This window comes from Anser anser (genome assembly GCF_964211835.1).
Source record: "Anser anser genome assembly, chromosome: 2".
NCBI classification, from domain to species: domain Eukaryota; kingdom Metazoa; phylum Chordata; class Aves; order Anseriformes; family Anatidae; genus Anser; species Anser anser.
In genome coordinates, this window is record NC_139721.1 from 134,682,228 (window position 1) to 134,754,316 (window position 72,089).

A 72,089-nucleotide genomic window follows, 5' to 3' on the forward strand; every position below is an offset into this window, starting at 1 on the left:
GCTGAATCAAAGTCTTATGGAAGTCTTGTGGAGAACAATGAATATGAAGATATATCCAGAAATAAAAAATAACTTCCGTGCTATGTGTACATAAAGCGTTGTTCTCTGTATCTGTATCACTGATTTATCAGGGTTTCTTCTGCCTCTCTTCACTTAATGAATTGCTTTGATTAAATAGCTATTCTTCATGCATTTTGGCCTTTTCACATTTAATAACATCTCATTTTGACTCAAACTATACAAAAAGAAAAAATGCACACAATCTTAATGGAGAATGTGTGATTGTCAAAATGCAAATATTGCATTAGAAATCCTGCATATTTGCCATCATTTGGTTTCTTTCCAGCAGAATACTTTTCTGATTAGCTCCAGAAAATGAAATTGGAAACATTTCATTCATTTTATATAAAAAAAGGAAAGGTCTGAGTGGCATCATAGTTCTTTTGTATTTTCCCCCTGTTCATTTGTACAGCTATAATTACAGATTCTTTGTGAAATGTTCGTGTCAATCTTTATTAATCTCTAATTTCTAATCACAGGCATAAGTTAAACTTCATTGCAACCCTTTTGAGAAGTCTCTGTATTTTGAGTGAGAAAGGCATGTTGCTCATCTTAATAATGTTTTCTGGAGATTCTTGACAGTAATTTTTCCAAAGGGAGAAAAGTTAGTTGAAAGAGGAGAGGGAAGAGTAAAAAAGAAAAAGAAAGGACCAAGACTGTTTCTAAGCAAGAAATTGTTCTAGTCTTTTTTTTTTTTTTTTTTTTTTTTTTTAAACATAATTATGGCTAGATTTATTGGTGGGTGTGACAGTTCATGGTTACACTGCTTAAGTGAGAAGGAAGATAAATGAGGTTCAACACCTGGGAGACATGTAGGCAAGATTAGCTGAGAATTAAGAAACTCTTCTTAGATTCAGAAACCTATGGAAAGATCTGGCAGATCTGCAGTGTAGAAGTTGGAGCAGCAAAGAACAATTTGCTTAGAAAGAAAATGAAAGAATGGTATTTTTAGGTTGTTGCTTTATTTGAAATGAATCAGTGGAAGTGAAGCAAGCATAAAGGTACCAAACAGAATTTAACTTTAAAAAATGATTGCCAGTCATATATGTTCCGTAATACAGTAACTTTTTCAGTATTGGGTTACAGGCATTTCTCACAGTAGTTCAGTATGTAGTCCTTGTATATATAAAGATATATGATAGCCTTGGCTTAACTTTGCCAATACTGCAATATTTTTCTAGCACCTTTTTTATCTTCTAAGGCAGTCCTATTTAACAGCATGTAGACTTGTACCACAGACATTCTGACTTGCAGAACTGGAGTACTGCAGGAAGAGTTGTGTCAGCATCTCAACTTCCCAAAATATGGTAATGATCTAATATCTGATCTTTATATTAGAAAATAAGGGTCTGACTCCAAGTCATTTACAGTTCCAGTGATTTCAGTAGACCTTACGTGGGTTCTAATAACATATTTCACAGATAGACTTTGAAACAAAGATAACTAGCACAAAATAATATAAACCAGAGAGACTATTTTGAAACTGGATTTACAGGGATCTAAAATGAGATGGAACTCCTGGAACAACTGGAGTTCATCTTTTTACACATGGAGAGCACCATGTGACATGTTACTACATTTCTATGCACATTAAATTCATATCACTTTAAAAGGTTACTTTGTTGTTTGCCTTGATTTCTAAATGCATTATTTGTAAGTCATTTACATTTTTTGGTACCAAAATCTGTAATTTTTGTTAAAAGGGTTTTCTACATAAGTTCTTTGAAAATTCAAAATTATATATATATATATATATATATATATAGTTTGTTTGTTTTAAATAATCATAGAATCATAGAATATCCCAAGTTGGAAGGGACCCACAAGGATCATTGAGTCCAGCACCACACAGGTATACCCAAAAATTCAGACCATATGACTAAGAGCATAGCCCAAACACTTAAACTCTGACGGACATGGTGCCATGACTATGTCCCTGGGGAGCCTGTTCCAGTGCGCGACCACTCTCTTGGTGAAGAACATTTTCCTTATATCCAGCCTGAACCTCCCCTGTCGCAGCTTGACTCCACTCCCTCGGGTCCTATCGCTGGTCACTAAAGAGAATAGAGCAGCGCCTGTTCGTCTGCTCCCCCTCGTGAGGGAGCTGTAGACTGCAATGAGGTCTCCCCTCAGCCTCCTCTTTTCCAGGCTGAACAGGCCAAGTGTTCAAGACCTCAGCCGCTTGTCATCGGTCTTCCCCTCTAGGCCCTTCACCATCTTTGTTGCCCTCCTCTGGACACTCTCCAACAGTTTTGCATCCTTTTTGTACTGTGGTGCCCAGAACTGCACACAGTGCTCGAGGTGAGGCCACACCAGTGCAGAGTAGAGCAGGACAATCACTTCCCTTGACCAAGTAGCAATGCTGTGCTTGATGCACCCCAGAATATGGTTGGCCCTCCTGGCTGCCACTAATATTTCCACTACTTCTAGTTTCAGATAGGGTCAAACAGATATATAACTTCTGTGGTTTATTTCAAGACTTCAGCTATGTTTCTGAGCCAGAAACTAAGCACAAAATAGGGCTGACTTCCCATGAAGTCTGGAAAGTGAATGCCAGACTTGAGATGTTTAGGTCTGTGGTAAAACAGCACAAAAATTTCAGGAAAAAGAAAAAAAAAAGTGTGAAGTTATTAATTATGATGTTGTTGGCTTTTAGAGAAGAGACTACAGATTAGTTACATTATGGTTTGTGTTTTCACAGGTGTTGTGTTTCTGCTGCTGTCACTATAGACTATGGAACTGTGCAAGTATCTATCTTGAACAGATGTAAAAATCAAAAATGAGGCAGGAAATACTGGTGATGTGTCTCTCCCAGCCAAAGGGACTTTGGCTTTGAAGACTGAGCTGTTTGCTTGCAAACATCTATGAAATATTCATAAAGAAATATATGTATGATTTGATTTCATATATAAAATCTGATTTCATATATAAACTCAGCAGCATAGATTTAGGGTAACAAGTATATGATGACTTGCACTTTGCTCTTAAATTTGCTGTGATGCCAGAGAAACTTTGTCGTCTTTCAGCCTTTCCTGTTGTGTTCAAATTTCTGAGGAGTTTCCAGGATTAACAAAAATAGAAGCTCTTAGAAAGGGATAGAGACTAACCTGTTGACAAATTTCATGGTGTAAGTTTGATTCTTTGTTGATATATTTAGCATGGACATTATTTAAGATATTCAGATGAATGTACTGAAGACCTGGTCCAGATCTAAAGGGATCTTTAGCTTCATATTTTCTGTTGGTTTAGATATATTTAATGACTGCTACTTTAGATCTTGATTCAAGAATTATGCAAAGGTAATGAAGTTTCTGCCCTGCCTTTACTTCCAGTTGGCTTCTCAGTCACTTCAAATGTTAGCAGAAGCTTTAACTTCCTATAACTTCTACTGTGAAGAATAATAGCCAATAAAATTACACTTAAAATCAACGTAAATTTGTTCAAAACACTTCACAAGGAAAAAGAACAATTTCTGTCTACACAGTGTAGTATTCCCGGTTACTGATTTACACACCAAAAACAAATTTTGTATTCATTAGAAGCGATTTCATTAACACTTCATTTCAAAGTTAATCAATAGTTAAAAAAATAGAATACAGTAGGGATTAATAGGAAAACATTAGGGTGCAAAACTGAAAACATAACTATAACATAAAGCATTCAAGCACCTTCTATACACTGGAAATGTCGTTCCCCAATTCAAAAAGGGAGTAGAACTACAAAAGGTGAAAGACAACCAAGATAATGAAGTGATGGGATTGATTATGAGATTGATTTAATCTCTATCAGAGGAAAGGTTAAATTGACCTATCTTCTTCAGTATGAACAACAGACAGCTGAGGAGAATAAGAAACAGTTTATAATATAGGGACTAGCATGGAGAAGGCGAACAGGGGGAACAATTCAAGAAATAAAATAAAAACTTGTTAGTAGGCTTAAAGTAAACCTGGTAGTAAGACCAGAGAACTCACTGTTATGGAATAAAATCTGGATAGATAAAAATAAATGTATATATTTTTCATCTATTTAAATGTGTAATCGGTCATGGGCTATAAAGCAGATACACTTACCTCAGAAATTCTTTGAAACACTGATTTCCAGAAGCTGAGGAGATAAACTGTGAGAATTACTACTATTTGATCACCTTGTTCTCATAGTCTTTCTTTGCAATTGGTCACTGTCAGGGATAGGGTAGTATTTTAATCCTTGGTCTGAGTCAATATAGTTATTTTTATGTCCTTAGGAAAAGAGTTTTTTTTTTTTTTTACAAATGTAAAAAAAAAAAAAGGGTACACATGTTTCAGACAATAAACAAGAGACGGAACATTTCTCTTTTCTACTGAAAAAAAAAAAAAAAAAAGCGCAAAATCCAGAAAAGATACACCAGCCAATGAATGAGGGAAAAATTCAGGGAGAAGAACTCACCAGGCTGTCCAAAAAAATGTTGGAAACCAGCCACCTAAGTGGAAAGAAAAGGCAAGAAGGCAGGAAAATCAGTGAAACAGTCAGTGACTAAGACATGACTAAAAAGAGTTCCAAGCAATAGATAGAGGTTTCACAGATTTTGCCCCAAAACTTCAATTCCAATTAAGTTATAGTATCATCCAATATCTGATGCATTTGCTTCATACCCTAGAAGAAACACAGTCCAGGATTTTTTAGGTTATTTCTTAGTGCAGTGAAGAATGAGCAACAATATAATCCTTTCTTGAGAAAGAAACATGCAGTGATGTGTTGCAACTCGAAGTGTTTTAGCATCAAATGATGACAATTTGTACTGCAATTGAATGGGAAATGCCTCAGAAGTATGGCTCAGTACAAAGGTAACTTTATGCCCTTCTATGTCTTCATGTCATAGGAAGTTAGCCATGTGGGTTGTTTTGGTGAGAGTTATAAAAGGTCTTTAGGTAAATTAGGCTTGTTTATTTAGTAATATCTTTCTAAATCCTGTCTGGATAAAGTTTAAGCAGGGAGCAGTTTCTTTCTCACAGTTCAAAATCCCTTTTCATTTATCACTTGGCCCAAATGCTGACTTTCCATCAGGTTTAGGGTGACACCATCAATACTCTTCTGCCACTGTTCTTATCTTTTAGATTTTATTTTTCTTGTTTCTTGATGTTCCATTAAGTGTACAGAGTTGCACAACTCCAACAATTGAAGTCCTAGAGCTTGCTTTTGTTAGATCAGTTTCTATAGAATTTCATTCTGGTGTCTGATTTCAATTCTGACCTAACATTTGCCAGGTACTCAGTTTTAAGTACTGTCCTATTGTATCAGCTGTCATGTTATACATAGGACTTTAATAGCAGTGCAGATTTCAGGACAACTTCTGATCATTCTCCTTTTTGTCACTCCCCTCACTAATCAATCCCTGCCTCAGAGCAGGGATTCTGAGAACCAGATCAGTTCTGGGCTGTACATGTCCATGTCCCACTTGTTCTTTCCATGGATGAATGCTATCAGAAAGTGTGTGACCTAACCTTTCTAGCACTTTCTCCATTCACCTGCAGCAAAATATAAAAATCATACTACTGTTCTGAAACAACTGGATAAAAGATACAAATTGTTGGTTTACAACATATGTATACTTCCCAACCTGCTGTTTGTAGAACCAACACAATACACCATTTATTATTTTTATTTTATTTTATTTTTTGAAAACTGAATTTAACTTAGAAAATTGTAACCAGATAAATGCAATGTGAAATAGAGAAAAATCTCCAACATTACCCTGAAAGGTGACGAAGAACCTGAAAAACTACTCATGCAAAAATAAATAAATAAATACTCATAAATGTTGTTTAGAAGAATAGAGTGAAGTCTTGATATTTGCTTTATGAACTGACAAATGCAGTTATATGAAAAAAATACAATGAATTATGAGAATGTCTATGTAATTGATTATTACTCCTTTCTTAGTTACCTATGTCTATACACCATGCCCTTTGAGAAAAATATTACATTTTTGCATTTCATAGTGTATCTGTCATGAGAATGCTCTGTTCTTAATCTGGGCCACTGATCATGAAATTAATATTAAAATAAGAATCAATAAAGTAGTCTGTAGGAAACTCTAGGAAGAGTTTTCCAGTACAGCAAAAGAAAATAAAAAACAAAATAGTAAAACCAATAGTTATAATAATCTTCTGGTTAGTATATTAATATAAATGTTGCAATAAGATAGTTGTGCTTTCATTAGGACATTAATTAGAAGATTTTATCATGAAATAGGATTGAATTAATGAATCTTGGAATATGAATAAGTAAAAATATTTTTCCAAATACTAGAGATAGGGTATAAGTTGATGTTACATCTGTTGTCAGTGATCAAATTTAATACCAGACAGCAGCCTTGATCCTGGTCAATAGACACATGCTAAAGTGAAAACTCATTCCAAATTAACTGTTAGAGATTTTTGCTATTATTGTCTTAGTGATAAGTCACTCTTTGCATATCTTACATATATTGTTTTCCTCAATGTCCTTGTTTCTCATATAAGGATCAGATATATCCATTCACTGTAAGAGAGGATAAAAAGGCTGAAATGCAGAAGTGATTTGTAAAATAGTTTCAAAAGTACTGTCACAACTTGATGTACAGAGTTTTTAAACTGAAATCAGCAAGCAAATGAATTGCTAATCTCAAACGTTTTTTGTGTATAATCTGACAGTTTCTGTCTGCCCCTTGCCTTTGCTTCCAAAACATTTGCCTGATGTAGATGGCAGCAACCTCTCCAATCATGCTCTTTGGCTGTTCCTTCTGAAGCTGTCAAGCCCATCGCTTTTCAGTGCCTCTCCTCTGTTTTCCATATACGGAGTGTCAGCTTGCTACAGGGAATCAGAGCAGAGGCAGCTGTGCAGCAGAATATGCCATCTACATCAAGGATAAGAGAGAGAAGTGACACAGAAGGTCAGCAAAGAAACTCTGGAGGATCTTACAGTCCAGATTACATCATAGGGATCGAGGGATCAGACCAAATACTGTGAAGCCCAGCCAAGAGACACCCAGCTGGCTACATGGTAGCTCTGAGAATGTTCTTTTGGTCCACATTCAATTTGTGCAGGCAGAACTTACATGTTTTCTTTTATTCAAATAAATTTATTATGGAAAAGTATCCAAATCTGAACTGTCTCACATCTTCTATGGCAAACGAAACTGAAGGCTACATGAATTTTGCAGGGAGAAAAGCAAGAAGGGACTCCTCTTACTCTCACTGTGTTGAAGACCATAGCTTCTTTTGGTGTGTTCTCCTAGAAGGAAACAAGAGTTTTAGTTTAAAAGTATCCTTCCAACAGCTACTGAAAGGGGTACCACAGTGAACACAATTCATTTTAAAAAAGTAATCCTACCAATATGTAAGTTATTCTAAATAAATTTGTTAGCTTCCATATAGAGCTGCATCCCCTAAGGAGATGTTTGTCCAGTGGGACAAGTGAGGAAAAAACTATGCTGTGAAATAGATTATAATTCTAACTCCCTACACACCAAGCTGAAAAATCACCTTTTGAACCATTACTGCTACGAAAGCAGTAACATATATTCTGGAAATTATTTATTCTTTCATTTTGTGCTCCACAAATGTAAATCATAGAATCATAGAACAGCTTGGGTTGGAAGGGACCTTAAAGATCATCTAGTTACAACCCTCCCTGCCATGGGCAGGATTCTTTTTGTTCTTAAGAATTAGGCAACTGATCTCTGTGACAAATTTATTTATTTATTTTTACTCTGACTGTAGTTAACACAAACAAACAAAGAAAAATGTTAGTCCAGAAAATATTAACTTTCTCACACCAAATATTTAACATCTTTGTTGTAATTAACTTCATTTGTCTTATATGTTTCGCTTGTTTCTGCCAGCATTTCATATTTTAGGAAGCCTACATTTCCAGCACTGGAATGTTCCGCAGGTTAGTTTATAGGTATATGAAATAACATTTTCTCTTTTGTCTTGTTGTTGTGCAATTAGCTTTAAATTTCAGCAATGTTTACATTTAAAGCATTCTGAAAATATTTAATCCAATATTAATGTAAATTTGCTGTTCAGATCAGTACTTTGTAGAAAGATTGTTCTTATGCAAATCCACTACATATATTAAATACTGCACTTCTGCAGATTTTCTTAAATCATCCACAAGATGAGGCTTATAATGAATGTCCTGGAAATGCAGCAGAGATGTAGAGGTTCACATACGGAAGTGAATAATTCAGAAAATGCATTCTTGCTTAAACTGGCTTTTTAAATGTCATTTCAATCATCTTATATGTAATTTTAAAAGCCTACTCCTTCTTGAATTCTCTATTTACAAGGACCCTGTCAATCATGACCTGTACTACAGGGTGGGAGACTGCACCCGTGTCAGGCTGTTCTAATTTCCTCTAAGCCAAGTTCTTCATCCCCACAGAGAGCACATGTTTTCATAAATGCCAATGTGCATATGTATTCAGTACAGCAAGGACATTTCTCCCATTGATTTCCTTCTATGTCTGAGTGTGAGAGAGAGAGGCGGGGGTGGTGGGGCAGTTCTTCGGCTCTTCGTATGCTACCTAAGATTCCCAGTTCCAGAATTAAATTACAGAGAGAGATCCATAATATATGTTCAGTCACTACAATGGCTCCCTTAGGGCTCTTGTTACTAATGGCATAGGCTCATTTGTGGAGATTTTCATGCAGCTTGCTTGAAAGGGCCTCAGCAATCCACCACTTTTGAACAAATTACAGGCCAACAATATTCTCGCCAAAGGGATTTAGTTGGCATGGAACAGGTTATTTAGCCCTATTTGGCTGGGAGAGAATACATCATGTGAGGAGAAGAAAGTAGAAAGAGGGGAAAGGCAGTGATCTGTGAACAACCAGGAAAAAAGTAAGCAATAACATAAATGAGCTATTTCCACTTTTTAACTAACAAAATAAAGCTTTAGCAATTAACAGAAGGCTTTCTTCTGGAACAAACCTGTTCATGTTAAGTACATGTAGCTTTAAAACACTTCTGAAGTAAAGAAGCTTGTAAAATATTATTTTCTTTGTAACAACAAGGAAGATTCTCTTCAGTCAAGCTTTTCATTCTGTCCACGTGGTTTGTGAATTGTAAGTGGTGGTGTGTTCTTCCCACAGGCAACGGATGAGATGAGAGAGAGTACATTCGTAGTTCATGATTGCTTCACCAAAAGGCAATAAAGCTCCTACAGTATGTTGAATCATGAAAGAACATTTTAGCAACTACCTTAATTCCTCCTTCCTGGCAAGATTCATCCTCCCATGATCACTTCTTTATCTCAGGCTCTCTACAAGGACCCTCAGTGAGGGTCTAGTGACAGTTCTCCTTTTTTTGTACTTTATTTTAGGAACATTTGGGATCATGCAGTTTCCTGGTTTACATTCTGTGATGTAAAGAGTTTAGAGACTGGAAACATTTTCCTACACCTATTTACTGTAAGCTATGGTGGAATGTCTGTCAACTTCTTCAAAGTCCATGAAAGAAGGACAGAACCAGGCTTTGTTCATTTCACCAAAAAGGTGTCAGATAACAGAGAACCTTCATTTTAACACTTCTTCTTGGCTCCTAAACAAAAATTGTAGGTACATTTGAATATTAGATTTAATAACTTGCCTTCTATGCTGCTATGTCTGTTTACATATTTATTTATTTATTTATTTTTAAAGTAACAGACAGAAAGATTAAAAGCTTATTTATTCATCAGGTGCAACAGTCACAGACACTTAAAATCCATTATTTGTCTATCTATCAAGAGTTCAGCAAGCCACAGAGGGGATCAAAGTGTGTGGTAACAATTAATTCCTGTGTTACTGGCATATGAGAAGCTTGGTTCAGAGTTTATTTAAGTTTTTCCAGCTACAGGATTGCTGTATTAACAGATGATGGAGTGAGAAATTATGTAAGCGTTGAAATGTAGACTCCATCTATAAGCATATCATGGAATCATAGAAACATAGAACAGCTTGGGTTGGAAGGGACCTCAAAGATCATTTAAGTGATCCATAGGCAGGGATGCCACCCACTAGATCAGGTTTCTCAGGGCCTCATCTGTCCTGGTTTTGAACACCTCCAGGGCTGGGGCATCCACAACCTCTCTGGGCAACCTGTTCCAGTGCTTCACCACTATGTTTAGTCCATGAACACTGATGGGCATGACCTACACTTTTTGCCTCTGCTAGGTCCTGTTACTATCAGAAGACTGAGTGAGATTACCCTTTCCTGTGGAATTGCTGTAAACTCAAGAAAATACTAGTTACTCTATCTGAAGACCAAGTCTGGTGTCCTCAATCAGTTTCCAGCCATTGTGCCATTTCTGGGCGTGCAAATTAAGTAGGTAATTGTTAGTTCAATGTGATAGTAATTTTCTGAAAATGCAGGTAGTTATTCCTTCTTTTGCTCATATGTAGAATTTAAACATGTTCAAAGTCTTTTACTTGTATACCTAGATTTTGGACCTTGACCCAGTAAAGCCCTTAAGCATGTGCTTAACCAGGAGGGCAGTTCCATTAGCATACAGAGTGTCTGTACTGATATTTGTCTGCATGAGGCTGAACACAGACAAATGTAGGCCACCAAGCCCTTTATGTTAAAATACATTTTATTAAGGCAATTATCACTGAAATCTGACTTAGAGAACTACTCAAGGGAGCTACAAAAAATTGACTGCCAACATATGATCTCTGTTAATGAAGCTAAAGCAGTACTATACTCAGCAATTTGGAGATAGTTTTGGGCAGTGCATTAAAACAGTATTTTGCTTATAAAAGGTGTATTCTTTAAAAACTGATTAGAACAGTTTAAACTAAATGAATTTCATTAAATCTGTTATGCTTTTTACTGCTGTTTAAGGTTCCAAAAGCTTTTGGATTAAATTTTGGGGTATAGAGTAAGGAGAATGGCAAACCCCACTAACTACTCCCTGTTTAGCATATGGGGTTGAAGCGCAGAAGAGCAAAGTCCAAGTAACAGCTTTGCCTCATCAGCAAGGTTCCATAAATGAACCATACAGGAGAACAAGGACCTTTGACATCCATATTCTTTATTTAACTCACTCAGTCTGTCTTATTGAGGTATTTCATCTCCTCTTCTCAAACTCAAAGCAGATGTTTAAACAAATTTCATTGTAATGCAGAGCAGCAAATACATCTAAGCCTTCTACAGTTGCTGTAAAATTGAATCGTCATCCTCCAGGCAACACTAAACTCCTGCAAAATTTTCATTCAGTAATGCAATAAACATAATTGTACCATATGAAGGACAAATGCCTATGTAGGTTATGCATATATGGTACTTTGTAGGCAGAGGCAAGTGACCTCTGCTTGCACTTTTTGCTGGCCAGAAGCCAGGTAGACATGATTAGCATAGTGTTGAGCCAAAACCTGTGCTAATAAAGACTGCTGATTTTAAAGGCTGTTATTTGGGCTTAATTCCATATTAACAATGCTTGCATAGTTTCCAGTTACATCTGTGTTAGTGTTTTAGTTCAGAGCATGAATTTACATCTTAAATTAGTGTCCTGACCACCTCTTACTCATTGTGTTTTCTCTCACATCCATGATCAGTCACTGAGCACAAGAACTGTGTTTCTTTTTGGATTAAATGTAACAGAAAGGTCTGATATGACATTGCACTGAAAGCATTGCAGCTGCTAATGAAGATTTAGTTTACAGGGTCAGACTAGAAGCAGTCTGAAGAAGAATGCATATAGCATGAACATTGAGACATCAGTACCAACAGTTTTTCTCTACAAGTCAGCTTCTGTTTAGTCTCTCTGTTAATAAAGATGAGTGTCTCAGGACTCACAGTTGGGTATACTTAGTCTGTTATAATTCACAGAAAGGGAAGAAAATTAATGAAAATCATCATTGCATTATAATGGAGAAATATGCATTAATGCTACAAAGCAAAATATATTTAAAGCCACCCACCAGTGAGGGCTTAGCCAGAGGAAGAAATCTTTAAAAGCAATATACTGTTCAACTTCTCCTGTTTATTTGCTGGGTTTTCTGCTACCTGTGTTATCTCTCAAATCATCCCCAACCATTTCAATCACTGAGGGAGATGTATCCCGATCTATCCCAGTGGAATAGACACGGAAAGCTACTTCCACTGACACAGTACTTATCTTCTGGGCTCTCTTAGGTTCAAGTCAAAGAAAAAAGTGATGTTACTATTGTATTATACCAACCAGTTCTAGTAATGATACTCATAATTAGAACTAATTATGATGTAGAAACATGGCTTTATCTCTAAGACCTACAAAAACACCCATCAAAAAGACATTTTGGGCATCTATTAAAGATGTTAAAGGTTGGTCTTAACTACCTAAGTATATTTAGAAATAGTCACTACTACAACTTGCTTGCTAGGGAAAAAGGTATCTTGCAAATCATAGAATAATATAGTCAGTCTGGTTTGCTCTCTGGATTAAAGCAGAGCTAACATGGATCAGGTTGCTCAGCTTTGGTCAGTTGACTTTTGAATATATTCAAGATTGGAGCTCTCTATTAAAAATCCAATTATATTTTTAATTTTAACAGGTAATATCACCTTTTTATTGCAGATTTTAAACTCTCTCAGAAAATAAAGATTGCATTATAAAAGACCAAGCCTTATTCCTTCTTTACCATATATTAGTCTTGCTAATACATAGATAACATTATGTCAATGCAATAATTTCTAGAGATCCTAGAGCTACTAAGTATTATACAGAAAAAAAAAATTCAATCTGTCAAAAGAACATTTTCTTAAGAAGTGTGAAAATTCAAAAATCACAAACTCCAGAAATGCCAAAATTCAGGTTTCTGTACAACTTTAATTCAGACTCATTGTCTTTAATATTTACTTAAATCCTCATACATCATTGATAGTCACCTGTAAGCCTTGTTTAGTTGATGAACATTGTACCATCCCAGCACTGGACCTTTATAAGCTTAATTATTGTTATTACATTCACAACCCATAATTCACCCACTGCTTCACAAACAATATAGATTTTTACCTTTGGAAATCTTTTTTCTGTGTTGGATATGTACATGAGAAAGTTAAGAAGACTGTTTACAGCCGAGAAAAACGAGGCACGGAAGCATTTGGACTATGTTTTTGCATGTTTGTTTTACATTATTACTGTATTCCTCATTTTCTCTTCATTTACTAGATACAAACCTGTACTATACCTAGGCAACCTGGACTTGTACCTGTACCTGGTACCTCACAACCAGCAGTGAGCTTTCCCTTCCTCATGACTGCCTAGACTGTAGAATGAGAGTGCTTTGGGCAGACAGGAGAAAAACAAAGTTATGGAGGGAAAGAAAGCAGTGTATCTTGTGTCTCTGGTTTTGGTGCTCAATGCCATCATCAACTGATGCTGTAGTGGCTTCTCCTAGCAAGAGTGAACACTTACAGATGCAGCAGCTTGCATACCATAAAATAGAATGAATCCATTTAGCCTGTACAGGATTACTATTTTTTTTTTTTCTGATGCTGGTTTTGTTTGATTTTTTTTTTCTCTCACAATAGAGGTCTTGAGTACACTTAGGCACATTTAAATTAAGAAAAAATAAGCTGGGAGATTTTTTTTTTCTTCCTAAAAAGCAAAACTTCAAACAACAAACATTTAAAAAAAAAATAAGTTATCAGTCTGACAGCTGTACAGCTACAAGAACTCATGAGAAATGAAAATTAAAAATAGCTAGTTTTTAAAAGACCATTTTGTTGCATTGGAAAACCATAAACATGATAAAATTTCCATCTTATCAAGTACAAATTGCATGATCTTTTTTCCCCCTCAAGAGAGTTGATGCAATCATTTGTTAACAATTGTTTTAAAATGGTTTAAAGCACATCAAAATATGAAAGCTTTCATAGAAAGAAAACGAATTACTATTGCAAAAGTGGAACAGGTAGACAGACTTTTTTTTTTTTTTTAAATCCTTATTAAACAGGTATAACCTTTTTTTACAAGCCATTTTAACAAACTCACTAAATTGGTTTCAGGCAAACATAAAGCATGATTCGAGTGAGAACAGACAAATCTATACTCAGCTTTCTACTCTTTTTTAAGTATCCTTATGACTTACCAGATGTTCTTAAATCTCATTACTAATAGACAACTCATAAATTGCAATCTCTGTTTTATATAAAAGAGCTATTTGTTCTTTTCATTTAAATCAAGAAGTAGTTGCCCATTAGCTGTGGGTAGGAAATGTATTACTTATTCCACCATTGATTAACAAATCTCATTACATATTTTGTGTAGTCCAAGAGATATTAAGAAATACCAGCAAGCCTAAAGTAGATCTCTTGATCTCATGTTTGAGTCAATTCCATTGAAACAATTTAAGCAACTGCTTTAAGAACATACACAAATCCCAACTTTCCTTAAAAATTTGAGTGTATACTTATGTTATGCTGTATATTTTTAAAGAATGAAACTGAAATGTTCACATTCTTTTTACCAACAGCACCATGGATTCAACAAGTTGTCACCCTCTGCTCAGAATTTGAGATTTTGGGAGTAAGTAAGCTAAGATCGAGGATTCTGCCAATGGATTGATAAATTAAAAATATAACTGTTTTATTAAATGTAATACATAACAATTCAAAACCACAGAACTTTCATGGCAGAAGTGTTGGAACTAGATGATCTTTAAGATCCCTTCCAACCCAAACCATTTTATGATTCTATGAGTAACATGTATGTGCTCCCCACATTAACAACCAAATAATGAGGCAGAACCTTGTCTTTTCCTTCCTTTCCAATTAGTGGATTATGGAGATCTAAATATCCTATAAAAGCTGTGATTCGTTTACCTTTTTCAGCTTTAGCTATTCATAAAACAGAGTCTCTGTCCTACACATGGCTTAATGTTTTGACTTCTCACTACACTATGAACAGCATTGTTTCTAGAAAGTCAGCAAGGTTTTTCATCCAGGGCATCTTCTTATGGTGATCTTCCTACATGAAGATCATACTTATGACATGGAAACATTTCATCAGAAACCCAGAAGAAGCTTGGGACACTCAGAATTTTCTGACTCTTAGGAATACTTTATGCTGAAGAGAATTATGCCACAGCCCAAGAGCAATTGATAGAGCAACAGAAGGTGAAGCAGATGCAATGGAAGAGAAATGAACAGGTGTCTGGCACTAAGAGGAGCAGGAGCTGGTCTTTCCTCTGTCTGGTGTCTAGAAGAGATAATGGCAATACACAGCCCTGCCAAGAATGGGTTGTTTACACAGCGTATGTACACCCACCTGCTCCACTTGGAAATGAGCTTGTGAACTCACCTGACTGAAAAGAACAGAAAAAGATTGATGAGTTTTTGTATTGTGCCTGTTGAACTGACAAAAAGCTTTATAGGAAATTAATAAAATCCACATGAGGGAATATCAATGGCCTTACAGTTTTAATGGGGTTTTTGAATTGCTGACTCTCTTTCTTGCATTCCTTAATTTGAATGAAAATATACATATCTGATATAACTGTTACACAGATTGCCTTTATTTTTGTGCTTTCCCTTTTCTATGAATAAAGTGTTTAAAAAAGCAATGCCAGAAACATACGTTTGATGTATTTGGTGTCATAAGACAAGAAGTACAGGGATACATTACCACTACTCTGAGATATGTCTACACAAATGCATAAGCATCTAATTAAAATAAACTGCCTAGGGTAGAGAAGTTATAGTAAAAATTAAGTAGAAGGACAGTCAACACTTTGGCTATCAGGTAGCTGAGTGAGAAGTGGTGGTGTTATTTCAGGAAAATTCAGATGGCTCAAAAATTGTACCTGCCCAGAAATGCGAGATAAAATTGATCTCTTTCTCATTGCTAATACTAATTGCTTTATTTTCTTAAACAACAACAACAAAAATACATTTTTAAACAAGAAGCTGTTTTGAAAGGAAAAATAAAGCTTTTAAAAACTCTTAAAAAGTCAATTCTTAAAAACTTATAAATACTTAAAATCTGAAAAAAACAGCAATTTTCTGATGAGTTTTGGTTAAAAAAATCAAAATGTTAAAAAATATTTGCAAAATTTTCTGACTTGATCATCTGTTAAAATAAGTTGTTACATCTTTGATAAGTTTCTTTCTTAATTTAAATGTACAGTAGATACTTCTAGCTTCATCCCAAAATTGTTTTTTCTATTGAAATTACTGGCTGATTTATTTGTCAAATTTTGTGATGCTACTAAATAGCATCATTATTTACTAGCTATTGTGTTTAAAATTGATTGTAAAGTATTTATAGTCAATGACTCAACAACTCTGCGGTGAGAAAAGTATTTTTTCATAATTCATACTATATTTTGCCTCAGTTTCAATACTGGTGCATTTGAATGCTTATATCTTCTTCAAATAGAATTGTTTGAAGATAAAAACATTTTTTAATTTTGCCCATCTTTCACAGAGAAAACTCTTTCACTGAAGATTCATCCTGAAATTTGAAAAGGTAGTAAAGGCAACTTATTTAGAAACAAAGCTTAATTGCATTGCTTAATATCAACACTATGCAATTGAAATGTATGATTTTGCTTATTATTCATATTCAAGTAATTTAGCAGGCTTATTCCTCTAGGTAAAATTCAGCAATATATAGTTTATAGTATTATCAGTTACTATATTAGGCTTCAGAATACATTAATTTATGATGAAAATTCTTCCTTGAATGGATGGAGTCAAGTGGAGTGTCAGTTTCTATTATCACCTGGCAGGGGGCATATATTGTTAATTAATTGCATCATATATATAAATCCATACACTAAATATCTGGCAGAGCAATCAAAATATCAGGATAAGGTAAATGTTCTAAAACTGGACTGACCTCCAGAGCTGTGGCTACTGACCTCATTATTTCACTGTGACAGTATCCACCTTTTAGCTCTACCCTGGCCTCCCTCAAAGAACTCAGTAACAGTTCATCCTCCACCATTAAGATGGTAGAAGGTATATAAATAAAGCTAGTGGAAAGGGGTAGAGATCTCAACTTAAAATATTATATACTGGCACAGCAATTTCCAACTTCTGACTAATAGATAATATTGACGTAGGTGTTATAATATAGGAATTGTGTATGAAGGAAATAAGAGGAGACTTCTACAGCTCACACCCAGAGAAGATGAACAGCACCTCTGGGAAGTGTCAATCTGCCAGAGGATAGGAAGGCCCTGCAGAAGGACCCGGACAGGTTGGATCAATGGGCAGAGGTCAATGGGATGAGGTTCAACATGGCTAAGTGCTGGGTCCTGCACTTTGACCACAACAACCCCAAGGCTGGGGACAGAGTGGCTGGAAAGCTGTGCAAAGGAAAAGGATCTGGGGATGCAGGTTGATGCTCACCTGAACATGAGCTGGCAGTGTTCCCGGGTGGCCAAGAAGGCCAACAGCATCCTGGTTTGTACCAGGAATAGTGTAGCCAGCAGGACCAGGGAGGTGATCGTCCCCCCATACTCTGCTCTGGTGAGGCTGCACCTCAAGTACTATGTTCAGTTTTGGGCCCCTCACTACAAGTTGGACACTGGGGCCCTGGAGCACGTCCAGAGAAGGGCCAAGAAGCTGGTGAAGGGCCTGGAGCACAAGTCCTATGAGGAGTGGCTGAGGGAACCGGAGAAGAGGAGGCTCAGGGGAGACCTTATTGCTCTCTACAAGTACCTGAAAGGAAGGTGTGGGGAGCTGGGGGTCGGCCTCTTCACACAGGTAACTAGTGATAGAACTAGAGGGAATGGCTTCAAGTTTCACCAGGGGAGGTTCAGGTTGGAAATTAGGAGACATTTCTTCTCAGAAAGAGTTGTCAGGCATTGGAACAGGTTGCCCAGGGGAGTGGTGGAGTCAGCTTCTCTGGGGGTCTTTAAGGAAAGGTTGGACGTGGTTCTTAGGGATACGGTTTAGTGGGTGATAGTGGTGATAGGGGGATGGTTGGACCAGATGATGGTCTTTTTTCTTCTTCACGCTGAGGGTGACGGAGCACTGGAACAGGCTGCCCAGGGAGGTTACAGAGTCTCCTTCTCTGGAGATATTCGAGGCCCGCCTGGATGCCTACCTGGGCAACCTGCTCTAGGGAACCTGCTTTTGCAGAGGGGTTGGACCCAATGATCTCTTGGTCCCTTCCAACCCCTACAATTCTGTGATTCTGTGATTCTGTGATTTTACAACCTTAATGATTCTGTGGTTCTATAATTCTATGATTCTATGATTCACACTTCTTAAGGTTGAGGTGAGCTTTCAATAGTTGAAGGTGTTCATGTACTTTGGATCTTGTGTTCATGGCCTGTCCTGCCACACGTCTAGTCTTTTATATATATTATCTTCTTCATGTACACAGCAGTCATCAGAATCTCCCTGCTCTGTTGATTAGCATGTGAACTGCATCTCCCCTTGCTGTATTACTCAAATTTTCCTGTCATTAAGCTTAGTCTAAATTTAAATTCACTATCAGTGGCTATGGATTTATAATAGCTTAAATGAGGCTATAATTTGGTCTATTAACTTTGTACAGCTGACTACCAAGATATTTTTCTTTTCTGAGTCAAAAAATCATGTGACTCTTCTGAATGAAATTTCAACATCCGCCAACTTTTTAAAATACATACTGAAATACATTTAACGCATTGAATTCTAGTGAATATTTTCCTGAAGTGTTTTTTTCTTTTTCAGAATAACAAGTCAGACTTGTTCCTCAAGAAAGAAAGTAGTAACAAATGATAATAGCTTTCCTCCTTTAACAGTTCTCCTTGCTGTGAAAAGATACAAACCAATACAACATACCTTATTGCTGGCACTGTGGCACTGTTTTTGACATAGAACTGTTTAATAAACTACTTTTAACAGATATCATACATGGTGGCAAAACCTGATTATTAAAAAAAAATAAATCCTTACAGAAAGGCAATACACAAGTTTGCCAAGGGCAATATTTTACTTTGAAATACATATGGTAGTAGTAGTGAATTTTCCTTCATCATCTTACTAGCCTAGTGCGCACACATTGCACCAGTGCATGATATTAGCAGATTGAACACATTAACTTTATTATGGCTTAAGCTATAGTTAGGGTAATTTTTCTAGTTGTTTTGTTTTCTTTTCTTTTAGAGGAAGGGAATGGAAAAAAAAGCAAATCCAGTTGTTGAAGCTTAGCAGATCATTTTGTTCCTTTCCTTCCTGTCCCCCACCAACCTCCAAAAAGTCTGGAGATTCAATCTGTTTTTATCCTTTAAAAAACAAAAACCAGCCACAGCAGAAGATACATTTTCACATTTCACATCGTCACCAACACAGAGACCTGACAAACAAGATAAATGAACAACAAACCAAAAAGCAGTGAAGGGTCAAATCCATTTGACTTATGGGCCATTGTGGACAACAGGGGGTCACACATTCTTTTCTTTTGTTTCTGAAGCTACCAAGTGGAAACTACACAGGATAAATGTTTCCCTGATTGCAAAATAAGGAACAAAGCAGATGTTCCTCAGAACACTGAGAAACTAAGGGCTAGCTATACCATAGACTGGCATCTATTACTGAAACCTGTTACCTACCCAACAAGCTTGATTCATTTGCTTAAACTCATAGGTTCAGCAAGAGTGGCAGTTAGCACTTCTTTTATATTTGTTTGTTTTGTTTGTTCTGATTTGGTTTTGTTTGTTTGTTTGTTTCAAGTGGTTTCTTCATTTACGCTCAGATCCTTATTCCCTTAGCTAGGGAGGTGACCCAACAAATTTTATTTTTTCATAGTGAATCTACACATCCCTTGTCAGAAGTGACTGGATAGGGTCCTAGGATTTTTTCTTCTATGTTCTTAGAAGTTGTGAGAATATTCATGTCCAAGACCGTTGCACTTTTCATCTCCTATCTCATTTATCTATCCTCTCTTTCTCATGCTTCATGGAATATAAGAACAGCACAACTTCATTTTGATATTGTTGCAACATTTAGGAAAAATGCTCTCCCCCTCCTTCCCCTTCCTAAATGAGGATGTATATTTTCCTGATTATGCAAAAAGTTAACAGTTGCTACATAATGAGTAACAGGAAGCTGTAGTCTAAATGATAATACCAATTTGCTGCATCAGCTAGTCAGGAATATGATCATGAAGTCTTGGTCTCAGAATAGGAAAGATCAGAGAAGGAAAGTGCTGCTGTTAGACAAGTGGGATAAATTAGTATGGAAGATTAGGCAGTGATTAATATGTTTCAAGAGTTGTTTTTATACTGTTACAATTATAGATATATACTTATCTCCCCTTCCTGGCTTGTCTCTATTTATGGACAGTAATAAGATGAAAAGGAATGGAGAGGAAAACTGGGATTTGTCAGAATGCTGATTGTGCAATCAAGCTTAGTACATGGAGAAATTTCAAACATCAGGAAAAAAAGGAGGAAAGGAGTCAGTGAGCAACAGAAAAGAAATTAACTTCTTTGTCAGAAGTTAATTCCTCCACCATGTTTGTTGAGGGCTAGTATAATTCCATCTATTCTTCCATATGAAACAAGAAATACAATTACAATAGTAACAGAGTTTTCTCCTGACTAGCCATCATGTAAGTCTCTGGTATTAGCAATATATGTTATCTTCATTGTTTGCATTTTCAGTGTTAATGTATTAGAAGGACAACTTCCATTTAGGTTGGTGGAACTAAATTTTCATCATGCAGTCCCTTTAATATGACTTGCAAGGTCTCATGTTTTCTCCCCAAATCTTCATGTTGCCATGCAGTGATCCAATTCATGGAAATCATCTGGCTGTGAACTGATGGTTAGTTTTCATTTTGATTTGGTTTCAACTTCCTTGATATGGCTCATTAGACACTTACACAACTTACACTTATGACACAGGTGAGTAGGTGAGACTGAGATATTGAGGGAAGGTGGGAACCAGCTCAATACATAACTGTGCAAGTTTACATTAGACTCAAGCGACAGCATGCTTAAGCATGAGTGAGCACACCCTTGCAACAAATCAATACCAGTCCAAAACTCTCTAGTGATCTAGGAAAATATACTGGCAAAATGTTAATGGGTTAAACTGAGGACAGATAACTGCCATATAATATATATTAGTAAATTGGAAGCTAGACTTGTAAATACTTTTTTTTTTTTCTTCTGTGGATGTGTTGAAGTGCATACTGCCCCCTGTACAGTTTATTTAAGATTAGGAAGATCATAACAGAAATAATTTTCACATATCGAACAATACCTGTAATCAACTAATTAGATGTAAGCTACCTCTTTCTATACCTCTCCCTGTGCTTTCTCTTTAGCAGAGATAATGAACTGATAATTTGATCTTGGACATTGTTAAAAAGGTGATCCTATCCATTTCATTGAAATTCATACTTTGGACAAATGAATACATGAAGTTGTGAATATTCTTCCAGAACTACAGAATGGCTTAACACAGTATTACTCTTACCTGAATCATAGATTCATAATATAATTCAGGTGGAAGGGCTGACAGACACTTAGTGCAATCCCCTGCTCAGAGCTAGGCCAATCAGATGAATTTTCCCAGGGCTGTGTCCAGTCATGTTTTGAATATATCATCAGCGATGGAGATTTCACAACTTCTTTGTGCAACCTTTTCCAAAGTTTTTCCTAACAGTTGCCTGGAATTTCCTCTGTTAGAGCTTGTGTCTGTTGTCTCTTTTCATATCACCATGAACTTTCAAGAAGAAATCTTGAAAGTCTCCAGCTTCTCAATATTCTCATACCAGATACATGTAGAAATTAATCAGATCTCCTTTCATTTTCTCTTCTTAAGGATTAATAAAACCAGTTAACTGCCTCAACCCCATGATCTCACTATGATCACTTGGTGGCCCATTTCACTTCAATATGCAAGTATCTTCTATTGGGGAGACCCAAACTAAATAGGCCAGATGAAGAGTAATTATTTTCAGATTATTATGTATATTTGTTGTTGTGCTCCAAATGTTATTTCCATACAAGTAATGCTGGTATCATTATGGGAATTGTTTGAAATACATTCAAACAGTATATATATATATATATTTATTTTTTTATTTTTTTTTGGGCGGGGGAGGGGAATGAAGGAAGGCAGAGAAGAAAAAAAGCAGGAAATATTATGCCACTGCATTACTAATTATAATGCCCAAATTATAGCACACACATGTACTTAGTGTTCCACTCAGGTCTCATAATTCCTATTTCAAGAGGGTTATGATTAAACTTAAAAAAACATAGATGAGGACAACAGCAATCACCAGTTGTACAGAAAAAAAATGTGCTCTAGTTCTAGAAATCCATGACATCTAGGAATTTTATAAATAGATTTTTTTTTGAATTATTTTTGTTATCGTATAAATTCTACATGTTTTGTGTAGAAGTATGTACATTTGCATCCAGCTCATTTCCTGGGCATGCAAGTTCTCCTACTCCTGCTGATTTGTGGCATCTCATTAGGAACCTGCAATCTAACACTGGGTTTCCTAATGTTTCCTCTTCAGAGACTGCTAGGCTACTTTGACCCGGTTGCACAGCAATTACATCAACTCATTGATGTGGTGAGTCTTTTGAGAATTGCTTCCATCTCTGTATTTTTTGTTTTCCTGTTGCATGATAATAAGTGGCTGTACAAAGGAGTGAAACACAACTTAGTTATCCACGCTTGCTGTCACCAGATGCTGTAACTCACACTTAAATTATTGCTTTGAGTTCTGTAGGCTTGCACCTTCTTTCTGGCAGTTTAGTTTAATTTTCCTTCTATATTTTATAAATAGTCTGTGAATGGAGCCTAATATCTGTCATAGATGCTTGAGTCAAATTTATATAGATAGAGAAGTACTAAAATGAGTATCTCCTCTTCCACCCATTTTGACTTTTCTACAGCTGGTGAAAAGCTGGTTGGGTCTGGAATAAATCATTTTCATGTGCTTCAGAGCTTCACAAAATTTTGACATCTGTGGTGAAAGAAGCATCAAAATTAAGCAAACCAAAACAAACTTAAACCCCAGCTGCAAATTTTTCAGATAGTTCTTTTTTCTGTAGAGTGTCAAATTTGCTACCTCAAAGTCCAATTAGAATTCATTTTCTATCCAGTCCTGCAGCTGGGAGAAGTTGAGTGAATTTGCCAAACAGCTAATGAAGATTTTCACTGAAATAAATGTTGTTTAAACACACATTTCAATGACTTTATGTTCTATTGCAAAGATAGGTTTGGATCCCGGCTTTTTAGAGGTTTGTGTTCACTAATTCCAGCAGCCTCTTCTAGGTGCCTGAAAAGGTTTGTTGGATCAGAAATGAGTGACATTTTTGAGTGGCTGCACTGTTTTTCTGATGGTATTTAAATGACAGAAAGTAGTTATGAGACCAGAAGAAAGACAGAAATTCTGGGACTAGTGGTATGTAAAATGTGTTCTGGAAAAAGGACAAGAGCACAGAAGGAACAATATCACCTGAAGAGGTTCCTTCAATTTTAGACGAACTGAATGGTACCAACCACTGAGGTACCGTAATTTTTCATTGAGTAACTCTAAGATAAATTACATAAAACACACATAAGTGCATACAGTAAGGAGAGAATTGGGAGTAGCTGTGAAGCTCAGAGGGCCTATCCCATCTGAGATTCATGTATTTCTTGCATAAGAGGAGAGGAAGATTTTCATTTGCCTTTACGTTTGATAAAATGTTCTGTTTGATTCATAGGTATAAATATGGAAACAAGTAAGTGTGTAGCAAATAATTGTAGATCTTTTCCTGATATATTTGCATTTGTATGGATATAGAAACTACTAAATCCTCATATAAAATACAAAATATGTTTAGTAAGCAGATGTTTTAATATATAATATAGAATATAACAGATTTTTATTTTTTTTAATGACATACAGCTGAAATAAGTGATGGATAGACCAGACTCCAATTAAAATTGGTCATTTCTGAGGTGACATGAAACCTAAAACATGCCAGGAGATTTTAAGCGTAGAAAGTCTAATCAGGAAAGAGTTTGCAATGACAGATTTGAGGAAACAGAGAAATGCTCCTTCAGAAGAACATTTCTGTGTTAATACTCTTGAGAAAATAATAGGATATGTACTCTAATACAGTTCCTACCTACATTTGGTTTGGAACATTTAGATATTTGGCATTATTTATATTTTCTTTCTACATTTCTTTTGTTTATATTTGTGCTCAATTTTATTTCAGAAGGTAATACCTTGTATTCTGTGTATTGTAATATACCATGAGGCCAGGAATAAAGAAAGGAAACGGAGAAGCATTATCTAAGCTTATTGATGGTAATATCTATCTTCTGTTGATATTTTTGAACTTTTTCTGTTCCCTGTTCAAAGACTTGTATTTGTCTGATCTTGGATTCCAAACTGCTCTAAGCTCACATTAGATGGGAAAGCCACCCAGAAATCCCATTTTCTGTAATCATAAGCAAAGTAGCTGAATGTCTGATGAATTTTAATCACAGAAATATGAGCTGAGAGACTCTGTACAACTTCTGAACTGATGAATAAGAAAAAAAAGTGCTTAGTAGATGTGTGGTTTTTTTTTCAAGTTTTCTTCCACAAAATTCACCTTTTGTTTTACAAAGTAAAAACATAATGCATTATTATTATTATTATTATTATTATTATTATTATTTATTAAAATAACTGACTTTTTATAGAAGCACATTTTGAAATCTCAGGTCCTCCCTGAGTCATTCTGTGGCATCCTCCCATGTTAATATTATTGCAGTAGTTTTGTTCCCATTGCACACTTTTGTATGAGCCTCACTACCTTAATTAATTGGTCATGGTTGTAGCACAATCTTCCCTATTATTATTAAAAGTCACCAATAAATAAATAAATAAATAATTCCTCTCAAAGGAAAAAAGAATATCATAGCAATGAGTAACATACATGAATTACTATGTTCATTAAAAAAATAAAATAAAATCTAAATGTTCATAAACTCAGGCAAAAGCTCTTGGAAGAAAAAAAATAAAGATAAAAAATATATATAAAACTGGAAGTTTTGACCCAGAAATGCATTAATCTCACCTTGTTACTCTAGAATCAGTCCCTGTCTGCTGCAGGCAATGGTACAAAGTGGCTGATAGCTACAGCTTGAGATATAGACTGACACTTTCTTCTGCAGCAGTCATGACTGAGTTATTCCAATCTGTGCTAGCACAGCTGGAAAATTTACCTTCACACGGCTGGAATTCCATTTCAGTCTGTCATGACACACAACACTGCGTCTGTTTCTTCATGAGCTACAGCACTGGTGCAGTTATGTTCTCTGAGATTTCTACCATCACAAATACAGTCACTAAAACCATCTATTAAAAGTAAGTTGAGATTGGAATGCTTTGATATATATTAAAAAAAAAATAAAAATTATAATCCAGTTCTTTCTGGGATAGAAGAGCTTACATAATAACTATGATTTTATCTCATTTTTCTTTTGAGTTTTTACAATTTCCCTTTTGCACATAATTTATATTGTTCCCAGGTTAGATGTATTTTAAGATTCCTTCTTAGTACTTGGGTGGGCTGTCCTAACTTTTATTTACTTAGTTCAAGGGAGATAAAAATGACTAGAACATATTCATAACTGCTTTTCTAAACATCATTTACACTAATACTTTGTTTGTTGACTTGAAGGATATAAGCAGGAATTAGTTAATGTGCATTATTCCTACAAAAAGCCAGCAATGAAGAAACAGTGAGGCCTGGAGACTGGGCCAAGCTCAAGGTCAGTACGCAAGTTAAGCTTCCATTCCTTACCTAAGCTTCTGAATATCAAACATAATTTCTTTTAGACACTGCCATTTCTGAAATCCATGGAGAATTGTTATAAAAATCTGAATTTAAGTTGTAGTTTTCTTCTATTTCATTAATGTAAAAGTTTAAAATGGTAATTATAACTAAATCTGTCCTCAGTACTGGCATTGGCACTCAAGCATCACAAAATAAATCTTTTTTTATCCCTCCATATTTGAAATGATAAGCAGCAGAGGTGGTTGCTTAGACCCATCCTCTAACATACATCTCGCTTACTCTCTTTTCTAGATTTACCTGTGACTGGTGCTATGCAACATATGTTGTATAATAAATTATATGTGTTCACAGCAGAGTTAAGTGAAAGCCACGGCTTACTTTTTGTGTGCCTTGAGGTCAGCTCTTCTATGGTCAATATCAGTGTGTTGCTTACAGTGCCGTCTTTGTAGTACTGGTGGAGGCAGGAAGCATAGAAATGAATAGAAGTAAGAACGAGGCAAATTGTTTATAGTTAGTAAAACTAGCATGACACAAGCAATAATATGACTAAAGTACGACCTGTAATACCAACTCTTTTACCTCACTTCTTCTCTAATAATGGCTCCTGTTGCCATAAATGGCAGATTGTATATTTGTCAGAGCTATTTCAGACATGACTTACATTTCTTATATATTGATTGGCACTATTTTTTTTTCTTTTAAAGGGCTAGCCATATGTTATGTTTGTTCAGTATGAACTGGGCTGTGGTTGTTAAAATGTTATTTACAATCTCCTTCCATGTGCATCAAGGCATAAGCTACACCATGGAGAGCACAAAGAAATAAGCTTTCACTTGTGTAGGCAGGTTATGGTAGCTATTGTAGAACTGCTTGAGTTTATAAATAGGAAAATGTATTTTCCTGCTGTGGAAAACGCAAACACATTAAATAGCAGAACTATCCTTTACATTTTGCAGAGGTTAGAAAGCTGAGGATGGTGACCAGCTCTACAGTAGGAAATCTATTTTCACAGTTTCCTTCAAAGATATTTAAAAAGATTATTTTAAAAGTATTAAGTACACACAATGTTTAGAGAATTCAAAACAATTTAATATTGACTCACTGGGTTTTGCCATAATAAAAACAATGTCCTTTCAAAAAAAAAACAAACCAGTTTTACAATTAAAGTGGAATGTATTCATGTCCAGTGCTGTGAAATACTGACTTCTAAGGCTTCAGTATGAAGCAACAGAGTGATGTTTTTAGTGGACATTTTTGGTCAATGTTAAAGGAAACATTTCAAAATCATGAGGAGATACTAAAAATGGGACTTTGCCCAAGTAAAACATTTCAGGTGTTACATAACACATGAAAGATAGAATTGCAGTCTGTTCAATCATCCCCATTTCCTCTATGGGGAGAGAAAACACCTCTAAAAAATAAACTACCAACTGCTCTTCTGGTGCCTTCTTTTTTTGATGATTTAATTTTCCCATTCTAAATCTATGAAGGTAGCTTTGCTTCTTCATTGTTTCTATATTGTCTATACAGACATCATAGGCCTCAAGCTTAGTCTAAGTTATTAAACTGTAGATAACTACAGCTTGAAGATCAGTTTCAAGTCCTAATTTCTTTGAAAGTCAATAGAGTATATGTGGTCTGCTAATCTAAGAGTCTGTCCACTAAGACCCTCTTTTATTGGAGATAAAGTTCATCTGAGAACACATATCACTTTGCCTTCCTAGCCAACAAGGCCAGGTTAGAAGACTCTATCTTGTAAATGCTTGTTTGGTTAGCCTCATACCTTTTCTTTCTTTTTTTTTTTTTTTTTTGTCCAGAGATAATACTGGTGAAAAAATTTCTATATCTCCTTTACATTAAAGTGTGAAGTGTGACTGTCAATTCATAAGTCTGTACAGTGTATAAAGAGTACAGCGATTTAAAACCATCCTGCTGTTTGGCAAGGGATATTTCAAACAAAGTGGCAAATCGCTTTGTCTACATTTAAATACCATGGTCAACTGCCAGAGATCATATAGTCAGGAAAGGACTGAAGTTCACTTCAGGTATAACTGCCCACCCAAGAGACAATAGTATTTATAATGTCAGGTGGGGCCATTTAATACTTTTTGGAAGAAGTATTATTTTTTTTTTCCATTAATTAATTATTAAATTTGTGAAGTACAGGAAAGCCTTACACACAGTTTTGATTAGGAATATAATCCTTGGGAAAAAAGGAGAGGGAACAGGGAAGGGAAGGGAAGGGAAGGGAAGGGAAGGGAAGGGAAGGGAAGGGAAGGGAAGGGAAGGGAAGGGAAGGGAAGGGAAGGGAAGGGAAGGGAAGGGAAGGGAAGGGAAGGGAAGGGAAGGGAAGGGAAGGGAAGGGAAGGGAAGGGAAGGGAAGGGAAGGGAAGGGAAGGGAAGGGAAGGGAAGGGAAGGGAAGGGAAGGGAAGGGAAGGGAAGGGAAGGGAAGGGAAGGGAAGGGAAGGGAAGGGAAGGGAAGGGAAGGGAAGGGAAGGGAAGGGAAGGGAAGGGAAGGGAAGGGAAGGGAAGGGAAGGGAAGGGAAGGGAAGGGAAGGGAAGGGAAGGGAAGGGAAGGGAAGGGTAGGGAAGGGTAGGGAAGGGAAGGGAAGGGAATAGTGTGAAAAAGAAATGCACCAAGACTGACTTCATTCTTCAGTCTGTGAGTGATGTTTACGTAACAGGGGCTCTTTTTCTACATAGAGCTTTAAAATGCGCTGATGAAAACATTCTGGAAGAGAGAGGTACTATATTATTATTATTGTAACAAATTGTTCAGTCTGGGTTTGGTATGTGAAAAGAAATTCAATATAAAGAACGGAAACTGATAATATGGATCTAGTTCTTTTCATATGTACATGTACAGGTGGCTGTCTGTTTTCAAAGTCATGCACACATACATTTGGGCAAAATTTTGCCCAAAATTAGTAATTTCTATAAAAGTTCTTGCTGTACTGTGAACTAAAAACAGGATATCTACTACTGCAAGTGCCATCTAGTACTGTCATTTTCATACCCTTCTTGTAACTATAAAAACTATGTGTCACTGACAACAGGGCTATGTCATCCAAACACTTGAGAGAAGACTCACAAAATAGACAAAGATACACACTCTCTGAAGACAATCTTCAGCACCAAAAATTTTGTAAGCTACTTACAGGAGTTTATCATGCTCTGTTGAATGTACAGGCAACTTATTTCTTCTAACAGAAATCCCCGTTATACCTGATAAACTTTCAGAGGAAGATTTCAAAGTGTATGAACACCTGAACACCACTTACAATTCATCCCTGCATATATTCAATTGGTCACTGAACTCAGGCCTCTGGATCACTAAGCAACAGAGGTGGGCATGATGAAATTTCTTCTGGATGGATTCTCTAAGTCTTCTCCTTGACCTATTTTCATTGTTGCTGAATGAGGAATGCCTGGCCTGAGTCACTGTTCAGTATATGTCTGTACAACAGTCAGTTCAGGAATAAAGAGGTTGCTTCCATCATGGAAAAATCAGAGTAGGATGTGCAAATGTTTCCATGTTCTTCTTCACTTCCATTTAATCTCCATATTTCTGTGCCATGGTGAGGACAAGGTTTCAACGTTGTCTAGATATGTGTCATCTGTATTATGGGGTCCAGGTAGTATATGAAGTATGCTCTGAATCTCAGCAATCTTTTCCTAAGGATTTAAGTTTTGAGAAGTGGAGAGAGTGAGACAGACAGTATACATTTCATGTATGCATGCAATGGAAAAGGTTAAAATTATCTGTTCTTTTGAAGATCCAGACACCAGAAAATCAGAAAAAAATACGGCTATAAAACACACTTTTACAAAGTGATGTACTAAGACATATATTTTTTCTCCTAAGCTTGAAATAGAAAAATAAGGATGGTTTGATCTTTACTCTTTAATTTTATTTTATTTTATTTTATTTTATTTTATTTTATTTTATTTTATTTTATTTTATTTTATTTTATTTTATTATTTCTTCTTTTAGATATTAAAATGAAGAGATAATTCTGTGGCTTTTTTACTCTCTCCACCATGTCTGCTTCTAAAACAACAGCAAGAGAAATAGAAACATAAACAACAGTTTGCTTGAACAGTACTCTTTAATCAATAGCTCTTGAAACAACTTGCCAACTTTCTTCTTTCAGAAATGCCAGTATTTCTCAGAAATGCATATTTAAGGCTTTAAATAAAAATTTCATAATTGTATTTCTTACAAGGTTACACTAAAAATATTGCTTCTTGTCCTCTTAACATGTTGAAGCTTGGCTGGACATGCTACTGTTCAGAAGATGTAAAAAGAGTAGGTATTGTTGAGCTAGGGAAATTAAGGGTATCTTAGCCCTTTCTCTAAGGGCAGGATGTTACCATTAAAAAAAAAATCTCAACTCACACATCTGTAGCCTTTTTACATTACCTTGTTTCTTTGGATAGATTTTCTCTCACTTATCTTATGTTGTTAATGATGTGAGCTGTAGAAAGCAGAGGTACAAAGGAGTAGTGAAATCACTTCTAAATGGTCCTTTCTGCCATGATAGAAGAAATCTGAAGCCTGCTTGTTGGTAAAATGTTTTGCAGATCTCCATCAAAAAGTAACAATTGAATTTGAATGTATTATTTTCTAAACATATTTGTGTGCTATCTTAGTTTGGGAACACATACACCTTTCAAAATGCCATCCTTTCACCTTTAGATTGACCCCTATCAATCAGCTGAGTTGAAACTGTAGGTATTGTTCTGCAAGTTGAAAAATACAGCTCATCAGATCACTTCTTTCAGAGTTTAAAAAAAAAAAAAAAAAACTTCAGAAAAGTTTTGTTTTTAACAGATTTTTATACAAACATTTTGTTCATTAAAGAACAGGGAATAATATTTATCATCTTCAGTTATAAATATCAAGAGCTCTATGAGAATTCAGAGTAATTTATTGAGGTTACAACATCTCCAGGTAAAATTATTTTTCCGTACCACATGTTTGATACTAATGATGAATGATGCAGTGATTTATTTCCAAAGACTCTGAATATGAAAACTTAACAGTTCATAGTAATTATAAATCAAAGTGATTTGCAATAATGGTTTGGCATTAGGATCTTGGCCTCACACATAGTATCACACAGCTGCAACATATACTTATTATTCAATTTAGTGTCTTTGTCGTTTTGTGTTTTATACCCTAGAGAGACTTCAGAATGAAATAAAAGATGATGTTAAACAAGAGGTGCTCCAGAGTACAATGTCATTTTGAAAACACCTAAACAGATGAACCAAAACTAGGAAGAATTTTCTTTACAGCACAAAGTCATTATCATTTCCTTTTCTGAGTCCTACAATGAAAAGTCATGTAAGTAGCAGTAAATCCTACATGTTTGACTACACTAGCTAATTAGTGAATAATTATACCATGGCATTTTGTCAAACTTGCTAGTGCTCCTATAATGTGCATTTCAGATTTTGTACATAGATCATTAAATTATTTCTTATCATTTGTTGCTTTTTGACATGTGATTTGGATATTTGCTATAATAAATAAATAAATATAATCTAGCTGATTTTATGAGATAGAAAGTTTCTCTATTTAATTAGTTTTGAAAAGGGTAGGCAAATGAATTACCATGAAACTCTTTGCAATGCTTATATTCTTTTGGTTTCTCAGATAACTGGTGAGTAGTTCAATCTGAGAGAATTTCCTGGTATTTGCCAGCCACCCACAGTTTCTACAGACCATATGAGAAACTGCAAACTACTTCCAAATGTTAAAGAAGTAAGAGAATCCTTCTTGCTGACTGGCTACTGATCCACATTAAGCTTACTCCAGCATTTATACTCTTCCCTGTAGGGTTGTTATTACAGTAATGTATTTAATCTGTAATTATTGGAAATTATTTTCTAGTGCTCTTTTACACAAACACAAGTTCAGAGACAAATGGACAACAGAAATGAATAAAAGAACTGTGGTTGTGTGCACCAGAATAATATCTCCATCTATGGCCTTTGACATTCTCTTAGCAGAGCTTTTCTGTCTCTCACCCTTCACATACTCCAGCTCTATGTTATCAATTACTCAGGGAAGATTGTAAAGTTAAAACTTATAAAACTTATCTTTGCTGATAAGTGTTATATTAGGCAAATTATAAATTCAGAATGAAAACAAGGAAAACCTAGAGTAATTTTACTAAAACTGAGCTGTAAATGTGATTACCCTCACATTGTCTCTGTGTACTCTGAACATGGACAATGGTTTAGGAAATATGTTGATATTTATATCAGCAAACTTCTTCTAATTCTGACTTCCAAGTCAGAATACACTTTTGTGAACTGAAAGCGATGTTATTTATCGCCACTGTCATTGAAAACTATGCATACCATAGTCTGTTTTATGTACATCCTTAACTCCTTGCTCTCTTTCAGAGGAGAGTCTCTTAGTGAGAAGGCGCTGCTTTCATTTGCAGCAGGACCACTGTCTGCTCTTTGAAAACTGAATCAGGAAAGTTCAGTAGCTTTGTCAAGATTACAAGAAGAAGTCAGGACTGTATACCATGCCTATCATTTACCATGTGTACAGTTAATGGTGTATATATTTTCAGGGCTATTATTCTATATTTATTTTTTAGAGAGAGCATATTTATTTTATAATGTTATTTTACTCTGTGTGTGTGTTTTAAACAATTATTCTACGTAGTATTACATTAATGGAAGTGTAAGACAAGTAACATTATTGAAAAAGAACAAATCTGGTGAGTGGAACTAGCAATATCCAAACACCTTCATTTCAATTTGTAGATTGACAATGCTGTTCTGTAAAACACTCACTAGAAATTTAGAGGCAAGACACTTTTTGACTTTTTTCTTAGCTAACTTTGAATAGCTGTACTCCATTAGTTTTCTCTTTTCAATATTCTGCCAAAATAGTCACGTTTAATCAGAAAAACAATTTATTTTTAAATTGTAAAGCACTGAAAAAATGTTTTAATAACTTTTCCTCTTTATTTAAATACTGCTACCACATATCATTGGAAGTTTTAAATGAAATATTATTACATATTAAGCAGCAGTTACATTTTACAAGGTAATTTCTAATTTAACATTTAAAAAAAAATCACTATAGGCTGTTTCTTGAAATTACATTCCAAGATATGGAAGTTTTATGTGCAGTTTTCCAATGAAATTTTATCAAAGGTGTAGCTATAGCATTTGAATAAATTCTTATTATGTGTAGTTTGTATGGTGTTTGCAGTATAGCATTTTCTAATTATATAATGCTTAATTTAAACTAAGTAGAGAGTGCTATATATATATAAGTATACATACTTCAAATGTCTTAATATCTACCTTGTAGTACAAATGTAGTACAAAATATCTACCTTGAGTACAAATGCATTCGTTTCTAGCCTGATTTTCTAATATTTTTTCTGCTACATAATTATTAAAATTACAGTAAAACATTACAATTAATCATGTGATATAGGAGTGTTAGAATCCAGGAAAAATATTGTTTAATCCACAGTTATTTCCACACTATCCACAGTATAATGCATTTATGCTGTACTGTGGATTTGCAGGAAGTTAATTCATTTATCTAAAACAACAATGTAAGCAAGCATTGCAGAGCATTTTTGCCTTCAAATCATGCTTCGGGCATTTTTAATTTGCAAATGTTGATTTGAGCCGACTGTAAGACTGCACATGCAAAGGAATTAAAAACTACAGCCTTGTTTCTACAGGTAGTTTCAAGCATCTCACATAAATCTGAAAAAGTAGGAGTTATTCCGCTCTGCCTGCAGAATTTCAGAGAACAGGTAAATATATGCATTTGTCACTCAGCAGTCCTAGGAACCATTTTGCCTCACTTAAAAAAAAAAAAAAAAAAAAAAAAAAAAGGTTAATCTTATATAACTTTACAGCTAGTTGGATTAACTCTACAGGCAGCTGGAGAATTAAGAATCCATCATAAAACAAGAGCATGTGTGGCGGGGGAGTAAGAGATGGGAATACTTTCCCTTTTTCTGTTGAAAGTGAACGTCTGTGGTGAAGCCTGACAAATTAGTTGCAAGAAACTGTGAAAATTCAAGAGAAACAGTTTATAGTCAAGACAGTCAGCCGGAGGATAATCAGATGAAAACCTGGCCTGAATGTGGCAATTACTCTTTTGTGTTTTTTAGCTAGAAGAGTTAAACTAGCAAATATATATATATATATATAATGTATATATTATATAGGCACAGTTATTAACAAATAAACAAATAACAAAATAAAAAAATAAATAAACAAATAACAAAAACCACTAACAACAAAACACCTTTTAACATATGTTTTAAAATCAGAGGAATCTGGGGGTGTTATGCCATTTGACATCTCTTTGCTGATTCTGTACTTCTAGCAGGATTGATTGTTGGTTTCTCTAGAGTAGACCAAGGCTACTCTTTCGAGGGTAAACCAAGGCAGTAGTTATTGGTGAAGTATTAAGAAAGTGAGTAGACAAATTTCTAGCAGAAAAAATCTATTGATGCCTATTAATCAGTGGATGATGGGGGAGTATTCTTAGGAAGTATCAGTGTATTTACTTTCTGTTTCTATACTTTTCCCAAAGTATTCATTACAGGTATAAGGTGAAATACTGGAAAAAATTCTTACAGCTATAGACCCCTAACTTTATATATATATCCAAATAAGTTGACTGCACTCCAGATATGCATTTAAGTTCCCATTTTAGTCATTGGAGATCTAGTCAAGCAGTCTAGTAATATCATTTTGCTGAGGTCTATCCAGTTTTCAGTTGTAACAGCATTTTTTCTTTTTTGCCAATACTTACTGACAGACCATTTCCTGACCTCCCTGAAGCTATTATCTGTTTCTCTGTTTTCTCAGTTTTTATTTGAAAGAAAGTAAATCTCTAAATGTTGTGTTTGTGAAATTTAGACGTGTATTGAATACAAACAACACAAATATATGTGAAGGGAGAATGAAACAACTGTGAGTGACATGATACCTCCTCCCCTCCCTACATAACCAGTACACAGCAACAGTTTCTTCCAGAAGAAAATTTGGAGAACAGTTAGCAGAAGTTATCACTCTCATATCTCCAGGGATCTCAAATTCCAGAAAGACCACTTTCTTAACTTCTGCACCTTAATTAGGTGTTTTATGTAGATGATTTAAAAACCTCTCCTTTACAGTTCAGGTCTTCAGCATCGCAACCACTTTATTTATTTTCTGCAAAGAAACAGTATTATTATTATTATTATTATTATTTTATTTAATATTTAATGGTAGCCAGTTAATTTCTGTCTAAATCTGTAAAAGACAAAGGTAGGAATCTTTGCAGGGCTCTAGGTATAATTATGGAGAATCAAGCTTGGAGAGCCAACTAACGCCAAAAAGGCAATGCAATAATATTTGAATGGACTTAAAGATGGTGGTAGAGCCTGATACTCCATTTAATTTCTCGTCTTGCTTTCTTCTTTTAAATGAAGTGCACTTACATTTTTTCCCCTGAGATATTTGCTGTTCAATCACTAATGAAAAGGTTGGTGTGATTACAGTGTATTTATAGCATATATGATATAAGCAATGATAACATTAATAATAACCAAGAGAAAGGTAAAGTATATATGCAAGTAACAACCAAAACTGTGAAGCTCATTCACTATACCTGTAGTACCAAGGAAATGGCTAGATACATGTGTCAGCAAACATATTCATCTCTACAGAGAAAGTTACTAGTTTCACAGTGACACAGCTTTTCAGTTAGAGCAAAATAAAAGTTTATCTTCTGTAGAAGTGCCTTTTGTTTTTCAGAGACAGAATTTCCTAGAATAAATGCTGCTGCCCTTCTGTAAAGTCCATAACCGCTAAATCTGTGTAACTGAGGATTCTGTGTCCCATCTCATCTCTTATCATTGGCCAGTTTTAATATCCTTTATCTTCCCAGAATATTTGTCAAGAGCTTAGAAATCATCTCTAAGGTGCAAAGCAGTACATTGCTGAGAATTTAAAATGGGTGAATTTCTACCTGCATAAATAACATTGGAAGAATTTTTTTTTCTTGTTTTCTTTAAGTAACATTCGATTAACAAGTACACTAAATAAATGAGTAACAACACTAATCTACAAATCTACAATGACTAGGAGATTCTTTGTATTGCTTTAGTGGATCACAGATTTTGGTGGCCTTGATCCAATAAAAAGTCAGAGCTCATTAAGAATGTACATATTGAGATTATTTCACTAGAATAACAGACATCATTGTTTTCCTGTGGCCATTTAACGAATACTTATCAACTCCTAATGTCCCTCTGATTTTAAGATGACAATAAGTATGTCCTCTAACATACAATATCTCTTACAACCAATATATCTTTGGTTGAACCCTTCGGGTTTGGAGAAAGAATGATATATAGTCATTGAGGATAACCAGATACAGAAAAAGGTCTCAAAGTGTATTCAGATTTTGCTACTCTTATTTATTATTTCAGATACCACCAAATGCATTTAAAGTGTTGTTCAAAATGCTACTATGGGTTTGTAATATTTATCATATAAGGAATAGGAGGGAAAGGCATTTTGTTTACTGTAGGGGAAAAAAAAACAACAGGTTTTTCCTGGTTTGTGCTTCAGTGTGAATAGGTGAAGTATCTCATTGTGTTAGCTCTTTTGTTGAGAGGTTTGTCACTTTTAGATGACAAAAACCATTGAGTGCATTAAAGCATTTCAACTTTCAAAGTAGGTTAGATGGGAAGGTTATCTGGTATCTCAAATGAAATGAAATCATTCATGAGGCCTGACTGGTGTCTGGATTCATCTGATAAAGTGTAGACAACTAAATCCTAGTTTGTAGATCATCTAGATGTGTTTTATCATGAATGGGGAGAAAGATATGGATCTCTTCATCTCATCCTAAGGAAGACTTCTAAAATATATAATATCATTACAGACAGAATAGGTCAGATTTAAGCTTTGTGCCTAATTTTATCCTTTGACTATACAGAAGCATAGTGACCCATACAAATGTAGAAGTTAAAACTATAAAAAGCTAAAGTAGGTAAGAACAGCTCCATCCTGTGATTCTGTTAAATGATCAACAAAGAACTTTCCTGTGTTTCAGTCTTTTTATATGACAATACAGTTGATAATATAAAACCATAGACAGTTCCTGTCTGTTAACATAGGTTATTGTGCTACCCGAGGACTAGTGCCAATTTGATAACTGGGTCTGGCACTGTATTTGAAAGATCTCACAAGTATAGGCTACAGGGATATAATTAGAATAGGTATCTCTTTTCAGGGGTATTTCATACCCCCATTCAGACCTTCTGAGTGAAATTTACAGATGCAGGATATGGAGAAACACATCAGAAGGATCCTGGTACAGCACTAAAGTTTTTAGTAAGCACTGATGCATTTATTAGAATCAAATGCAGTAATAATAAGCTCTTAAAATACAGAAAGAGAAACTGGGAAAAGCTAGCAGTTTTAGACATAACCAAGTTATGTCAAAAATTTAGTTTTATTGTCTTAAGAGGGAAAGAATACACACAGCTAAAAAGAGTGCAATCCATGTGACTTTCAAAATTTGTTAATAAGCTATCACAATTCTTACTATTTCATTTTGAATTTATGTCTATGATTTGTCTTTTTTTTTTCTCATCTCCAGTCTAATCTGTAAGTGTACAAGTCTCATGTGTAAGTGTAAAACACAACTGTGGGACATCTAGTCTCAACAAAATGAATATTCCACCTCCCACATAAAATATCTATCGAGAAAATATGCATACCAAACAAAATAAAGTTAAGCAATAACTCAATCCTCATTCATTTCTCACAGAAAAGCTCGGGACAATATCTTAATCTTAGTATATATTCTAGGAAAGATAACAAAGATAGGCAAAGACGGAAAGCTCACTGCAGCAATTCTTACAGACAAAAATGATACGGAAATCTGTGCTGAGCTGAGGACTTAAACATTGGGTGTGACTATCTCCTCTATAGTCTACTGGACCTTCTTGCCTGAAATTGGTTCAGTACCAGTAAACAGCTTTCCTGCTGTGGTGGTTTTACTCATCTGGGCAGCTGAGCTCTACTGCTACCGCTCTCTCACTTCCCCTTTTCAAAGGGAAAGTGGGAGCAAACACAATGGAAAGGGCTCAAGGTTAAGGTCAGGGAGAACACTCATCAATTTTCGTCACAAGCAAAAAGAAGAAAAAAAAAACCAAACTCAACATAGGGAAATTAATATAATTTATTGCCTATTACTAACAAGCTAGAGCAGAGAGAAACAAACAAACAAACAAACAAACAAAAAGCTAAAACCATCTTCCCCCCTATCCTTGTGGGATCCTCCTGGGTCCCTTCCAACTCAATCCGATTCTATGGTTATCCATCTCAGATGTTCTATGATCCACCCTCTTTGACCTCCTTCCCCAGAGTGGCGGAGGGGAATGGGATATGTGGGCTGTGGTCAGTTGCTAACGCTTCATCCCTGCCGCTCCTTCACGGTCACTCTCTGCCCCTGCTCCACGTGGGGTCCCTCATGGGATGACATCCTTCCCACCGAACTGATCATGTGGGGGCTGCCCACAGGCAGCAGCTCTTCGAGAACTGCTCCCACGTGGCTCCGTACCACGGGGTCCATCCCCCAGGAGCAAACTGCTCCAGCACAGGTCCCCCACAGGCGGCAGCTCCCCCCAGACCCCCTGCTCCTGAGTGGGCTCTTCTCCAGGGACTGCAGCTCCAGCCTGGGGCCTGCTCCTGTGGGGGCTCTCCATGGGCCGCAGCCTCCTCCAGGCCACATCCACCTGCTCCATCGGGGGCTCCTCCAAGGGCTGCAGTTTGGAGATCTGCTCCATGTGGGACCCATGGGCTGCAGGGGGACAGCCTGCTCCACCAGGGGTCTCTCCACAGGCTGCAGGGGAACTTCTGCTGCATGCCTGGAGCCCTCCTGCTGCACCGACCTTGGGGGCTGCACGGCTGGTTCTCACTACACTCGCTCAGCTGCTGTTGTGCAGCAGTTCTTTTCCTTTCTTAAATCTTCTCTCAGAGACACAACCAACAATGCTTATTGGCTCAGCTCTTGCCAGTGGCAGGTCCCTTTGAAGCCAGTTGAAACTGGCCCTTATCTAACACAGGGCAGCTTCTGGACTCTTCTCATGGAGACCACTGCTGTGGCTTCCCCTACCAAAACCTTGCCTTGTAAACCCAATACACTTACTAAGAGTGACTGCAGTGGCCATACCCCATACAGAATAGTTTGGAATGGCAGGGTATCCAGAGTTACAACTTTATTGCTAATTGTCTTAACATTGGTCTAGAAAATGAACAACTTTTTTTATTTTCTTTTATTTATTTTTTCTGAGTCTGTGCAAAGGATTTGTATTGCTAGAGGGGATTTTTTGTGCTTCTTAATGGATTAAGAATATAATTGAACCTGGGAATAAACCATTCGGTAAAACAATTACCTTCATTTCCACATTGAAGTCAAGTAAGGTCATCATAGTCTACTAGAATGATGATGTTGGGATGAATTTATTTAAACAATTATTTTATTGACAACCACACTCTAAAACAGGTCGCAGGGTAACCTTATTGTTTAGCACAAAATATAGAGGTGTTATCAAGGCTACAGGGACAATGGAACTGAAGTCTTCACCTGGTAGAAGACCTGCAAGAAGCATATGGTCCAAACTTTATTACTTCAATTAATGTGTATAATACATACATTTTTGTATCAATGAAACCACAAAACCTGGTAAGTCAATAGTCTGACCTTGCTACTCCAAAAAGATTTCAAAATTTTTAATAATAAAAGGACATCAACATTTTTGCTACATGAATAAGGGTTAGATACTATTGGGATACCTTTGTTAAAAAAAAATACAATTACATTAAGCTCATGGTTTAGTTAATATAATTTAAAAATGTAGACTACAACTTGTCAAGAGTATAAAATAGTACAAGAAATCATACTGAAGAGATTATGCAAAGTAAGTAATATTTGCAAGGTCAAACGTATTTAATTGCAAACTACTTTGTTTTCTAATTTCATCCTGAGAGGATATGGGTGGGAGGAAGGGCCATAATAAGCCCGATATTTATGTGTCTGTGCACACACACACGCAGACATGAGCACACACTCTTATCTGCTGCCTGGTTGATAGAGCCTTCACCTCCAAGATAAGAAATATGGGCTTGAATTCTCTTCCTCTGAGGAGAGAATTTTTCACTATAGTTGGCTGCTATGGATAACCAGGTAGTGGTGGCTCTGATTAAAATGACAGTAAATCTGAATTTTAGATGTTCATGCCACTTAAAAGAGTCAGTGCCTTTAAGTAGCATAGGTATCTCTCTGTCTTATTTTTAAATCTCAAAAAGAGGTATACTATGGTTAGGACTCTGGCCGCTTACATCCGAGCATGAACACAATGTAAAACAGTAATGCCTAGGAAACCTAGGCAGCCACTGTACTGGGGGTTTTAGATTCCATTTTCTGATTTAGGCAGTTCAATCTTCCTCAGTTTTGCCTTTGACACCTGATTTTTTCTTTTAATCTCACCCATTTTTTTTTATTTTTTTTTTTAACTGGTCTCTGTTTCTTCTCGGAGTGGAGAGACATAAAATTCTGAGTAAAAACTGATTGCATGATACTGTCTTTGACTGGGTGTGAAGACAATCAACTTGCAGAGCACAGACAAGATCATTTATAGTTTTTTTTTTTTTTTTAACAAGGTACATTTCCCGCTGCTGTTCCTCTTTTTTCACAATATCGCTTTCATAGAGGCATAATATGGTACTTAATACACCATGGGCAAATTGTTCCCAAAATGAAACAACATGATCTCCACTCAACCAAGAAAAGAAAATATGATTGATGTACTTTAACTGAATTACATGAATGAAGGTCAGAGTGTAGCTTTCATGCTTTCATGCCATATTGGTATGAAAGGTAAATCTTAATGTAGATGCTGGGAAATCTGACAATTTTTCATTAAGCGTTCCAGCTCTTGGAATCTCAGCTCCTAAAGAGAAATGCATACATAGAGTCTTCCCAAACTGTGAGTTATTACTAATCATTCCTGGATATTTTTAAATGCCTACATATTGCAGAAGAAACAATAGCATAAAGGTATGCGTTCAGATCAGACAACTCTAGGAACCTATACTGCTTTTCCTGATTGTTTTTAGACATTCTCTAATACTATCCAAATTTTTATGTCTTATCAAGTTGTTTCTATCTACTATTTGAATTAAGAGCTCAATAATAATAATAATAATAATAATAATAATATATAATGAAATAGGTTACAGGGAGGCTGTGAGGAAAACAGGACAGACAGTACATTCAGGAATAACTGACATCATGGAGACTTCAGTAATGGTTAGTTATGCCACAAACAGTGCAAGTAACATCCATGTTCTCAAATTTATTATATTTTTGCACTGTTCTGACGGTGCTGCCATTGTAAGTAAGTTGAACCTTTCAGTGCTGCATCAGAATGACCCCAAAGCACCTCAAATTTACATCAACTGATAAAATGTCTAAGGAAATGCAATGGCAGATAAAGAATTCTAACCATGCCCTGTTTCCTCTACTGTGGTGGCAGCAGGGAGAAAAAGTACTGGAATATATGAGCCCTGTTATAGGTGTTTCAAGTCACAAACACATATCCATCTGCTCTAATAAGCACACTTCTTTGCTATCAAGCAGTTTTACTCAGATGAATCCAAGTGGTTCATTTCGAAATACGTGATGCAGTGATACTTTGGAGTCTCCTTTGGAGTAAAGTTGACTTCGTCAGATTTTATTTGTATTTTATTTTATTTTATTTTATTTTATTTTATTTTATTTGTATTTTATTTTATTTTATTTTATTTTATTTTATTTTATTTTATTTTATTTATTTTATTTTATTTTATTTTATTTTATTATTTTATTTTAGTAGAAGGAATTCTAGTAAGGTAAAAATCTCTATTTGAGTTAGTAGGTATATATATAGATATATATATTTCATATCCTACAAAAGAAATCATGCATGTATGTTGGTTATACTGAAAGTACAAGTTTCCTTCAGTCCAAAATTAGTACTTATTGATTATTATTATTTTTTTTTTTAGTTTATATTCTTAGACAGAATTAAATCAAATTTCAGACTCTTGAAATCCTTCATGAAATGATACTTCCATCACCTGCTCAGCTCAGATGATGACACTGATTTTAGACACTGGCTTATCATGCCTTAGGAGTTCTGCTTACAGTGGTAGAAAAGTGCAGGTGGTTGTGGACAAGATGATAATTTCGCATAGAAAAATAATGTGGAGTAAGAAGCAATTCTGAATAGGAAGGCCAAAACTTTTCTTCTTTCTCTCTCCCAAGATATTTTTGTTGTTCAGATCCTCATAAAGTGCAGCTCCTAAGGAAGAAAATGTACTGGTGCTGATGCAGCTCCTTTGTCCTTTCATTGTGTCTTTGACCATTGTGTGTCAACTTTTGCATACCTTCACATATACAATGAGAAGGAACATTGAATTTGAGATCTATGATACCTTGTCAAGTGAATCATTTGATTTTACCTTCCTATTTAATACTTTAGGTAAGATTAACCTATCACTATATGACAAATGACAGAATTAATCTTTTTGTTTCTATCATAAGGTGCTTTTGCCTTACTACATTACTTCATAAAGTATATATTCTTATGTAGTTATGTAGTTATAAAATCCCATGTGAATAATTCCTTGAAGTTTCCTTGAAATCTAGATGGAAAATACCCAAGAGTTATACACATTTTTTTAAAAATGAATAATGGCATTAGTGAAATGAAACAACCCTAAACTTTTGCTTCCTGAGCTATGAGCTGATTTTGATTTTCCTATCATCTTAAGGTAAACTATTTTTAAAAATAAGAATGTACTCACATAATTTAATTATAACATAAAATTCACAAACTCTAATGTCATATATTACTTTATAGCTGTTTTACACGTACCTATTTTCTCTATATGTATTTGAAATAACATCCGTATGCATGTTACATTAGTATATTGTGATTTTTTTCCCCAGTTGATATTTATATTCCAGATCTGAGAGGATTGATTCCTTTTTTCATTCACCAATATTTGAATACGAAATGAAGTTGAACCTATAATGTGTGATGATAAAAAGCCTAAAGATAAGTATTGAAAATATTTTCAGTTTCTGTATGTGTTGCTTTGAAAGCACCAGAAGACATTATTTTAGGTATTAGAAGATATTTCATACCGCTTTACAGTGTTTACCTGTATTTTGACATTCAAAAAGATTCTTTAAGCACTAGACTTTTCTGAATAACTGATGGTTTTTCCTCTTCACTGTTTGCATTTAAAAATGATACACACAATAGTATTTATCAGGTTTGTTGTAAATTAAGATGTTTTGCAACCCTTCAGTAATTACTAAACCTGTAGCTCCACATAAAATGGAATGGTAGAGATTGGATTGCAGCTGCATCTTCCATCGGTGGCTTTTACACTTTAATATGACACTTCATTATAGTTAGCTCCTCATGTTGAAGTCATTAGATATTTATGTGAAGTAGTGTATCATTATCCTGTTGCTGAACAGAGATTATTCTGAACAGTTTCGGTTGCTGTTAAGTGAAGACAATTTTTTCACTGTTTTAATTTTGTATGCACTGAAGTCTATGCGTCTGTACAGCTTCTTTCTGTCTTCCTACTTTTTGATCTTTTATTTTTCCTCACACTTCATTTTGATAAACTGGCTGATAAGAAGTGGAGTGGGCTTTTCAACACAAGTGCTCATGAACACAGTTAATTAAAAAAAAATATTGTCTTGGGAGGCAGGCAAAGGTTGCCATTCCCAAGTTCCTTTTAAGTAAACTGTCTGTAATTCCAGCCACGTGTCCTCTCACTCTCTCACCTTATGCTACGTTGAATTTGTTGGTAGAAATCTGATTTGTAGAAACCAGAGTTTGGACAGTACAGGACTAGTGGGACCTGGAATATATAGTGGTCTGCAAATAATGTGTCAAGTCTATAAGCTTAAGCTCAATTTAAGAGTTTATTAAGGGTTGCCATACTTGCAGCAACCAAGCATTGCTTAGCTATGTTGAATTGCAAGTTTTATGCCTGCAAACTGCCAGTTCCACTAAAACAAACTCCAAATTCATGGAGCATTAAATGTTTTTAGTTAGTTAGTTAGCTTGTTTTCCTTACCACTGATTTAATACATAATAATATTTCATCTGAAGAAGCCTTGCTTGTTTTCTTGATGTGAGGCTGCTCTACAAAGACTGAAATGGCAGGCTCTGATGAGTCATTTCTGTACCAAGTTTTCACACATCCTATATGGCACAAATATAGCTTCTCCTCTGTAAATAAAACTGCTCCCCTAACCTGAATTTTAATCTTGTTGCAAATTGAGCAGTGGATTTAAGTGCCATGAAAAAGGGAGTGTTAGGGAACAGCATTGTGATGTTTAGCATCAAGCTGTCCTGAGCAGAACAACATGACTGCTATGCTTAGTAGTAAACAACTGACACAGCCATCAGCTTCACAACAGGCTTAACTACTAACTTTGTCATTTTGTCTGCTAGTGGCCACAACTTCTCTGAAATATACTAGAGAACATAAATATTTCTTTCAGCTAAGTAATATGTATAACTGAGTCACTAGAGTAACACCTCTGTTACTCATATAGATGGGAATTTAGTGCTTGTTAATTAGATGTGAACTTTTAAGAAACTGAATTTCAGTTTCAGAAACTGTTTTTCCAGTCCTGCACACTTTTAAAAAGAAAATTGAAGAGACTATTTTTATGGCAAAATAGATTCACTATTGATAGCAGCATATGAAAATAAACGTATGTCTCCTGGTTAAAACAAACAAATAAAAACAAAAACCTGCAATTTTAATTTGGAAGAGTGATCAAAGTAAAAATTTTTACTTAATTGCATTGCAATCCTTTAGAATCATAGCATCATTGAACAGTTTGAGTTGGGCAGGACCTTAAAGATCATCTAGCTGCAACCCTTTCCAACACTCTCCACTAGATTAAAGATTTTACACAGTAATCCTCTGGGAATATATACACACTTGCTTTTTTTTTCTGAAAACTGAAACCCTTGTTTTTTCAGTGCTGTTATAGGAGATTGAAATATGCTAGCTTTCTTAGTACAATCATTGTTTGATTTTTCTTAATTTTTGTCTCCAAAATCTGTAGTTTGAAGCAAATTTTATTATGTAAAGTATAAATAATTTATAAACCCTGAATATTCTTATTTCTCTTATTTCTTATTTTCGTGAGAAAGCCCTAACCTTTCTAATGTTTCATATTACTTTTGCCGCTTCAACCCCTTTCCTTCAATTCCCTAACTAAAAGGAACTTTTCTCCCAGCACCGTGTTGCGTATGTGAGGACAAAATGAGGTTGGTATTTTCTCTCCTGAAATGCAACGTTAGCTGGCAGAAAATCTCCTTCAATCTCCACTTCTTCTTTGTTTCGCCACTTATGTTGATAGTATACACACTTTTGCCATCTCTGCCTGTTTTCCTTCTCTTCTCCCCATCTGTTTGCACAGCTCAGAGTCTTCAGTGGGCTTAATGGCCTTTTAATCATTGTGTAATCAGGTTGGTTAGGCATAACATTTCTGAGAGCAAATGGGTAGCCATGAGTGGAGAACAACTGTTTGCTAAGTTCGTAGTGTGCCAAGCATGACTGAATCAACAGCATCTGATTCACTGTGACCCAGATACTAACACCTTACAAACTGTAATTCCCTTAATTCTTTGCTGCTTTGTTCCTGCTTAAGTGATCAGTGGCCTCTCCAGTTATCTTTACATTTGTGACAGTGTTGCAACAGTGCTGCCTTCTGGAAGTACAATACTCTCTTAGAGACCCTTGAAACATCTTTGACTGGGTTGAGGTCCTCCAAACTAACTTTTCAGGAGTAATTGACTCACAGCATGTAGCTTATTTTACATCTTCCTCCAAACTGTGATTCTTGCAGTCTGTTCAACTGAGGTCTTCATGAATTATCATGAATAAACAGAATTGTTACTTTAACATTATTTAACATTTACTTTTGTCTATCTTAGCTACTTATCCAGTCAGTCACTGTGATACGTGTGGCATACTGACCATCAGATTCCTAATGGTTCTGGAGACAGTAATGAGATGCATGATGAATGTATTGTATGTCCTACAGTCAGTTTTCATCTCTCTGACTCAATTTTCTAGTTTTTGAGACCACTGATGTTGAAAGAATATTGACACCTGAGAGTAACAACAAACTCTCTTAAGTATCAGCTTCTACAAAGCCTAGGTCAGAGTTGTTTGTACTAAAAATAATGGATGAACTGCCATGAGCTGTAGTAGGAGAAACCCAAAGGAGTTAAATATCCTCATTAATGCCACTGAGCAAACAGATCTAAAACTGGGAAACAACAAATTATTTTGGAATATTTAATGCTTACTGGCAGCATTTTCTTGTATAAGATGTAGGATTCAAGGATTCCATGGCACATAAAGTAATGATCTTCCTTTCATGGCTTTGTTCATCGAATTCTTATAATATAAAATATATTGTTCCCCACATATACCTTCTACTTCAAGAAACACAACTAGCAAAGATAAAAGATGTTAACAAAAGCTTTGTCAAAAACTTTGGCTGCTGTAAGCTGTGTACAATGTTACATCAACAGTCTTCAGGCCCCTTACTGGAGTTTTGTGTCCGTTCCCATTCCTCAAGCTACAGAGAAAAAAACATCAGCAGAATTGTAAGCATTACAACACACACACATACATTTTTCTAAATGTTATTTCTCTAGGAAAAGGGAAAAATTCAGAGGCCCAGTATATTTTTGTGTGACAAATGATGATATAAATAGTGTTCCCATAGTATCACTAGGTCATAAATTGAGAGTCACAGATATCTTATTTGTATTTTATCAATATTGGGGCACTTAAGTGCTGTCATTTTTTTCACTATTTTATTTTAATGCAGCAGTGTTGAGTTTTGTTTAGATTTACTTAAGCTACAAATGAGAATCATGGGCTATCTCATTTTCAGGACTCAGAAAAATTAAAAAAAAAAGTAAAAGATGCAGAAAAAGATAAAAGGATTGTGTTTCAAATTATGTTCCTGATTATTATGAATATCCATAATGCTAATTAAAATGATTAAAAGATTTTATTAAAGATATCTATATGAATAATATTGCATTAAATAGTAGATTTTTTTTTTTTTTGTAAAGACATAAATAAGACTGTATTTGTTTTTTTTTAAATTTTTTATATTTTGTTTTGAAAAGACAGCTCAAAGCTTAAGGAGTTTCATCCAGAAAACATTGTAAAAATATAATTATTTGTCTGAAAATATTCTTTAGTTAAAGCAAAAAATATCTTCTAGTTTCAAATTCATATTAATTGAACTTTGAGTAAAATATAACTTTATACTAATGGTGAAAAAATTAAACACTAGATAATAATAGGAGAAGCAAGATTTATATATTGTATTATGGAGTTTGACCTTTCTAATTTTGGGTAAACGTTCTGGAATACTGCTTATATACTGTCTTTTAAAGAATTTAAGCAAATTGTGTGGAAGACATATGATGTTTTCTCCCTCCTACCACATGCATAAATTTGATCTCCTGAAGCATGTTCTGTTACTCACCTTCTGAATCAGGTATTCATCACACTGAAAATTTCTGTATTATTGAAAAGAACAATTTAGGTCATTACAATTTGGTCTCAGTTTAAGTACATCTTTGGTCTGAAAAAGATGAATTAGTGTCTTCAAATATCATTTAAAGCAAACTGGACATTCAGTGTCAAACATCCACTGGATTTTCAAAGTATTGGTTGTGACAGACGATTTGTGGGACAGATTCTTAGCTCATGTAGATTGATGAGACCACATTAACATCAACAGAATGACATTGATTTATGTTACCTTTAAAATACAAACCGTAGAGCTTTGGGATCTTTTGTATTGTCTAACTGTATTGCAAATGTATTGAGATGTCTGTCTGTCACACAGTAAATTAAGTAAAAACAAACATGTTTGCATGTATCTTTTCTGTGACAATTACAATGCTTTCACTTCCCAGAATTGCACAGTAAATTACAAGAATGTTTCTCCAGAGCATAGTAAACAATATATTTTACTAAGGGAGACCTTATGTTCTAGCTACACACTTGGTATCATTTAAAACTCAAATGCCAATCTGTAAGTAGCTGCTGAAATGAAGAATTAAGCATATGAACAAGATGAGCAGAAGAGTCCCTTTGACTCATATTGGCATGATTTATACACTACCAGAAGTCCACTGGCTTCTCTAACACAGCTCATGGTATTACCATCAGTTTAAAGAATGATCAGCACTTTCCCACAGTGCAACAAAACCTTTTGCTCTGCTTTCTGCCCCCTGAACAATGCAGCTTTTGTTTGCCAAAGTAGCAGATCCCAATACTTCTGAGCTTTTTAACCTTTCTTCATGCTGGTGATTACATTTGCAATTCATGCCATGTGAATTGTGGATCCTATTTATAAATCCCTGTGGGGAGAACAAAAAAAATGGGGAGGAAATGTTAAAAAAAAAAAATCACTTTAATTCCTCCTGAAAAAAAAAAAAAAAGCCAAACTGTCCAGTTTGTTACACACATGAAATCTTTCAAAACATGCTGAGCAGACAGAGCAACATGTCTAATGTGCCTGCTCCTGCATATACCTCCTGTGAGCATGAGAGAGCAGAGCTGTTATGTAGTGCAGACACAGTTCCTGGAGACCATTCTACATCTGCATCTGGAACAGGACACCCAGAGTTAGGATTTGCATATGAGGGGTGACATTTTTTTCAAATGCTTAATGAATAAGAAATATGAAAAGGAACCATCTGATCTTCATTGGCCAAGATTCATTCTTTTGTGACATCAAAATATATTGTCCCCATTCTTTGCAAAAGACAGTGTTGAAGACAAAACAGAAAGGAAAGAAAAAAATATCTTTTTTTTTTTTTAGAAAAAAAAAATAGTTGAATGGTTTGAACAGTTCTCCCCCTTCTCCTTGACTTCTTTAGTCATAGAATCATAGAATCATTAAGGTTGGAAGAGACTTTCAAGATCATCCAATCCAACCATCACCCAACTACTAATGTCACCCACTAAACCATAGTCCTTATAAACTTACAAGGATGAGGACAAACAAGTTGTTTGTATCACATAAGCATTGCATGCAGGTGTTTTGGCGAGACGTAACAGCTTGTTGGCAAAAGAAAATCTTGCAGAAGTACTGGGAATACAGGCCATATGCCTGTAGCCATGTTCTATTCCACAGTCATCAGTTACTTTTTTTTTTTTCCTGTGAGACATGCAAATCTCTGTCAAGTAGTGAAACCAATCATACCCATGAGAAAGAACAGAAAAACAAGATGGGCAGACCAAGCAGGATGACAGTGATTTTCAAACTATTAGCTGAGTTTGTCCATTTTCAAAACCAGAATATCAGAATCTATGCAAAAATACAGTATGCTAGATATGATAATGAAGACTGCAAAACCGATACGTTTATTGACTTCTTTCTGTACATGACTTCAAGTAATCTGTGAGACAAATAAGGAGATCTGTGTTTCCTGAATTGTAACTAAGGCTTCTGAAGAAATTCTAGAGGTAATTCAAGCTGAGAGACTCCTGGTAGGCACATATAGCTGTTGAGCTGGATCAGTCCCAAAGTCCTGTCCCCAAGGAACAGTGTAATGCCATTGTGTAATGTATACAAAACCTACGCATGCTTGTATCTGAGCCAGGAACATTAAATATGATGCAAGACTTGCAGCAGTAGGTCTATCCTTCTACAGGAGCAAAATAGGCATATATGTTAATCTAATTTTATCTTTCTTCATCTGACAAAGATTGAAACAGAAACACAAAATATCCTCTCCTCTTGGAAGTACTCCCAGCTGACAATAGCTGTAAAGGAGGGAGGCTGGCTTAAACCAAATCCACTGAGAGAGACTCAAGGATTTCTTACATTTCTCTTGCATCGCACAGATCACAGAATGCAATATTAAAGGTTACGTTTCATTCTGCTATGGTGGCATTTCTTAACTTAGGAGAACACGAGTAAAGGTGGCCTGTTGAGATTTGATGTGACAACCATTGTCATCTTGTTGAGGTACAACTTATAGAACAGATGTCCATTTATAGCACAGTACAAAATGCTTTTGAAAAGCAGAGCTTTTTAAAAAGTGCATTTCTCAAGGGAGTCTATCTTTTTTTTTTTTTTTTCCAGAGACAAAAAGCTTTCCTGTTCTATGTCTGCAGCTACTGCTGCACAATGGTCCCATTCCCACTCCGGTGTGATTATTCTTTAGGAAGTCAAACACGAATAATTTTATGATTCCTTTCAAGTTAACGAACAGCAAACAAATATCAAACCATTTGCTTTTTAATAATGACTGTGGATTTGAAAAAAAGGTAACGATTGGCTTCAGGATGGACAGAAAGATTCTTGCAAGATCACTAAGGCACTTACAGTCTCAATGCTTTCCTGATTTTTAAAGCAGCAATATATTTTCATTAAATAAATGTTAAAATAAGTACAGATACTTAACTTACACTGAGGACCAGAATAGTCTTAAATGTTCCTTACAGGTACTTCCAAAGTTCTGACTTGTTCTATTGAGCCTGTTATATAATATGGTTTGATTTCAATGTTACTCATTGTGAATTATTCTCTCTCTCTTTTTTTTTTTTTTTTCCCCTAGGTTTATCTGTGATGAGTGTTTCAAAACTTCTAGGCACTCTAAAATTCTGAAGTCTTGTAAATTTCCTTCTTTCTTCTGTTTTTGAAGGAGTAAATCAAATATTAATATCTGTAGTGGGTTTATATGGAAAGGTCTTGGTAGCGGGAGGCCCAAGGGGTGGCATCTCTGAGAAGAATCAAGCAGCTGCCCCATGTTAGATAAAGGCCAGTTTCAGCCATCTCCAAAAGGGATACTCCGCTGGCCGGAGCCAAGCCAATAAGCGAGGTCATTTGCATCGCTGTGAGAGCAGATTTAAGAAAGAAAAGAATACTTGCTGTGCAACAATAGCTGGGAGAGTGAGGAGTTAGAACCAGCTTTGCAGCCCCCATGGTCAATGGAAAAGGAGGGCAGGATGTGCTCCAGGCATGGAGGTCTGTGGAGAGGCCTGTGGAAAGGCCTCTGGTGAAGCAGGCTGTGCCCCTGCAGCCCATGGGTCCCACATGGAGCAGATCTCCACGCTGCAGCCCGTGGAGGAGCCCCCGGTGGAGCAGGTGGATGTGGCCTGGAGGAGGCTGCGGCCCATGGAGAGCCCCCGCAGGAGCAGGCCCCGGGCCGGAGCTGCAGCCCATGGAGAGGAGCCCACGCAGGAGCAGGGGGTCTGGGGGGAGCTGCCACCCGTGGGGGACCCATGCTGGAGTAGTTTGCTCCTGATGGATGTACCCATGGTACGGAACCATGTGGGAGCAGTTCTTGAAGAGCTGCTGCCTGTGGGCAGCCCCCGCAGGCTCAGTTCGGGAAGGACGGCATCCCATGGGGGGGACCCCAGATGGAGCAGGGGCAGAGAGTGCCTGTGAAGGAGCAGCGGAGATGAAGCGTTAGGGACTGACCACATACCCCCATCCCCTGTTCCCCCGCACCATTCAGGGGGAGGACATAGAAGAGGGTGGATAGAGGGAAGGTGTTTTTTGTTTCTTTTTAGTTTCTCACTGCACTAGCTTGTTAGTAATAGATGATAATTATATTCGTCTCCCTACTGAGTCTGTTTTGCCCATGATGATAAATGTTATTTCCCTGTCCTTGTCTCAATCCTTGAGCCCTCTTCATCATATTTTCTCCCCTTTTCCCTTTGAGGTGGAGGAGAAAGAGAGCGATTTTGGTGGAGCTCAGCTGCCAGCTGAGTAAAACCGCCACAACTCCATACAGCTGGGATCTACTACATCCTTCCTGGTTAATTGATCATCATAGGATTAAATAGAAAAGAGTGTGAGTCAATAATGCCAAACATATGCATTATCAAAAGATTTTAAAGAAATAAATGAAAGGTTTCAAATTCCAACTGACAAATTCTGAATTGAATATAATATTTATTTATTTATTTATTTTTCTGTCTTCTAAAATATCCTCCATTGTAATATTTAAGATCACTAGCTAGAGGTGACTGGGGTTTCAGGTGATTAAGAAAGCTGAAGCTTGTATTTTTTGAAGTGGTAAGGTATGGATGGTTCTTATTCTTACATGTAATAATGCTTCTATCTCCTAATAAACTGTTTCAAATAGAAGACATTAGGACAAAACAATCAGATCAACTGGCATAGATATTACCATTTGTATAAGACACTGGCCAGTAAACCGTAATGTGAAAAATACATAATGAAATTTCAAATTGCCTGTTTAGAATACTTTAAAACCAGGCACTCTCATTACATTGGACATCTAGATATCTCAATATAGTTCTTCAGGTTATCATTAGCTGTTTGTTGCTGTATCATTCATGCACATTAAAAAAAAAAAAAAAAGGCTTGCTTGCTAAATATTACATATCACAACTTCAGAAATATTACTGTTGGTACCACTGATTTTACAAGAGTGCACAGAGCATCAGAGAACTGGTTTAGCTAGTATCATTCATAAAATCTATAGTATGGCACATGTACTGTCTAGAAATTACTAGAATCTACTAATAGTAACATTGCTTCCTAGAACATGATGCATATTAAAATGTATATACTCACCTGTGTCATGATCTCAAGTTATATAGCAAGGCCTACATAATTACTATTTCCATAAAGCTCTGCAAAGCTGAAAAGCTAATAAAAGAGAATTTGAGAGTACCATTAATCTAATTTTACAAATGGAGAAATTGGAAATAGAGGAGAATAAATATCCACTCCATCTTTGCAGTCAAAAAGGATGTCATCATTTTCTTAAATGGAAGTAAAATAACATCAGATTTGGGGATGACTAGCACAACCAGGCAGCAACTCCTACTGAAACCATCTCTATACTCTACCAGCTCCTCACTTTGGCTCGGATTTCCCTTTCTTAGGTTTTCATTACAGGTAAAGTATTTCTTACCTTTTTTTTTTTTTTTTTACTTAAAAAATTCTTACTAGCTTACAGGTGATGTAAGCATCATGAGCACCAGCAGTTGCTAAACAAACTTTTTTCATGACCAACAGAGTAAACATCCTCATAAAATCTGCATGAGCTGTCAGTACTTGACTTTATGGTTACCTTGGGGCTGCAGCAATTAAAATATGGTATTTACTTAAAAAGAAAAATGTCAGGCTCTTTCAGTTTTCAGATCTATGAGTTGGTTTTGTGTTTTAACTACTCCTTTTTGCTATGGGACCATCTGGGATCTGAATATTATTAATTTGAATATAATAAAAAAAAATATATGACTCAATTTATTGAGCAGGCTTTATAAAAACTCCAGCAAGTTGATGAGGATGTCTTTTGAGAACCTGAGTGAACTAGTCAGAGTGAAATGGTCAACATGATTGGAAAAATATCTTATTCAAAGCTGGGATCTTTTTAAAGGCTTGGCTTTTCCTCTGTATTTCTTTATTAATAAAAATTAAATATACCAAAAATGTATTCTGCATGGTGAAAGACAGCCCATGATAACCTCTCTATCCTAGCTTACTTAGCTGACTTAGCTTTCTGACTTAGCTTTCTGAAGCCTCTGCAATTTATCTGTGCATGTTTACACACGTTCAGGCAAAATCACAGTGAGACTCTCAGGGACTGCTACATAGGTGCAAAATGAGTCAGGTAAATCAAGAACCTGAATCTGTCTTTCTCTCCCATGAATGTTAGTCCACATTGGACTACCAGCTATCCAAAGGAATTTTATTCCTTCTTAGGAAAATACGTTATTAAAGTGATATTTTCCATTAAAAAGCTTTCATATGCCTAAGAAATCATAATGTCTAGCTTTACTACTAACATAACAATTTAATGATAAAAGAAAAAAAAAAAAAAAAGAACAGTAGAAATAATGAAATATCTTCTTGTACACATTCCAATTAGAGAAATAACATTTCAAACAGTTCAGATTCTGTTTTTAAGAAAAAAATATATATATTTACATATAATATATATATATATAAATATATACATATATATATTACGAATTATATTCTCTCTCTTTTTTTTTTTTTTTCCTCTTTATGGAAATAAGTAGCTCTTGTTCATCTGCTGTCTACATATGGGATCACTTCTCTTGGGTAATAAAACATAACATCCCTTCCACAGTATAATTTTGTCTTCTTGTGAGGATGCAGACTGTAGCTAGCCTCGGCATTGAATTTTCTCAGTTTACTTTTACACAATATATAGATGAGCCCTTAGTAGCCTGAAGATACATGGAAGAGGAAAGATTTGAATCTGCTGTTTGGGGTGACACCTCAGAAAGTCATGACGGGGGTGAGCTTTACTACCCAACTCTGCATTTTTTTTTTTTTTTTTATTTTTGAAAGATATAAAACAGCTACCAATTTCTCTGATTCCTACAACTAAGAGAATCTGGAGCTTTATTCAAAAGAAAAAGCATGAGAAGAGCTGAAAGTCCAAGGCAGTGTTGGACTACATTCCCTGTGAGGATGGCTTCAATGTTTTGAAACTCTTTTGGGATTGTTATATGTCTATGAGAAACCAGAACATGTGGGAAGCAAACTTGTATCTTATTTGGGAAGGAAGAAAGTGTGTCAGACTAGCAAAAGAATAAAATATCTCATTACAATAAATAAATAAACAAATTATAGGTATTCGCTTTACACAGTGTTTATATCTAAGTAATTTGGAATAACTTAACCCTGTCTCAACCCTCTTCAGTGTACATTGTAGTATAGTATAATATTGTACAGTGCAATAGAGTAAGACTATGAAAAAATTCAAAATCATATATATAACATTAAGTTCAGTAGATGTTTTCTCTTCACAGATTTTTTTGTAAACAGAACCTGTGATAAAAAAAGTGCATTTTCAAACATCCTCAGAAAACTTTTGAAGCAATTTATTTTGATTTTTTTTTCTTTTTTTCGTTTTTATTTTCCTTTCACGGTATCACAAGTAAGTGCTTGCTCCTTCTCACTTCCATTAATTATCTAGCTGATGGGCTATGGCCAGTTCCACAACTCACTGAGCAGAATAATATTAGTATCATGTAGTTTTGTCACTTTACCCAAATGCTATATATGTTCTAGTGTATAAATAAACAGCAGACCAGTAATGAGAAACCAGCTTCTTGTTCTTTTTGCTGGTGGGCTTTTTGGGAGGGAGGAAGATTGTGGATATTTTATGTGTGCTGAAGACAGAAGAATCAAAAACAAATGATGGAGTGGTAAGCCGTGTATGTGAAATCAGTCTTGCAATCACACAGATAGTATCAAATGGCTAGAACAGAAACAATAATCAGTTTCTAGCCACCCTTTGCAAGACAAAAACTAAAAATGTGGAACACGTCTAATAGATAAAAAAGATAATCGGGTGATTGGGACACAGGGTGTATGGGTAGAGATTAAGGAAGTTCCATTTGTTTAGATGGAAGAAGAAAAGGCTGAAGGGAAGTGGTCTAATTGCAGGCTTCAGGTGTTTAATGGAAGGTCACAGAAAAAAAAAAAAAAAAAGTGAACCAGACTCTTCACAGGTACTCAGTGAAAGTCTTGGAGGTAATGAGCACAAGTTTTAGTAAGGTAAATTCTGATTGCATGGAAGGAAAAAAAAAGTATAATGAGAGCTGCCTGGACTGGCTGCAGAGCCTTCATCTTTGGAAATATTCAGAACTTGACTAGATATGGTCCCGAGCAAACTGATAAGACTCTGAAGCCAGCCTTTCTTTGAGCAGGAGGAAGTCACCTAAGGTCTAGATGATCTCCAGTGGTCTCTGCTAGCATACATCATTATATGATTCTATAAAATGATATATGTAGATTTTTTTCCCCCCTGTTCTTTTCTTCCCCTTTAAAAATAATCACAGTCTGTGAAAAAAAAAACTCAATTTAAGTTTGAGAAGGAAGAATAAAAACTAGGTACCAGTTTGGTAGGGATGTCTTTGTGTGAGGTTATTCCTTGCATTTGAGTTTGATAAGGCTTTAAACTTTCAGAACTAATGGAAAAAGGGCACTAAGTGATTACCCTGTGTCTGAGTGGCTGAGCCCACATGGACCATCAATTTTTCCTGACTGAAGTTTAATGAAACAATTGTTTGCCACTAGCAGGACCATTGACTTTGAATGCCTTTACTCAGAATCTGGGGGTTTCTGGAGCTGGAGCACAGAAATTCCCCCATGGAAATGTGGAAGTGGGAAGAGGCTCCATTATTTGTTTGGAAAGCTCAAAAGACCATGATACAATAATCAGTGGAGACATCTAGAAGAGTTGCCCTAAGGTACCAAGCTTAAAGACCTGAGACCAGTGCTTATATGGGTGATGGGAACTCTGAGAGTATAATCCCCTGTTTCCCCTGCCCGTAACTGCTTTCAGGAATAAAGTGTAAATCTGTGTTTCTTTATTTCACAGTCAATTTATCCAGAATGGTTTTGTCTGAAGGGAACGTGTTCATCCAGCGGAACCTTCGAAGTATTACAGGTCTTGACAGTCCACTGCTCTAAAGGGTGTAGACACATTATACATGCACACACATGTATGCTTACACACACAATTACATAGTATGTATATATATATATGTACTGTGCTGTACTGAAAAAACAGGTGGAATCTCAGCACATTATCAGCCACAGATGTCATAGAAGTACACTGTCCCAGCCTTTGGCAGATTAATTTCAGGATAAGTTTGTTTAGAAAGGCTAGATTGAGACACACTTCCCAGACAACAAACAGAACTCTCACCTACTGCGATTTATTATTAGGACACATACACTGCAAAGTGAATGGTAAGGCAATGAAACTACTTTGCCAGTAAGAAAGTAATACACTAATCAGCTAAAGTTTTGTTGTACTCTTTTTATATTTGTGACTAGACAAATCAACCTGATAAAGTTTTCTTTAATTCACTAGCTATTTTGCATATGTCTTTTCTGATCTGTGAAGTTTGGCCAGTACAATTCATCATATGTTTCTATATTTAATTCTCAAACTAGGAGTCTGCAGATCACAACCAGATGTGTACATACACATGTAAAACCCCGTGGAGAGGATTTTGAGCCAGAGCTTACTGCTGCATCTACCAAGAAGAAAAGGAAATTCTTATTCACTTTGAAAAGTATGCACACACAGATGTCAAGATTTCATTTAAAAAATGAAGTTTCTGTGAACCAAGGACATCAGTGAATATTAGAATTAGTGAAGACTTAAAACCTGTGGATCAAGAAACTATTGAAATGCACAATCTCAGTCACATGAAGAGAATTCAGAAACTGCTTTAAAAGATGATCTCCATTATTTAAAGGCTTTTTGTATTGAAATAGTTCCAGACTGCACAGTAGCCTACAAAGATCTCTTCTGTAATTATTCAGTTTGTTTACAGGATCTTCTTCAATCAGCTACAATTTCAAACATACGGTGAAGGTCAGTTTAACCTATGACACAAATCTGATTAATATTTAGCTTTTATGTATGGTTTCTCATACAAAATGAGATAATGCACAAGTTAATAAAATAGAGGATAACAACAGAGACTAAGTTCTTTTCTAAACTGTTTTAACTGAATGATGTGACCTACTCATGTTGTAATCTGGACAGGGGCGTGGTTATTGTTTGCCAGGAATGCTACCCTAGTCTGCCTTTGTTCTCTATTAAAACAAGGGAGACTGGTGTGTAACAACAGGTCCAGATCAGAGCACAATCTGGAATTCTTTTGTAACTCAGCACAGAGGTTAATATGGAATGTGTTCCTTATATAAGCCTCTATAAACTTGGGTTTATCAAAGAAATCCCTATCTCCCATGTTCTTTTCAAGGTGTGAGGAACTGCTTGTTTCTCTGAGCTGTGGCTTGTGAGAAAGTGCCTTGTCTCTGTGAAGATTTGGCACCAAAAAAAAAGAAAAACGGTATTTAGAAGGTTTTTGAATTGGACATTGAACCAGTCCTTGGCAATCTGTGATTTTTAGGGGCCAAAATGTATATCTGATTACTTTCTAGCAGATTTTCCAAGCCCCAGAAATTAAATTGCAGCAAAGAACTTTCATAAAAACTTGTTTCAAGATAGCAAATATTACTTTCTAATGATATATAGAATCATTACCCCCACCCTCTTCAGCAAAATAGCCGTCTGAAAAGTATTGCTGCTACTTGGAATAGTCTGTCAATCAGAAAGGGAAGAAACCCTTTCCTCACAGGACTACATACACCATCTATTCTGGCCTTGAACTACCATGCCTTTTTTTGTTTGTTTGTTTTCAGTTGTACTCTGATTTGTGTCATACACTTATTGGGCATACACTAACACAAAAGGAGAGCTCTCTAAGTCTATTGTGAATCTGAGGATGTTCTGTTAGTCCATCATATTGACTTCAATCTGTTGATTCTGAAGTGACTGCATGGTAAAGTGTGAATACTGCCTTTAAAATAATCTTTCAGTATTTTTGAACTTGCGAGAACTTTCTTGTGAATTCTTTTCCTCACTATAAGCATTGAATGTATTTTGCCCTATCACTGTCATATTGCTTGCATATTTGATTACCCGTTATCGTGTTTAGTGACTGTTGCATGGACTGTTCTTTTGTATTTTGGTGGTATAAATGATAGTTTGATGTTCACATGCTCCCAAAATGGCACAGGAATTGTGAACTATAGCTATAGCTGATTTGATTAAGAAGAGCTAAGAAAAGTGGGGAAAGGGCAGGAACATTATGCCAGAACTATTCAACTCTGATATTTTATTCCAGATTCCTTCATCTGGAGAGTTTATGAAATCACTTTGTAAGAGTGGACCTGACTGGATTAGTGATACATTAAAGTAAGCAGTGAAACTTAACCAAAGATGTGGTATCACAAAGATGATTTTATGACACCCTATTAGGCAGAGCAAGAAGGTGTAGAACTCATATTACTGTTTCGTCACCCACAATATGATGTCAGTAACTCATATGGAAAAGCTGTTTTCTTTCTAATTTTAAACAGTTTTGAATGCATGAAGCTATACCTATAAAGTAACTGGAGGATAAAGAGGGAAACAAATTATTATTAGATGCCTCTGCTACTTATAAGAAATAATAGAGAAAGTAGGAAGAAATACCCTAAGGGTCTAGTGGCAGAGAGTGTCTTGGAGCAGCAGAAGTAGAGAGATCTTTGGAGTATGGCAGAGTATGCCTGAGCTGCCAGAGCTGCTGTTTAGCAGGCGGCCTCCCTGGTGTACAGATAACAAAGTAGTCTTTGAGTCCACCATTAGGACTTGACAGGAAGCATCAACAGGAAGTCTTAAAGAGAAAACTGATAGGCAGCCACGTAAGTCCAGTGGAGCAGCAGACAGAACAGATTGAAAAATCAGCATATATTCACAAGGGTCTTAGACTGAAGCCAGATTAAAAAGAACTAGTTCTCTGGCTCACTTTTTGAGATGAGCTGTCCGTGTTCTCAGAGAAGGAGCCAGGGGGAGCTCTGGTAGGTGTGGGGAAGCTCTTCCCAACCTTATTCCCTTTTAATGTAATGCTCAATAAGAAATGTGTCTTCCTTATTCTGAGGGGTATAATACCACTTAGCCAAAGACATTGATATTGATGTTTGTTGGTATCCCATTTCAGCATAACAATGGCACTTTGGGGACTGTCTTGAGATGCCTACCCTTAGAATAAAGACATCCAGAAACAGTATAATAAAGTGCAGCTATCTCAAAATATTATCAAAGGAGTACTTTTAACTAGACAGATTTTATAGGGATAAATTTGTTCATTGATGCCTGTGTCCTTTATTTTTTAGGGTAGATACCATTCCTTCTATATATCTTGTTGTCTAATACCCCAACAGAGAAAACACAGAGTACTTAGCAATGCAGTGTTATAATTAACTGACAATTATTAAAACAACTGACTTGTTTCTGATATGAATGTTCCTAGGGAAGAAATTGCAATCAAGTAGCACCATATGGATATCAGAGAAATTTGGATCAAACAGAAAAAGGAGACTGACTAACAAAAAGTGATGAATGTAAGATTTTGTTATGCTGGAAAGTGGACAAAAATTTGTTCCTGGGTCTACAGATGTTGAAGTTGGTGAATCTTGAGTTAGAAAAATGTAATTAATAACATAGGAAGAGTAACAGGACACATTTCTCTAAACTTTTTCAAACAAGTGCCAAACCCAGTTCTACATTTCTACTTTCATATCTCAGAGGAGTTCTAAGTTTTGCTGTATAAAGGGTTAGTACTGTTTTTAGAACTTATTATAAAACACTAGACATTGAAAATCTAGCAGTGGTTATCAGCAAGAAGAAAAAAAAAAAAACCAGGAAAAAGAAAAGAAAAAAAAAAAGGTAGCTTATTGCTTAATATTAATAAACCAAAATGCATTTTGGTTATGTTATAGGAGTTGATGCAACCATAAAGCAGCTGCCAATCAAGTCATGTTTTATGTTTCTTAGTTCCTTGCTATTAAAAACAATCAGGGTTTCCATGGAAACTACAATTTTATCACATGGTCCTTTTGCAGTCTTTCAGCTACAGAACATGCTGTTAAGGAAACATTTCAGAGTGTTGTGTACTTCTCTATTTCTTAATGTTTTGAATGAAAATATTTTTAACTCACAGTCACACTGTGCCTACTAGGCAACTGCTTTTGGAATGTCCAATAAGGACTGTATTAATGAAAATAAGATTTTATTCACTCCTGAAATCTTCCACAGTAGAAAATAAAATGAAAAAACAACAACAACAACAAAAAAAACCACACACACACACACACAAAACAACTCACTCTTTATAGTTATGCTAAAAGTATACTTATTTTAGTTTACATGTAAAATTATTGCATTTTATATATACTTCTTCTTTGTCTCCCATTTCATTCAATCCAACCATATGCATAGTAGTTTAAATTATTATGTATTTTTGAAAGATCTTGTATGATTATATTTTAAAAAAGAGTGCTAAATATTTTATTCAAATTTATTATTACCTTACATTTATATTCAGCAATATAAAAGCAAAAATAATGTTGCTCTGTGGATTCATGTTTGTGAAATTCATTGCTGTTCTTGATAATAAGAATGTATATTTACAAATATATCAAGAGTAGTTACAGCTTGATTCTTTCAGGTATATAAATTGTTGGTATATACCATTATCCCCATTAATGTCAGGGTCTTACTGTTATTTGGCAGAATGAGTAATTCAGCCACAAGCTAAAGTGTTACTCCAGCTGGTATGAACACTCTTGAGAAAAAGACATCTAGCACAACAATTTAGTAATGTGTCCCACAAAGGCAACAGCAGTCTATGAGGCTCAGTTTAAACACAGACAGAAGAAATAAAGTTTATAAGCACAGGTTTATAAATCTGGATGCAGTATTTCTATTGAAATAGATTGCTCATCTTGAAGTATGTTTATGGAAGCAAGCAAATATAACAATTTTTTTAACTTTGTAATCCATGATTTTACTAATTTGTTGGAGGAGCAAAAAGATAATTCTGTGAGCTGTTCTCTCAGGTTCTTCCAACTACAAGAAACAAAAGAAACAAAAATAGTATGATTATGCAGGTTCACTGAGAATATAGGGATAAGTCTTGAAAGAGAAGAAAACCTGAAGAATCACTACCACAATAGCTATATCAGTGGCAAATTCTGTTCAGATCTTGAATTTCCTTGCTTTTTAAATTTGCAGACATTCTGTCAGTTTTTTCCCCCATGGAGCTTACAATCTTACTCTCTAGTGTACTGCATATAATAATTTGTCCCATAGGACATCATATTCCTCTCATAAATGCATCATTTATTTTTCAGTGTGAATGGGATTTACTTCAATTACAATTCTACTTTTATTATTAGCAATAGTTATTTATTGGATGTTGGTATTAAATAGAGGACAGTAAAAACGGATAGTATTAGTGATTCTGTGTGAGCTGATGTTTTAAGTACTTGCCTTTATTCGTATACATTGCAGTTGTGGTGACTGAATACCGATAAATAGCAATAAACTATAAAATCAAATTAAATCCTGTAGTGTCAATTATCCTTTTAAGTAGCCGGGAAATGCTGAGATGGACTAAATACTCTGCCTGGCTTGTTTCAAATATGTTAGCCACCTTAATGTGCCCAGGAATTCAGGCTGGATCGCGTACTTGTTTCCTCTTAGAAGTGCTGTATAATGATCAGATCAGGCAGATTCTGAGCAACTCTCCATTTCTAAATTGGTCAAAGTTAATTACAAGGCAGGCAGGCAGGGCTTATATGAGTTAGGGAAACCCAATTTTTGCACAGGTATGCTTAAGCTGGTTCACTGCATCATTCTCTATGACACTGTCAACTCAGGTACCTGACTTTGAATGGCATGTGCTGTCAGACCTGGAGAAGACAGAAGCCCATGCAGGCCTGTTGGTCCACATGCTCTTCATGGTTTGCTCAAAGCTGGTGCCGGTTTTCCCCATTCTCGTTTGTTTAGGAGGCCCGGAGCCTTGCAAACAGGCAGCTATAACAGAGACTAAAGGAAATACTTTTCATAGTATTCAAACTGCTGGTTATTTTCATCCTTTAAACTGGTCATTTTCTGACAGTTTCTCCTTTTCTATGTAAAATGTAATCTGGTCCCTGTGAACACATGGGTACCCATCCTGAGGTATGTTTCTAATTGGTTTGCAGTTTGTGCTGAATAATAACTGACAGAGCTCCCCAAAACTGCACTGGCTTAGCCACAGCTGCTTGCAATGCAATCAGGCAAGAAAATGTAGCTGAACTGTTTTCTTTTCCAAAGCACTCTTTCTCTCATGCCTCATCTCCACACTTGCTTAATATACTCCTCCTCCATCGCTATGCTGCGCGGATTTTACTAACACTGCATGGATGTTGTTTAAATGGGTTCAGCAAGTTGTTGTTTTCACAGGACTACCTCTGTTCCCTTGGCTGACACCTTTTCTATAAGAGCAGCAGACTGCACCACTGCTGCTGATCCTTGAATCTGGGAAACAATTTCACAGTGAGGATTTGCTTCTTTTTCTCTACAGGCTGCTTGACAGTGATGCATGAGGAGGCTTCTGTGAGCAAGTGCTGGCCTCCTCTCTTTCCCTCCTGACACAGCCATTGCTTCTAGCTGTGTCACAGTTTACAGAAGATCACAGTGGAGCTGAGGATTTTGCTCTAGTCACCACAGTTTCTCTCTGACACTGCTGTAAGTGGGATCATTCAACTGTATTGTCTGTGGTAGCATTAAGACTTTCTTTCAGTCATTCCACCAATAACTGCTCTTCTGCTTGTTTACATATATAAGGTCTAAATACAGAAACATAGAAGAGAGGGTGAAATGCAAGTATCTTACACTGATATCCAGAGAACAGACTGTCCTTCAGATGTTGGGCCTGTCTTAGGATGAGTAACATCTTGGTTTAACCTGAAGCTAAGTAGGAAATAGGATTTTCATCTGAAGAAAACAGTAATGGTGAAGTCTTTGTTAAAGTGTGGGCAAAGATATCTGAAGTTACAGTTATTCTCCATTTAAAGGTAACACAGAGCCAGGAGTGGATTGCCAATACAAAGGTAGACAGTAAAAATAGGGAGAAGAAAATAAGGTTACCAAACTTTGGACTGGGAAAATTGCCATCTCTTGCAGCATGTCTGCTGCATCTCTTCTCTTCTCTCTGACACTGGACAAATCCCTGAGAAATCAGCTACAATAGTGACAAGCTGATATTTCACCAGATGGGAATAACTTGGAGGAGAAGTGGAGAAATATAGGATACAATGCATCTATGACTCAGAACTGATAGAAAATTTTATATAGAAATTCTTTGCAATATAGAAGCTGGTTTCAACTCTTGTAGAAATAAAAGTTTGTATTGTAGACAAAGTTTAGTGTTTGTGTTTTTTTTTTTTTTAAGAAAGCTGTAGAAACGTCTCCTTTTATAATAAAATATTTCTTTTCAATAAAAAATGTAAAATTAAATATTTTCATAGAAAGAAACTCCATTTTTATGTCAGGACCTCATGATTTTCGTATCTTTTCTCCTTCTTTTTATCTCTGTTCGTACCTTTGATCTCCAGACTTGAGGCATTTTGACCACCCCTGGACAAGAAAGAAGTCTTCCTGTCTTTCACGTCAGTAAGAAAAAGAATGGATCATGAATATGAGGGTGACACTTTTATAGAGAAAGAGATGAGAGAGCAGTTACCACCTCCAGCACAAGGGACTTTGGCTTTGATTTGTAGTTTCCCACAGGTCTTTGCAAACTGTAGTTTCACATATCAAGTGAGATTTAACTTCAGACAGAAAATTTACATTATAATTATGAAGATACTGTGCAAAAAAGGTATAGGAAAATGGTAGGTGAATAACAACCAAGCTGAGGTATCTAACTCCCTTAAGCTTCTTTAGGCTGTGAGTTGAATATGCATTTAGTGGTTATGCAGATAGATAGATACCACTATATTGCTGTTACTGCTTATTTAGTCTTTTTGACCTTTAATGATGAACAAGACTGTTTGAGAAAATGGAGTACAGCAGACAAAAAAGTGATTCTATATTTGAATACATCCAGAATCAAGACAAAATATATGGCATAACATAACATAGACCAGCCAGTATTTTCATTGGCAGAGAAATAGCATCTTATTTTTCTCCAAGTATCTGCTGCATCAGCAAATAAAACTGTAGTAGTTCTATGGCTAAGAGTAAATCCCCCCAAATTACCTTATGTTGTGGGGGTTAATATTATTATCACTTTACAAACCAAAAATTAGTAAGCAAGAAGGAAATGTTAGAGTAAAGCCAAATCTTTGCCAGCTCTTGAGCAGTGATACTTAGTCTATTGCACTGAGTAACCTCTCTTAGTTTTAACTCTTCCGCTCTCAAGATGAGCCACACCTTAGTGTCTACAGAGTGCTGTTTATTCATTTATTTATGTATCTATGTGCCAGAGAGTGTGGACCTGAAGAACACAGTTGTGGACAACATAGAATGGATCAGAAGCTTTTAAGAGCTTAACATTCCACTGACAAGACATTTTGCAAAATTCTTGAAACAGTGGCTATGGAACAGTGCAAGGACTCATATGGAAATATAACCTGTTGGAAAGGATATTTCTACATGTGAAATATTTTCTTTCACACAGTTTTCTGGAAGCAGAAATCTTATTGAGAATAAAATATCACAAAATCTGTGCTCCTTTCTCCCTCTCCACAAAACAAGCAAGCAAACAGATCCATCTGCTGTCTTTTGTTGATGGTGAAGAACCCTTAAGGCAGCTGGGAGTGGAATATTTGCCTTCATCATTGCATACGATAATATTCACATATTTACAGTGTGGTCAAAATTAAATACAAGAATGCAGAAGTCCTAGCCAGCTTGAATTTCATCTACATAAGAGGTGTAAAAGTGGTGCTTGAAAGATCAGTACTCTAGGGAGGATGAGACAGGAAAGTTATCCACGACTATAAGTGAATCAGTTTATTTTACCAATCAAGCATGCTGGCAATGAGGACCACCTGCCAGAATAATCTCTCTCTGAGACTTGCTTAAGGAACTAAATCACCTGCTTAAAGTTTTATTTAAGTGAAATGGCCCAGAAAAGCAAACAGAGTGCAGCTTGTCAGCAGGTCCTCAAGGGAAGGGCCATTTGTTGCTTGTCCAACTCGCCAGTGGATGAGCATTGTGTTTTTCACTTAGCCTGAACAATTGAATTTTGTGTTGAGTAGGTAATCCTCCCCTCCTACACACACACACAGAGTGGCTCTGTAGGCATGCCAAAAGACTTATGGTTTTGGTCAAAGATATATTTGGCAAGAAAAATCGGGTCAAATCAGCTGTTGTGATAGATGTACATGCACCTAAAGGTCTTTCTAGTCCATAGAGGTAAGTGAGGCAGAAGTATTCTGATATTCTGGTGGTTTAATTTTGTGCTACTTTGAATGAACTTTACACAGAACAGCTTTTCAATATTACTGTATGTATTACAGTAACATTTACATATTCCCAGTAATATATTGAGTTTCACTCAGTCAGATACAGGTACACAATATGGAATGGTTCCTGCTCTTGAAAAGAGCAGAGAATAAGGTATCACACACACACAGACACACACACACACACAAAAAGTATGATTAGTTCAATTTTACAGGTGGAAAGCTGAAGATGGAAATTACAATGTCTCACCTAAATCAACATCAGAAGTTGTAGCCTTGCTAGGATATCGTCATTTTTAGTCACAGGCTAATACCTCACTGAAAGATTGCTCTTTCTTTGTTCTGTGACTGTTGTAGGATAATAGCTGACTTTAGGCATTAATCTGAGACCATGTAAAAAAGCTATCAGTCACTCAAATTATTAAAAATTGCAGCTAATTTCTTTTTATGCCAATGTATGTATGCAATCACATCATAAGACATTTGGGTGCAGAATTCCTGCACTGTGATGTGCCTTAAATTTCCCCAGGTTCTCTCACTGAAAATTCTTTGTATCACTTGGCACTGGTATTAAAAGCTTACTGAAGAAAAGCTTCAAACACTGTGTTATGTCTCGTACAGCCCTATTTACAAGCACTCACTTCATTCTGAAAGTCAGATTCTGTCATCCTCACCCACAGTGAATTTTCATTATACTCCATGTATTGCTACATTGCTTCTAATGTGGTTTTGCATGCTTCAATATAAAAGAATGAAAGCAATGGAATTAATCTCAGTATCATTTGGCTGCACTAATTCTGGGAATGATTTTTTTTTCTCTTTTCCCTCCAACACTGTTTGTGTGGGTCAAAGAAGAGTAAGAGAAAATCGTTTTTATTTTTCAGAATTTATTTACCAATACAGTGATATTTGAGGATAAGCATAATTTGGATGGCTTTAAAGTAAGTTACAACATTCCCTATAATTCTTTGCTTTGGAACAAATAGAAAAGACACACTTAGTTTTGCTTGATTTTTTCCCACCTCTTTTTTGTGTGATTTTTTTCTGAACTCCCTGTTTCGGGGCATCAGGAAAGAAAGGACCTAAAAGCCAAGCTAGGCCTTTTGCTTAGAATATGTCCTCTTCTATGTCACAAAGATGTGTAGAATAAAAGATGCTTATTTTTTAATGAGATATTTAAAATGCTATCACTTTTTTCTTTGTTTTTTATCCACTTCATTTTTCTTCACAATGAAATAAAATAAGTAAATAAAGACACCATTAAAATCGCATTTACTGATTGAAATGAGAATAACATTGTGATGTAACATGCTATTTACAAAGATCTCTGGGTGGCCACAGCAGAATTGTGACGTAACAACCCATTAAAATTAACAATGTATACCATGAAAAGAAAAGAAAAGAAAAGAAAAGAAAAGAAAAGAAAAGAAAAGAAAAGAAAAGAAAAGAAAAGAAAAGAAAAGAAAAGAAAAGAAAAGAAAAGAAAAGAAAAGAAAAGAAAAGAAAAGAAAAGAAAAGAAAAGAAAAGAAAAGAAAAGAAAAGAAAAGAAAAGAAGGAAAAGAAAAGAAAAGAAAAGAAAAGAAAAGAAAAGAAAAGAAAAGAAAAGAAAAGAAAAGAAAAGAAAAGAAAAGAAAAGAAAAGAAAAGAAAAGAAAAGAAAAGAAAAGAAAAGAAAAGAAAAGAAAAGAAAAGAAAAGAAAAGAAAAGAAAAGAAAAGAAAAAGAAAAGAAAAGAAGAAAAAAAGGAAAAAGAGGTCAGACAATTATATACAACAAGGTTTTCACCATTGTAATGTTGGATAGTTTATATAAAAAATAATGATGCAATGTCAAATACTTTTAAACTCTCTGAATGCAGAGAAGGCTATTCTGATAGTTTGAAGTTCCCATTTTTAAAGTGTAATTTCCATCATTTGTTGCTAACTTTAAGTTCATAGTTCATGACAGTTAGACCTTCCCTAAGAGAAAGAAAACTGCATGCAGGATACATAAGTATGTGAATGGACGTGTATACATCACACAGAATTAAAAATAAAATAGTTTCTCTGGTGTTGACTAAAAATGACAGCAGTGTGCACCCTCTTCAGTGTCTAGGGAATATACTCCAGGAATAATTCAGTGAGCTGTGATAGTTTGTGAACAATGTTCTTGAGAAAATGAGGAACAATATTACTCATTTTCCAGAGAAGTCGAGAATCTTCTCAAAATAAAGTATTGGCATCATTAATGTGGGAAGTGTGAAATGATAACTAATTCAAGGGGGGCAAGGGAAGGGGAGGCACTGGGTAGTGTAGGGCATAATTAGTGAATGTTAACATCAAACCCCAATGAATAGGAATTATACCAAAGAACAAAACACAATACATGATTTTCTGAGATAGCAGCTACCCAAAGCTTCTGGACAAGTCAGAAGGAGCTGACAGTGTTCAGAGCCTGGGAAAAATCCATCCTTTTCTTTGACTACTAATGCCTCAGTAATACAAATTTACTGTATAGATTATGGTGGGTAATAATAATCACACTTATTCTGTATTTATACATTGTACACAGGTTACAAAGTCAGAGAAAACTCTAAATAAGTTTTAACTCTAAATATGTCTTCCAATGTCCTTTGTTTTTATTTACCAGGATTAGTTTTAAAATTACAAGGCTTCTGCCTCAGGCATCTGCAGGAAAAGTAACCATTAGGAAAACATAAAAAGAAAATTTCCCATTTATATTTCCTGCACACAAAATAGTACAGCTGATGGCACAAAAGATATGCACTATAAAATTCGTGGGGCCCCTAGATGGCAGTCAATGGAGGGATTAGAAATGACTTGTCTCTTCAGCTTCAGAAAATGTATAGCAAGGGTACTTCCGTGAATCTCTTTTGGGACACTACACTAGCGATTCCTTAATTTGATGTATTGAGAGTAGCTTATTTCTTTCACTTTGTTTTGTATTTTTTGTGACTACCAGCCTATTAAAATTTGCACAGGCACCTAACTATTAATAGTTTTATAAGTCTGCATGATAATATACATACTTGCTCTATACCAGTGTGAACAAAATTTTGTGAACAAAATAATTGCAGTAGAAGAAATTAGGGGATGCAAAGGAATTGACGTTGTGCAGGACTGATAATTTTTGCCATGTTCTGCAAAATACAGCTCACACAGAAGATGTGCACTGAAGCACAGGCAGGGAATATGTATGAATTTACTGGCCGTGCCCCTCTGAGAAGGATGGGGCTTTTGGACCTTCAGAGACACTCAATACAGGGACTCATAGAGCAGCACTAATGGTTAGCACAGAGTGAAGGGCCTTTCACGCCATCACACCCCTCAGACCCAGCTGAGTGTTAGTCCCCTTATTCTAAATCTGCTCTGGCATCAGACTTCCACTTTCTGAATAACTTTAGAAATTATTTCAAGTCCTCAGCTTTCCTACATGTCCGAGATGTGAATTCCACCTTAAGTGTGAACAACCAAAAAGCATGTTTATAGCCCTGAGATGGATTTTTAGGGCCACTATAGAAAGAAATGCAGAGTTCAGTGATCTTTACTCACTGCTATTCATATGCATAAAGAAATTTCTCTGTCCCATAAAACTTAATCTTTAGCTAAAGTACTGATTCTGAATCATTTAAATTGGACTGTGTTATAAAGCATTTTAAAGTATAGGAGTTGGTCTCTCTTTCTCAAGACTTTTATATTAAATGAGCTGTTGTGATCAAGTTCCAACTTCTGCTATGCATAAAATGTAATTTGATATTTAAACTGAGTAATAGCAATTTAATTTTCAGAGTCTCTGGGAAAGCAAAGATTCCAATGAGTTTGATTTGTTCTGTAATTTATCAGAAAAGCAGGCTTTTGAGTATCTTTGCTTGGGATCTGAAAAGAATCCTTTTCATTTGTTAGTTTGTATGAAAATTAGACTCTTTTGTTTAACTTCTGGCCTGTCAGGCTAAGTGCCTTACATTAAGCTTGAATATCGTTGAGCCAGATTCCAAGGTCCTTATCAAAGATCCAGCTCAAAATATTTTAATCAGTTGGGTGCTTCTAAATTGCAGCAGTTGAAATTTGTCAGAGATAAGATCAAGTGAAAATGGGAAGAATTTAAGAAGCTGGGCTCAATCTTGCTCCCATGTTGAAATAATTGATTCAACTGGGAACAAGACTGAATAACTGTTAAAAGTTAACAGTAAAACAAGGCAGCTATAGTTAAAGGCAGAAATGATGGGTTCTCTTTATCAAGTAAAATAAATTAAAAGCATTTAATTCTCATATTTAATCAACTATATTTGGGTTATTTGCTGTAAGGAAAATGCAAAAGTTCAGCAAATCCGATATTTTCCTAGCTAGATTTTCCTTTGGGAACATCTCTTGTGCACTGCTTTTAATATCTTATGCACAAGTACAGCCCAATATTAAGGTTAATTCAAATGGATTTCACTGTGGTCCATACTCCTGGAAAGGACAAAGGCATGCTGACCTTCACATGCACACTCTTAAATGCCACGATTTTTTCAGATGATTTTCTGGAGAAACATCTAGCTTTTGATACAGTCTTTCAAAAGATCTTTTTCCCAATCAGGTGAAAAAAAATAATGATACTATGATTATTTATTTTTCCCCATATAGAGCTATATGATTTCAATGACAGGGTCTACAGAGAAAATGGTGCAGCTAGTAGTTTGCCACTTCTGGCTTGGAAAGGTTCATTTCAATTTTCCTATTCGCCTTTGTATTTTCACTGCTGGTTTAGGCAGGGCTCTGTGGTCCAGGAACTAAAGACCTTCTTTCATCCTATTGTCCTCTATTGATTTTACTGGGACTTAAATACTTTAAAAGCTCTTGGCTTCAGTTTCTCTGGAGAGATTATTCTAGTGTTAGCCATCTTGTCAGGCATCTAATCTGAATCAACTAATTTAGATTTAGACTTCTTCTAGTCTACTGAGAGAGAGAAGAAAGAACTTCCAAAAGCTCTTTATCCTAAAATATGTATTTAGAATAATAAAAATATGCTGTTCTCTGGGATGAATATCTCTCTATCTTGATTTGCTACAGAGGAATCCTAAATGATTAGCTTAGACTCAGTGGTTAACTATTCAACAATTAGCTACGTGTGGTGAATAGAACCAGCTCTATCCCAATACCTAACTATAGAATAAGAAAAGTACCTAAAAATCTCACTAAGCATTTAAGATTCATCACAAGAAATGTTTTCATTAGTGAGAGAAGACATCATGAAGTAAACTAATTTTTTGAGACACATCAGCAGGAGGAAAAGGATTTGTTTTAAGGGTCAGAGCCTAATCCCCCAGTCACTTCATTGAATACTTCATTTTTCTTTCATGACAGGCATAATCATGTTGGAATAATATAAGGGTATTGACATTTAGTGACCTGTTTGGCTGTCTTATCTGGCTTAATAAAAAAGATATAAAAGCTTGTTTTTATTTTTTTATTTTTTTAAATCTGAAAGACTGTTTACCCCATGTTAAAATGCATGATTTACTATGTTATGCTGAAAGCTACATATTAATAAACTGTCATTAGTAGCTACTGTACCAAAATGAGTTATAAAAATTCTAATGGAAGAATTACTATCTTATTACTTATTTTCTCAAATCTCAAGGTCCATATGAAAAATAAAATCTATCTCCTCTACCTAAAAGTTATTTTGTAGACCCAGGTTAATAAAGTCTCCACTCTAAAATAGATAGGAAAAACTGTGGGAAAAAGATACATTTACTACTAGTCTTTCTGACAGTGTTGTAAATGGTAATACAGCTTTTAAGCACTGAGCAGAGTATTACTACTGTTAATGAAAGCAAGGTGCACACTCTGTACACTCTTAAAACAGCCTGCTGAAGACTTATAAAATAACTGTTATTCTTAATTACCAGGGATGTTTTACCGTTTTTTTTACAATTTTTCTAGGGGGTAAGGTAAGACCATATTCTTTCACTTGTATTGCTATACATTGCAGTTTATTGTATTTCTTGGATTTTTTTTTTTTTTTCTAAAGAAGCATAACAAAACAAAAACTATTCCACATGCTGATACAAAACCAAAGGTCAGTCAGTGGAGGAGAGAGCTTTGACTGAATATCAGCTTGGCAATTTTGAGTTGATATTTTGATAGATCACAATATGCTGAAGATGGTTCAGAACTGTGCTGCTATCCTCCTGCCTTCTAGAGCAGACAGTTATTTGAATTAACTAATACCAATCTACTTTTAATAGAGTGTTTCTGAGAAACATTTCAGTAACAAATGTT